Here is a 72,089-nt window from a genome sequence, read left to right on the forward strand (position 1 = left end):
GGAGAACTGCAGTTGTCCGCATGTAAACTTTTAGCATTTATTACCAATATGAGTACATAGCAATCCGTTACTGTTTCAACACCCAGGAGTGTTTCATGTCTTTATTCTCAAACAGTTATTATTTTTTTCTATCTTTTTTTATTAATGCACCACTTCCTACTGTCCTTATCTATTATTCTATATATTCTGTGTTTCCATCCAGATTCTCGTGTATACAATGAGGGTCCGGATTAGGGGTGTTGTTTATTTCTATATTCTTTAAATTGTCTGTTACTTTTCTCTACATTTTATTTTATCTTACTCATTATTATTTCTTTATTCTTTATATATTCTAGCACCCCAATATATTTTACTTACTGATGTTTAGTTACATTACGACGTTTATCTCTGATTTATATACTGGTAAAATTAATACCAATTACGATACAAATTAGTGTCATTCATGACAACCTAAACAGAATCCACATGATATATGCGACCATTCTTGGATGAAATCAATATGTATAGATTATAACATGCCCTTTTCTATATTAGCCCTGGTATCATCCCGAGACTCCCATATCGGCTTCGAGGCTTTAGCCGACGGCCGATATGGGTCGCGGGATGATACCAGGGCAAATATGGAAAACATGTTATAATCTTTAAGCTATTTATCACATATTTAAGTGTAGAAAAGAGGGAAAAAAAGTTCAATTATAACAATTTAATGAAACATAACAGGTAAATCTTAAAAATGTATCCGTATCCGTAGCAAATATGTGATAAGATATAAATAACACATAGCTGAGAGGGTGATAGAGCTGATTGGTTCCCGAGAAAACATTGTCAACCGCGGCGAAGCCAAGGTTGAAAATGTTTTTTCGAGGGATACCGATCTGCTCTATCACCCTCTCAGCTATGTGATATTTGATTTATTATACTGACTGTCCTATCATCATTTTCTTTAACAGATGAGTTTTATTATAAAGTATTTTCTATGTAGTCCCGTATTTGACAGCGTAACGGGTATTTGAAAAATCATCTGAAGCTAAGTAAATAGACGATAGTAGTGCATTGACTTGACATATCAACGATACAAGGATTAGGCCCGAAACGGGAAAAAAAGCTCTGCTTTCAAGAAAAAAAAATTATTTTCAATTGTTGTTATTGCTATTTATTTTATTTAAATTTTGGGTAAATACCGCTTTCAAAAGGCCTCATATCTGACTGAGAAATATACATCACAATGAACATGATGAAATGTACATCACCAGTTGAAACCCATCGATGGTGAACGAATGCGTTTAATATCAACAATAAGCATAACACACAATGATTTATAGGTTTTAAAGTAAAAATATTAACAAGTGAAATACGTTTTTCCAACAATTGTAAAAGAAATAAGTTTGAGTTCCACGCTTCCTTGTATAGTAAATTAGAACTTTAAGCATTGTCTATAACATAACTTGATGTAGATTCAATTCATTGTCGTTTAAACTGCCGATTTTTGATTGGTCAAGCCGAGAGGGTGACATTCCAAAAAATTGTCACCCGCTCAGCCATGTGATAGAGTAAATTAACAACTTCGTATTAGGCAATCAGAATATGGCATTTTAACATGATGTATAATAATACTTTAATATTACACTTTTTTATATCAGTTTTCAATATTCATGGCCTAAGTTCATTGTTCATGTCAGTGTTTCCGTATATATTATGTTTCATTGTTCATGTGTTGTTTCCGTATATTTTAGCCACTCGTCTTGAGCCTACCCATTTGATCCAATAACACCCCATACAGCAATACAATTATACTTTTATTGCCATTCATAACTCTTAACAGACCAATTAACAGACCGGGTTTTATACATCCGACCCATTAACAGACCAGGTTTTAAATAAAGATTGATTTATGTCACCAAAATACAGATTTTTGTGCAGATTTTTCACACAATGATATCAATTTGGTTGACAAACATAATGCCTGTCTTTGTTCGATGTTCAAAATATCGCATGCAAGTAAATTCAACCAACGTGTCTTTTGTGTACATTTTGTGTGTGTAAAATGTGTATAAATTTATTGATGAGTAACACGCCTTTTCATTTTATAGATCGTACATCGAAGCTAGAAAAATAATAATTTCACCACTGGATTCAGTACACTGAATTGTTTTGTTTGACATGAATAATTTTTATGATAAACATATATTTAAAAAGTTATACAATGAAACATGCAGAATTTTCAATGATTTCCTCGATAACACCTGATTAACAGACTTTAGCCAACCCGATTAACAGACCCACCGCCGATATAGCCACATACTCAATATAGATTAACCGACCAATCTCTCGGTTAGCCGAGTGTCGGCCGTGGTGTAGGGAAAGGTAGAATCCTGTGTTACCTTGCTTGTTAGCTGAACCGTGAAGTCATTATTTTGTCAGAAAAACTACCCTCCTATTACACTAGACTAGTCCGACAGATAACTGATATATCTGTCTGTAAGACTAGACTATTTCGAAATATAATACGCTGCGTTTTTTCACAAGTTATAACGCAATTAAGATTCAGTATTCCATATACTACAAACATAGGACCTTTCCTATAAATAAATGTGAAAGTTAGAATGTGTTGTACAATCGTCAATAAAAAGACTAACCACGAAAGACCAAATACTATATTATCATATCATATCATATCAAATCTAAAAGAATTGAAATAAGAATGCGAGGAATACCATTATCAACCAAGTTATCCAGTGCATATATGTGTAATCGAGTAACGATATGACTCTAATTCTCTAATCGAAATGACCCCCCCCCCCCCCAAAAAAAAAAAAAAAAAAAAATTAAAAAAATACTAATAATGAAATAGTACCTATCTTCTGCTTGTCGGCTTACAAAAAGTCTCTACGCGCTTAATATTTCCATACTTTAGAAATAATGGAATGGAACGTCCGATCGAAATATTATCTGACAAAAGGGTATGTCTATGTCAAGCTCAATCTGAGCTGAAAAATCTAATGGCAAAACTAACCCTTACTTGCCAAAATTAATTAACACTTTGCTAGAAAGTTAAAAGTAATTGAGCTCAGCTATTTCTCTAAGGTAATAATTCATCATGTAACTTTCATTATTAAAAGATCTTAGGATAGATTGCATCCAAGCATACAACGTTTCATTAATCCGTGAGCACACACTTACATTTAAATTACGGTGCATGGTAGTCTTGTTGCACCAGAGCTATCGTCTGGATACTCGAGACTACCTTTCTTTAATCCGTGCACATACATTCACATCTACATTTTGGTGCATTGATGTTATAATCCTGGTACCTTTGATAACTATTGTAACGCGTTAAACTGTAAAATTGGATGTTTTCAATGGCAAATACTAAAGAGGCGACCTTAGGGAATGATTCTATAACATGGAACAGAGAAAATATTGAGCAAATATCAGGAAAAACTGTTCTGGTCATTGGAGCCTCTGGTAAAGATCGCCGATTTGTGTGGAAAACTTTTCAGGATTTGAATATTAAGGTAAATGTTATTTAATTTCCATAGCCTAGCGTTTCAGTGTGGATCAAATTTCCTCCTGCAACATGTAATAACTGGTAAAAAAATTATTTCAAAAACTGATTTCATATAAAATCAACCCCAACAAAGATATTCATGGTTGTACTTCAGTTCACGAATGCTTGTGCTTTTCGCTTTATATCAGCAATTATTTCTTCATGCTTTCTTTCGATAATGACTAATATACATTGATATGATATATTTCATATTGTATCTCATTTACAAATACACTAGATTTCCTTTCACTTCCCCTATATGGGCATCGTTGGCCAAGTGGTCTAAGTAATGGAACTGCTGTATCAATAGCATGTAAACACGGATGTTGTTATTTAGAATCTCGCACGTTGACAGGTTCGCCCGACTTATTTTAATATTTAATAGACTGGGATAGTCAGTTTTTATACCGGAGGCCAATGGTTCTTATGAGACACCCTGGCTCCCCTCCCCAACAGTACACACTGAGTGCAACACAATAGCATATACATGCTGAAAATAACGCTTAAAACAAACCAATCGATCAATCATTCAATCCATTATATAATGATAGTCTTAAATTGACAATTAATTCTAAAATGTTTCAGGTTGTTCTTGTGGATCCAAAAGAAAACAAACATCTCCGTGATATAGTTGCTGTTTTGATTAAATACAACTACTTGGAAAATTCAATACTAGCAGATGAAAGTCATGGTGATGCCATTATAAAACTTCTCGGTCCAACAGTGAACCAACTATCAGCATGCTTCACTTTCGACGAATATTGTATCCATTTAACATCAATAGTGTGTCAGAAGTTAGGATTTGTTGGCGTCAAACCTGATGTTGCCCTTATGGTCCAGAGCAAACAACTTACATATGATGCTCTGAGAAAAAAATCACGTGATTTTAATACCAATCAATATTCCCCTCTATCATTCCAAATCAAAAATGTATCAGATATTTCAAATACAAAAGGTTTATCATTTCCAGCGATACTTAAACCAGAATATGGTAATTTTTCCGAAGGCGTATCAAAAGTGTACTCAATTGATGATTGTGTTTCTAAATTCAAAATGTTACAATGTACATTTGAAAAGAATTGGGATGGGGGTGGCTTTGGTAGTTCAATGGTTTTAATGGAATTTTTGCCAGGTATTGTTCACCATATTGATGTAATAATATTTAAGGGTGTTTTACTGAAAGCGCTAGTTACCGATATGGGTCCAAAATTACCATATGGATTTTCTGATACAACCACGTGTTTTCCCACTTGCTTGCCAGATAAAGTTGTGGCTGAAATAATTCAAGCATCATTTGATTGCTGCAGAAAGGTCGGGTTAGATAATGGTGTTTTCAATGTTGAAATGATAGTGACTTCGAATGGTTTAAAGATGATTGAAATTAACTGCAGACCAGGTTCTTACCGTAGGTGTGTCGTCTTCAGAACAACGGACTCTATTGACTTATTCGTAACACTAGCTTTAATTGCTGCTGGAATAAAACCAGAGTTTCCCAAAACTAGCAATGTGTATGCAGTTGGATGCTATCTTTATTCGTTCGCTCATAGTCGCCAATTACAAGACAAAACTGTTCTGCAAAGAATCGAAGAACTGAAAAATAGAAAAGAAATTCTATATATTGAAAGGTCGGATATTTGTAAAGTTGATGAAATGTTTCCAAAGTGTTTTGCTCATTTAGTTGCATTTGACAAGACAAATGGAAATCTTGCAAAGCAAAAGTTGATTAATATTTGCAAAGAACTTGCCTTATATACAAATGACTATAATTTAGAACAGTTGACAAGATATTTCTATTAGATTGTATAGTACTTTTTTTGTGTTTTAGGCACAAAACTGTAAACAGAAAATGAATTTATATATTTATGTTCTATTTGAAAATATGATGTTTGCATGCCTTTGTTCTTACCAGTAAATTCGTATCGTTTTCGTCAATTACAAAAGGGTGTTATATGAGAACATACTGGTAAAATTTTCTGTCTAATAATCACATTGTCACCGATGTTTATCATAGTCAATTTACATATTATATAAAATATCTAATAGCATATTTTTGGTCTTTTATGATTTGTATTTTAATTGACAATCATACAACGCATTTTTCATCTTTATTTAGAGAAAAAAGTCATATTTAAAAGGAACACTGAATACAGCCTTGTAACATTATTACTTGTCATAAAACATGTAGCATTGATATCAACGCAACACAACATTAATATCAACGCTATATTGAATCTTAAATTAATAGACCGCATCTTCCAAAAGATAATTTAAAATATCCATATTGAGCAAACATGACTTTTTTCTAACCGTATTAATTATTAAATATCAGTAAACCGTTCTACATCGTCCTTCTAATGAACTGTTGGTTAATTTTCAAATGGTCAAATGACACATCATTGATTTTTTTTTTTCATTTGAAAAAAATGGTTTGCGTATCGAAATTTGATTATATGGCAAAGTCCTTTTAACATCAATCGTTTAATTTTTTGAACCACTGAACGATGGAAATGATGTAAAGGTCACATACGACTTGGACATGAACACCTTACAATCATTTGATACACCGACTATAGAAAACCTTTTGCGTATCTGATATATGGATTTGACCACGAAAGCTTACCTTCTTCACGGATTCATGAAATGAGGTCATGGTCAGATGAAAACTGTATGACGGTCATGAGGACATTGAAAGGTGTGAACATACTAAATTGATTATTTTACTCATACTGAGATTAAATTGACATTACAAACAATCTGAACTTTTTTAAGTAGTCACTGAACAATAAAAATCGTCAAGAACAATGGACATATCACAGACAGAAACTTCATATCATAAGGCATCTATATATACAAAGTATTAAACATCCAGGTTTTCCACCTTCTAAAATATAAAGCTTGTAAGTACAAAAAAATGTAGTTAGTTAACGCCTCCGGATCACTATCCCTATATCGATCTTTCTGTGACGGAAGTCGGAGGCTGGACAAAATTTTAAGATCTGAAGCAACAAAAGCAACACGACAGGTGCCACATGTTGTGTGGAGTTTCTTTTCATCTGTTATAGTTAATGAGAGAGGGGCGAAAGATACCAGAGGACAAGTCAAACTCATAAATCGAAAATAAACTGAAAACGCCATGGCTAAAATTGAAAAGGACAAATTGACAAATAATAGTTAACAATAAACCACATAGAAAACTAGAGACTGAGAAACACGAAACCATAAACAAAGCGCTGTAAGCGCTGAAGGCAGTTAACCAAAAACCCAAAACCAAGGCATACGTAATTATGAAAACTCTGGCAATGTTGCTTCAACATTAAACATTCATATATAGTACATTTATGTTTATCTAAGGAATTAATTATTAAGGCAAATAATTTACATGTTATCAAGGTTTCAAAAGCATTGCATATATCAATGCATATTTGTTATGGTACAAGTTTGCAATTATTGGAGTTGTACTACTTGGTAGTTAACGTTGGTTTTAGTTGACTGCTAGTAGTACAAGTTGACTTAGTACGAACATGTAATAGTATGAATGGACTGGTTTCCCTGAAAAGAAAACTGAGTTTGTGTTCTATAGTACAAAAGTTATGAGACACGAATCAGACAAATGTTCACTACTACAGGAATTAAAGGTGAGGTCTGACTGACCTGCCGAAAGTAAATGTAAATGATTTGTTATTTTGTCCCAAGCATATATATATGGTTTAGGGGTGGGGATCTCGATGGTTTTCAAGTTCTCAAATAGGAAGGGTATGGTGACCCTAGGGACTTCCCCAACATTTCATTTGATTTGTTATATTGTCCCATACATGAATATATATGGTTATGGGGTGGGAATCCCATCGGTTTCCAAGTTCCCAAACAGGAGGGGTAGAATGACACCAGGGACTCCCCTATATTTCATTCAATTAGTTATATACATGAATATATATTGTTTCGGTGTGGGGATCTCAACCGTTTCCAAGTTCTCAAACAGGAGAGGTGGGGTGACCACAGGGACTTCCCCTATATTTCATTTGATTTGTTATATTGTCCCATACATAAGTATTAAAGTTTTAGGATTGAGGATCTTGACCATTTCCAAGTTCTCAAACAGGAGGGTGTACGGTGACCCCAGGGACTCCCCCTATATTTCATTTGAATTGTTATATTGTACCATACATGAATATATATGGTTGAGGGGTGGGGATCTCAACGGTTTTCAAATTCTCAAACAGGAGGGGGTGGGGTGACCCAAGGGACTCCTCCTATATTTCATCTGATTTTCATATTGTCATAAACATGAATATATATGGTTAAGGGGTGGGGATTTTGACCGTTTCCAAGTTCTCAAACAAGAGGGGGTGTGTGACTCCAGAGACTCCCCTTATATTTTATTTTATTTATTATATTGTCCTATACTTGAATATATGGTTCAGGAGTGGGGATTTTGACCGTTTCCAAGTTATCAAACAGGAGGGGTAGAGTGGCCTACAGGACGTCACCTATATATCATGATTTGCTTACATTTAGGTATTATATAATATAGTTGCGTTATTTGTGAAAGTAAAGCAAGAAACTTGCAACTACTTTAATTGACCTTTCAAAATTGAGAAAAAATACCCCTTCAAAATTGCAGTAATATGTTTACGCTTTAAAAGCATCTCACATGAATTATCATCATTTATCACTGATAAAGAAAATTTATACTGTGACCATGAACATATATATTGTTAGATATACTGTTCCCAGCTGTCACATTGTATAGGATTTTGACCTTAAAAATTTCAAAAAGTAATTTCGAGTGTCTGTATAAAATATTTTCTGCTTTTTCTTTCTTTTACATATATTTTGGTTTTCAATTCTAGTGTTTATATTCATTTACCATGCATAGATGTATTTTGTCACCTGCCAGGAACCTCAGATCACCGCTGATTTGCACCCCTGCCTCAAAATTTAAAAGGATACGAATTTTTTGTCTTCTAAGTCTAATTTGAAATTGCCGCCAACAGCATTAACAGTTGAACTTATAAATAGACTATTGACGTAGTTGTACTACGTATTGATGACAAACAATATTCCTACGACTTTTGCCATTTGGGAAATCTAAACTACTTGTCTTTAGAGATTTTCGGCGATTAAATATTTCATACAATTGTTCTTTGACATCTTAGCCAAAAGCACAGGTCATAATAAACTACACAAGGATTCTTAATGAGGACTACTTCTTATGTGTAACTTCAAAACTTTTGGCTGATTCGACGATCATTTAAGGTTTTTCTGGTCATATTTTTTGTAATCCAGAATAAAATGTATTAAAAACGTGTTCACTTAGTTATATATAACATAGTAGCCAGCTAGAAAATAACAATAGCAAGTATTTCAGCATTTGTTGGGTACAACACAAATATAGGGTGCTCGCATAATGCAGCTTAATTGCATAAAAACGGGGGATGATCTCAGGTACTCTGGTAGAGTAAGCAGATCCTTGCTTCTCATGTGGCACTCGTCGTGTTGCTAATGTTATTACAAATCCGGTTAATATCTTAGCGAGAGAACATCATCTTTATAGTAGAAAAGTGAAGTGAAAGGATATTGCTAACTTCATTTTTTTCATCTTAAGAAGTTCGAAGTTCCTGTATGAAGTCAGCTTCGTTTTAATAAAGAAACAAGTCGGCAAGAAGAGGGCACAATTGATTCCAATTGGAATGTCGACAGTCTGTTGAAAAACACGTCCTCCAAACGTAACAAATATGTTGTCAATCAAGCATCTTTCAGAGAATTTTTTGTTTGATCCTTTACAAGGTATTTACAAGGTATGATTTATCCCTTCCTAAGACACGATCCTTGTATCAGATAATGAAAATATCATTAAAAATAGTCAGAAATATTTCGATTTTTTTTAGATTTATGTAGCTGTTGTACTGTTATAGTTTTGTTTCGATGGGACAATTGATAATGCTGGTTACTTGTGAGATATTTTAAACCTAACAAATGGCAACATGATATCATACGACATTCACATGTATGAAATTGAGAAAGGAAATGGGGAATGTGTTAAAGCGACAACAACCCGACAACAGCCGAAGGCCACCAATGGATCTTCAATGTAGCGAGAAAGTCCTGCATCCGTAGGCGTTCTTCAGCTGGCCCCTTAAAAAATATGTATACTAGTACAGTGATAATGGAAGTCATACTAAACTCCGAATTATACACAAAAAACTAAAATTTAAAATCATACAAGACTAACAAAGGCCAGAGGCTCATGACTTGGGACAGGCGCAAAATTGCGGCGGGGTTAAACATGTTTATGACATATCAACCCTCCCCCTATACCTCTAGCCAATGTAGAAATCTAAAAGGATAACAATACGCACATTAGAATTTTATGTATGTTTATTTCACAATTGGTTATTAAAGGAAAATGTTTGGTTTCTCACATTTACTTAGTACTCTTGAAGAACAGTACAATTTATACAAAAGAATAATTTCAATACATGATGACAAGGCTTTATATAGTACCGGTATATAAACCATAGGTTGAATCTAATATGGAAAAAAGAGCATTCTCACTTTTTAATAATAATAAAGCGATTCTGTTAGAGGGACTTAAATATTTCGATACGCAAAACCAGGTTTAAATAAAAGGAAATCAATATATCTCTGTTGCAAAATCAAGGTGTAGAAAGACGCTATTTAGTTGAGATATAAAAGGTAAACATGGTTTACTAATCTATGAAAATTAATAGGATAAGAAATAAGTCATGCTTGCTCAATATGGATATTTTAAATAATTTTTTGTAAGATACGGCCTATGTAACATAGCATTAATATAAACGCTGTGTTTTTTTGACAAGTAAAAACGTTATGAGGATGTTTTTAGTGTTCCTTATAAATATGACCTTTCCACTAAATAAATATGAAAATGAAAATGTGTGGTATGATTGTCAATAAAACTACAAATTACAAACGATCTAAATACTTTTAAATATAAGACTATGATAAACATCTGTGAAAAAATAAAATGTGAGACAGAAAGTTTAACCCATATGTTCGGGTGTAATACCCGAAAGAAAACGGTATGAATTTACTCGGGGATTGACTCACTAAAAATAATAGGCGTGCACATATTATATTTTCAATTGAATATAAATCCTTTTTTGTTGATCCTGTGTTGCTGATTATACATTTCTGTTAACAGTGTTGTGCCTTAAACACAAACAAGAGTGCACACGCTGAAATGTATCGCCTTCTTTGCTAACCATTGATATTATGTTGATAGTCCTAAACAGAGTTGGGGTAATTGTAATTGTAATCATTTATCAGCTGTAATTGATTACAATTTTTCAAGTAATCAGTGTAATCATTAATCAGCCTCAAATCTGATTACATGTAATTCCATTTAATCAATTACTTTTCAAAATAGCCTGTAATCCTGATTACTTTTTGATTACATTCTGATTACAATGAAAAAATCTAAAACTGGGTTTATGTCAATAAATGAACCTTTTTGTTATTCATATTTAATAAATATTTTACATGTTAAAATACTTTTTTTGACTTTAAGCATGCTAATTGATTTGCATACATCAGTAAACTATATGTCTCTGGCCTTTGAATGATATTGTACATATATTAACAATTTACAGATGTACATAAAATAACTGTTACATTCAAGTAATACTTTTCTTTATAAACCCTAAATTATATTCTTTTGTCAAAATTGTGATTTTTGTCAACTTTGAATTGACAGGTAGGAGATCAATTAAGGTTTGTTTTTATTGCAATTACCAATTGAGCATAGCTGTAGGGCAATACATATGATAAAAGATAAACCAGACATGTGTAAATAGATATTTTATTTCATATTGTGTATTATATCTATATGCATTTTAATAGTCCCTTATAATTCTGTATAGAATTGGTCTCATTTTATTTAGTGTTATTTTACAATGTATAAAGATTGATTGTAGTTGTTGAGAGACGAGACTTTAATAATAAAACATTGTGATCATTTATCTAATTAGCACAAACTAAAACTAAAGTAAAAGTTGGACAAATATGTTGTTCAAAATAAACAAATTTGGTATGGATTTGTTTAGAATTTGATAAACAATTCTATTAAAATTTCACATAGTTTTTAACTGGTAACTTTTGTTTAGAATTTGATAAACAATTCTATTAAAATTTCACATAGTTTTTAACTGGTAACTTTATTTCATTCATATTTTAACTTCAATAAACTGCACCTTGTAATACATCTAGCGTCTGGAAGAGATCGGAAGATAAGTTACAGCAAATTCTTCATAAAACTTTATTCACTTGAAGTCAAAACAATTCAGAGATCAATGATGATAAAAGTGTGATGGGTCATAACCAGTGACACAATGTGCATGTATATATACATTTTACTTTTGTGGTTTATTACATTGATGAAGTTTGAAGTTATCATTTTAATAATTAAAAAAAAAATCCTTTTTCAAAAATGCTATGAATAGTTTTACACTAGTAATTTTGGGGCCCTTTATAGCTTTTTGTTCGGTGTGAGCCAAGGCTCCGTGCTGAAAGCCGTACATTGACCTATAATGGTTTACTTTTATAAATTGTTATTTTGGATTGAGAGTTGTCTTATTGGCACTAACACCACATCTTCCTATATCTATATTACATGTAGCTATATTGAACGTTTATTCATTTACATCATTCAAAATGTTTTTTTCCTCTAATTCATTGTAATCAGATGTAATCATGATTACTTTGCCAATGTAATCATTAATTTAATCAGATACTTTCAGAAATGATGTAATCGTTAATTTAATTTAATCGTACAAATGACAAAGTAAGTGTAATTTAATCAATTACATTGAAAGTAATCAGACCCATCTCTGGTCCTAGATATAAAGCTTTACTACGACTATCACATCAATTTAACATGATCCATGAAAATGAGGTCAAGGTCAGATAAACCAAACTGGAAATACACGTACACCTTGTAATCATTCCATAAACCATATAGTTGGCCTATTGCACTTTTAAGAAATAAATTTAACCAGAAAAACTTAACATTGATCAATGGACCATGAAAATGATGTCATGGTCAGATGATAATTGCCAGTCATCTAGGTCATCTGCCTTTTAGAATATAAAGCTTTTTTTAAAGAAGTAACTATCACTTCTGCAACCGTCGCCATCAGATCACTATCCCGATGTCAAACTTTCTGCGACAGAAGTCACAGGCTTACATTGACCAATAAACTAAAAAAGTGAGGTCAATGTCAGATGAAACCTGCCAACCTGACATGAACCCATTACAGTCATTCCGTACGCCACATATATTTATCCTACTGCATAAATGATTTGAGAAACAGACATAATCAAGTAACTTTAACATTGATCACTAATCCATGAAATGAGGTCAAGGTCAGTTAAATTTTGTTTAACGGACATACTGATGTTGCAATGAACAAAGACAAAATTATCATTTAGCTGCACCAACTCCTATGAAAAGTTGACCGATTTCAGGAAAAAAACAAATTCAAATAGATCTTGTCTTGAGCATAATTTTCACAATTCAGTTTCTATATCCACGTGTTTCGAATTGTATGGCAAAAATACAAAAACAATAGCAGAATTGTCATTTGAGGGCAATAACTCTTTAGAAGATAACAGCTGACGATTTCACTCATCTTTGCTTTTTAAACTTCTACCTACGTGGTTTTTTTTTTAACCAAGGGCCTCGGTGGTCTAAGAAATGCTACTAATCAACACTGAGTTTGTAAGTCGAACCCTGCTAATGCGAGTGCACTCGACTTCAATCTTGGTTGACTAGGATTGTCAGTTTTTCTCCAGGCACGCTGGCTTCCTCAATCAATAATCAAAGCGCGAAAGCGCTGTAAAGGCAGTTAATTACAGGTTGTGTGTATTTCTAGTCCAGTTATATCATTATCTTCCATAGAACAGAGGTGGTTTGTAGTATTTAAGATTTAGAGTTCTCTTGTACCTAGTTCACCTATATCTATAGTCTACTGTTTACAGTATATTTTCTGTACCTCGCCATGAAATGCATTTTTAAGACATAAGAACTTTTCCTTTTTAATGTAAATAAAACTATTTTTGATTATTGATTATATACACATATTCAATTACTCCTATCCTATGAAAAATAATTCACAAAGATTGACTAGTCTCCGTTCTGTGTGTATTGCTAGAACATCAAGTAACATAATGGTTAATGTACATAGTAACATGTCAACTCTTTTGAAGACAGAACTTTTTTAAAATTCTCCCTCCAAGCAAAATTATTTTTCAGTATAAACATGATAAAGTTATCTACCTGTATTAATGACCTAGAGACTCTCAAGAGCCTGTGTCGCTCACCTTGGACGGTCTATGTGCATATTAAACAACGGACACATATAAAATGACAAAATTGTGTTTTTGATGATGGGGATGTGTTTGTAGATCTTTCTTTACTGAACATTCTTGGTGCTACAATTATCTCTATCTATAATAAACATGGCCCAGTATTTACAGTTGAAAATATTTTTTTAAAAATTAACAAAAAATACAAAAATTTATGAAAATTGTTAAAAATTGACTATAAAGGGCAATAAGGGGTCAACTTAAAATTTTGGTCATATTGACTTATTTGTAGATCTTACTTTGCAGAACATTATTGCTGTTTACAGTTTATCTCTATCTATAATAATATTTAAGATAATAACCAAATTCTGCAAAATTTCCTTCAAATTACTAATTTGGGGGCAGCAATCCATCAACGGGTTGTCAGATTTGTCTGAAAATTCCTGGGCAGATAGATCTTCACTGAAGAGACAATTTCACCCTATGTCAGATTTGCTCTAAATGCTTTGGTTTCAGAGTTATAAGCCAAAATCTACATTTTACCTGTATGTTCTATTTTTGGCCATAGTGGCCATCTCGGTTGGTTGACCGGGTCTAACCACACATTTTTTAAATTAGATACCGCAATGATGATTTTGGCTAAGTTTGATTAAATTTGGCACAGTAGTTTCAGAGAAGATTTTTTGTAAAAGTTTATGGACGACGAAACCAAGTGATGAGTCAGGTCAGGTGAGCTAAAAAGGAGTTTTTAATCAAGGTAACAATGACATCTGGTGGCCATAAAAGCTGTCTCATTAGCATTTTAACCACTTCCCATATTTGCTTTTAAGACAATAGAAGAAAATTATTCAATGCAAAAACAAAACTTACTTGTAAATATGAAATTCTCTTTACAATACGAGTTTTGCTCATTGTTGGAGATTGTACAGTAGTACAGTCCTGTAACTGCTTATACCCATTTCTTATCCCCTTTAGTTTGATAAACTCACAGAATATCATATATTTACATTGTGCCACATCTCCTTATTTTTATATGCATTACAATAACATGAACAATTGTAATTCAAATCTATATATCAAAGCAAAATGAATTTCACTACTTTCATTCATGCATCCTTTGGAAAAATATAAGTTCTAAAATGACACAATATATGTTTATTTATATAAAAATAATATTTAGTTTTCGACTCTTAACAGGTATAAACAAGAATGTGTCCCCAGTACACGAATGCCCCACTCGCACTATCATTTTCCATGTTCAGTGGACCGTGACATTGGGGTAAAAACTCTAATTTGGCATTAAAATTAAAAAGATCATATCATAGGGAACATGTGTACCAAGTTTGAAGTCAATTGGACTTCAACTTCATCAAAAACTACCTTGACCAAAAACTTTAACCTGAAGAGGGACAGACGGACGGACGAACGGACGCACAGACCAGAAAACATAATGCCCCCCTACTATCGTAGGTGGGGCATAAAAATGCACAGCTGTGTCATGATTTGTGAAATCTGTGCTGAAAACATAGGCATTTATGGTGTTTGAGTAATTCCATCTGTGAAGCTCAACATTAGCTCGTCAGTTGGTGGTGGACAGTTATAAATCTTTTCTGCAGGATGAATGTACATCTGTTCAGGAAAACCAATTTCACAAATCAAAACTTTCCTCTAGATTTCTCCTACAATATTCATCCAGTTTAGTTCTTTTGGTTTAACGGGACACCGTCCTGATTTTTAATTTTGTAAACCATTCAGTCTCTTGCTTACAAATGGTGCATGAAAATAGGATGGGAATGCATGGCAGTAGACAAGTCTCTATAAAGTGGGTATGTGCCCTGAAAAAAGTTTTATAACATTAGCTTTTTTGAAACTTGTGAAAGACTTGTGCAACACACATACCTAAATAACTATAACATAGGTGGAGATCATCATTCATGTCAATGTTTTGTTCCTGTTTACATTGTCATTGATATTTTTCAAGAAAGCCCGAGGCATAGCTCATGAATTCTTGTCATTACAACCGAAATTTACATAATTACTGCTAAAATAATTATCAGTATAATATATCTCTTGTAGAAAAACCATACAATTGTAGTATTAACCAAAAAATGTCAAACAGATGATATTGAATCGTAATCCCAAAAGTTATGACGTCTTGAATTCACCCCCTTTTTATTCTAAAACGATAATTGCGGTTGCAAACAGACTTTGGTTTACTTGCATGGCGATTATATAAATAACAGTATATATTTCTTAAAGAAAATAAAGTTTTACCATGAATAGTTTCCTGAACGTAGTCGTTTTCAGTAAAACGTGCCTTGCAAACAACAGCTGATTGATATGGGTTCTACGATTGCATCGCACATGACAATCTACGTTTGAGCCAAGGCGTTGATCCAACTTTTCCTTCTTATTAAGTCATTTAGAAATGCAAGTCCTCCTCTTAAATGACACTCAGGTACTCACCAACAAGGACTAGGCATCGTTAATTGTGTGATTGTTTCACGGATTGTTTTGCAGTGCAAACACGGAAGTTAAGGACGGAACTGACTGGTCTCACTAATAAGAGACAAGAAGAATTTTAGAGACAAACAGCGACAAGAAGTTTAATTTAGTGACGAAGCGACAATAACTAACAAGGGACAAGCGAATCGTAATTCTCTCACGAGGCTATTCTCATTTGATGTGATAGGGTGAAGCTACACCTATCAAATATGTCCCTATGAAAAAGAAGAATTTCACTGTTAGAAAGGAAATGATATTGCATGGTTTTGATTCAATAAATTCTTTAAAAGGAAATTGAAATTTTTTTGTTTTGATGGCCAATTTTTAGCGTGTGCATAAAATATATTTTTTTTTATATCTAATAAAAACTAATCCCTTTCTTCTTAATAAAAACATATTTTTATGTATCAATGTACAGTAATATAAAAAATGTTTTATAACCGCCCCTATAATAAAAAATAATGCATGTTTTTTTTAATATCTATGGGGAATAAGTTGTTGCAATGACATTTTTTTTATTTATGTATAGTCGCTATATAGTCTTCTTGACGCTTCTTCTCGCTAAATTAATTATATTGTCGCTTCTTATCGCTATTTTAATTTTATTGTCGCTTCTTATCACTTTTTGACGCTTCTTGTCTTTAATTAGTGGAACCCTATTCAGGAACGATAATTTCATATTTTACATAACTGAGACCGAAATAACTATAACGTCATACGGCTTCACGTACAGAAATACTTTAAATTGTATATTATGCAATATAATTCACGGTCAGTCGACTTTTAATTATAATATCATGTTATATCAACGAGTGAAATGATTTTAAAATATCTTTAGATCGCAAATAGTACTCGAAATTGAACGGACCTCTTTCCACACGGAATTCGAATAATGATAGTTTGTAATCAGATTGACTGCTTATAATGCAAAAGACACATTAATAAACAGATTTTTAAAACGAACAATACACACTGATCGTTTCTTTATTTCCCAATGTAAATGAAAGGAACAAAAACCAATACATACCACAAAAAGTAGAGGAGAAATTTAAACATTTCCGGATCTATTTCTTGCAAAATGACCCCCAGCAAAGATTTGCGTAAGGAAAGATGAACCTCATGACTTGAAAGTCAGGCCTTAAAGCACTGCCTTTAAAAACGAAATAGCCTAGATGTGGCTCTTAAAAGTGGCATTAAATCACAAACAATCAATCAATTTTATTGAAGTCTGTCATATTGTTATGTAGAAGGGGTCAATAACTCCAAAATCAGGTTTTCAAAATTATCTCAAATTTTTAGTTTGTATATGTCTTGTCATACTGGTCATTTTTGCAATTTACTCTTTAACCTAGCTGCTATAGTTTGAACTATAGCAAAAACCTGGAAAACCTGGCAAAAAGTCACCTTTCAGGGACAAAAACTATAAACTAGATTGTTATTTTTTTCTGAAATTAACATGTAATAGAATTTGCTGTAAATAAGTGTTGCTTTAAGGTAGCTCTTCTAGTTTTCTATACAAAAGCCAAGAAATGACTTTTTTTTTTAAATAAACATTTCCCCGTAAATAATTATCAAATAGGTCATCCTGTTTTTCAGGGTAGATTGAGGTTGTGTGTGTGCTTACATTCTTTATGGTTGTTAGTATCCCTCTAATTGCTACAGTTTTCAAGATATTTGCCAATATAGCTGTTTATGCTGTTTAGGCCATATTAATCAACCAGATCTCTCTGTCATAGAACTTTACTCATTTCTCTGACTACCAAATTTGTGCTTTAGACGCAAAATCCCATAGTTTGATTGGTAAATTAGAGTACGATAACTGCACTCGAAAGTTTAATGACCTTAAGCCAAGGACAACAATAAAAAATTCAAGTACAGATCCCTATAACTGAAGCATATACATTTTGTTTACAATCCATTGAGAGGTTGTACGTGTCTCTTAAGAGAAGGTGAGCTAAACAAAATAATTGTGGAAAAGAAATCTTTGAGCACTTTTATATTGATAACAATATCACACATTCATTTATATATTACAATAGTTGCATCAGTATATATAATTTATTCACTCATCCACAAGCTGTGCACACATACAGATATAAAAAAAACTAAACATTTAAAAAATATCTTTTTTTACATTTTTTCTACCTTTCTGTAATTTTCTTTGATTTATTATATAAATGTTATATATTTTTTAGTAGGGTCCAAGTAGTTTGAATGGAAACAATATATCTTATAAGATTTGGATGATTGATTGATTGATTGGTGTTCAACGTCACTTTTAACATTATTGTGCTATTTTGTGGAGGTCATTTTTTAAAATTGGAGGAAGCCATAGTGCATAGAGAGAAACACGACCTTCGGTAGGAAATCTGACAATTTTGTCAATTATAAGGTTGGATTCAAGTGCACAATTAATTGAAGGAGAACGTTATTATAATAGTTTGTTGCTTTTCACTCCTACTTATTACTGAAAAAAAAACCACCAGAAAATTGTAGCATTCTTTTCTTTCTTTCTGATTTTACAAGAAAAAAAGATCAAGTGTTGACAATAGTTTTAAGCTGTCTATAAGACTAAAACTTTAAATTGTTGTCCATTCAGTAATAAACATCACATTGCCTTGAATCCTCCAACTGTAGATTCTTTCATATCATTTTTTTATCAGTGCGGAGGAAAATACAAATCAACAAAATGTGTATGAAATTGAACAATTACTACAAATTATTATAACCTTAGGGACCAACACTGATCTAAAAGTTACATATTGAAAGAAGGGGTGTGAAAGGAAGCATTACTATGGACTTTTAATTGCAAAAACCATAAAATTCAGAAATCATTTCAAATATAGCACTATTTTGAAAAGATAGCATAATTTTGAATTGAGAGCATAATTTTTAACTTGAAAAAAAATTGAACCTTTTCTTAGTTTTGATCAAAATTATCATTTACAATCTGATAAAATTAAATACTAGCAACAGCCTTTAGCGAACAGAAATATCATGCTCAAAAGACATATTTGTGAAATATTTTCATGGTGAGAAGGATAGAATATTTATATTAAGACTAGAAAGTTATAAAGTGACAGTTAACTTATTAAAAATAGCATTTTATACAGACTGAGGTACGTTTATATAACATCCAAACAACTGTATTTTATTACAACAAAGTCCCATTCACACAAGTCTGTGAAAAAAAACAGACCATTACTCTTTATAAATTCATAAGCAACACATGCACAACACAACAGATCTACTGTTATTTCCGACCACGTCTTTTCATTGCCGCTGTACATTGAGGACAGTACCATTTTCCTTTAGGTGCCTGAGTAAGACCAACACAACCATAATGGAACCATTCTATAGGACACTGAAAACGAAATTTTTAAAAATGTATTCAATAAGATTATGTAATACGGACTGAGATATTACAATTTTAATTTACTACTATGCTTTAATACATATCCTTTTAAAACATATTTAAAACAGTTTGTCAAAAGAATTTATTATCATTCACTGACAAAACCAATACATATTATTATAAAAATAAAACCATCTGCCAAGCACAAAATTTATCTTTAATTAACTAAAAAGTCTATAATTTCTTTATCCAGTGATGGACAAAATTTCTTTTTACCAGTTCTTTCTTCTATCTTTTCAATTTCATCATTGTTCATGAACTAAGTTGATTTAACTAAACATTTTGAAAATATGTCCTTTAAGAATCTATATGTAAAGCAACCAATAACTAGCCTAAGGGCTCTTTCAGAATTAAATTCAAAACATTTTAAGATCCCAACCACTAATAATAGCAAGTTTTCATTTTATTTGTACAAACTCTTACATAATTCCAAAGAAAATGGAACCATTCAGAAATAGTAAATTTGACTTAAATGAGTGCCTCCCATTCCAACATCCACAACCAATTTTGTAACAGTCCTTTAATGAGCCTCCCTATGCTGCAATATATATCACTATTTATAATAAATAATTCAATTATCAGCATCAACAATCACATTCAAATAATGATCCAATACTTACATCGTCATTATCACAGCCAACCATATCACCATAAGACACCTGGTTACATAGACAATATCTTGGTTCGTTTGGATCATTCTGCCAGTCTATTGGCTGTCCATGTTCATCAACAATCTGTAAATCTGAGTTAGCATCCTCTCGTATAAGAGGTGATGCTTCAGCAGGAGTGGCAGGTGTTTGTGGTGTGAGAGGTTGTTTCTGCGCCAGTAATGACTGTGCTGCTGAGACGATAGCAGGCGATGAGGACTGTTGTTGTGACTGAGTGAGTTGAGCTGCCTTGGTAGTTTGTCTAAATATAATTACAATAATATTAGATAAATGCATTGGTTAGAGGTATAGGGGAGGGTCAAGATTTCAAAATAAAATGTTTAAATGGTTTTACACTAGTCATTTTTGGGGCTTTTTATAGCTTGCTGTTCAGTGTGAGCCAAGTTTCTGTGTAGAAGACCGTACTTTGACCTGTAATGGCCTTCTTTTACAAATTGTGACTTGAATGGAGAGTCATCTCATTGGTTCTCATACCACATATATTTTTATATCAATCTATGTTAAGTGTAGTGTTAACAGAAAAGCATATATTAGTCTTTTCCAATTGCTTAAAATGCCTTTTAAGATTTTACCACAATTTCAGGAAAAAGTGGTACAAATAAATAATTTAGTCCTCATTATAAAGATAACAGACAGTTTTTTACAGGTTATCTCTATGTAGGTTTTATATGAGTAAAATTTTGAACATTTTGAAATAAATTGAATTAAGGGGTCATCCATAATTATCAACCATTTTCCAAAGTGTACAAAACGTACACTTGGGGGGAGGGGGTTAAAAAAATCAATATTTTTACAGTACGCTTTTTTTTCTTCAGCAAATGAAATAAAACAGTCAGATATGTTTCAGTTTCTTTTCAATGCAAATTTCTATATTAAACTAAACTTTAATAGACAGGATCTTCTTTTTATTAAGAATTATTGATTCTTGTCTTGAAATCTGAAAATGGTTGATGTACACTTTCTGAGGGAGGGTGGGGGGTCTGAAAAAGTGTATGTTTTGTACACTTTGGAAAATGGTTGACAATTATGGATGACCCCTAACTACAGTAAATATGATCACAAATATCAAAGTTGTATACAGTGATGTACAGTGGATTCATTTATTGCATGGGTACCAATTTGCATACAAGCCAATAAAAAATTTGTCATTCATTATTTATCATATTTCGTGGTTTACCTGTACCCATGAAATCCACGAAAATAGGTATTCAAGAATAATAATGCAACCACAGTAGTATTGTTTTTCAGGTAACACTTACTTTTTTGATCTGGATATTTTGGGTTCATGACTTGCTGTAGGAGTTGAGGGTGCTGAACTATAAACATCTTTAGGTATAGTTAGCTCTTTACTTAATTCTGACATGGCCATTAAACTAGCTTTCATACTTGGAGTGCGTCGGCCATGTTGTAGCTGTAAAAGAAACAGAACTTGATTCAAACACTGGGGACAAAAAAAAAATAGAATAAATAAAAAAATGCTATTGCTAAATCTTGCAAATTAAAACATGTTTACTCATTTGTTCATCTATCAATTTTCCAATCAACTTCCATTCTTGAAATAATATTAATAATGGCTGAATGGGTAAAAATAAGAGAGTAACTATTAATTTTTCAGGAAAAGCTGTAAACAAATAATATTGTAATTCAAAATGGCTAATTTTTAATTGTGTGAAACCTTTTTTGTTGCATTTTTGCAAAAAAACAATATTCCTGTATTTTTATGTACACTACACATGTTACAGGAATAACTTTCAACATGTCCATACCATAATTCTATGAAAACTAATGGACTTGAGCATCCTATCCATATGCCTCTCTTAATATCAAAATCTAAATAGACCTAAATTAATCTAGATACCATTTGTACTACAAGGACACATTGTGTTGAAGTTTTAATCTCTGTCAGACATATTTTACCTTGATTCTATTGCTCTGTTCTGCACGCCTAGTATTAGTTTTAGTTTCAATAGTAATACCGCTTGAGATGAAATCCTGTGAAGATAGAGACTGTTAAATAAAAAACGATTGTAAAAGTCTACAAACATGACAAACAAAGCATATTCTTCAAAATTTGGTAATCATGGTAATACAGAGATATTTTCAAACAGGCGTTATTTTTAATTATTGCACAATCACATAACACACAAGTTATCCCACCCACAAATTGTTTGTAGAAAGCAACAATACTGTAATAAAGTGGTAGCTTTTGATTTATTTGTTTGTTTAAACCTGCACAAAAAGTTTATTTTGAAAATTTATAAAAATGGAGCAAACAGCCAAAATAATCATATCAATGTACAGAACCACAATATAAGATAGGTTATTTTCAAGATCTTTTATATTTATTTAAGATTAAATTGGCACATAGTATTCAAGCAGGCTTGTGTGCCCTGATAATTTTTTTTATTTCTTAAAGGCTTTATAAGTCTGCTGATTTCGAGTCATTCTATAAAGTGCTATTCGTTTGCAGGAAGGCTGTAATAGTAACATATTTTTTAATTCCTCTGTCCCTACTTAAAATGATGGCTCTTTTTCAATTTGTTATACCTGTATATGGTAAATTTTGTTGTACCATGTGAGATTCAATTTCTCAAATTAGCTTGGCAATAGCAAACAATGAAGGGTCATTTGATATAGCACCTCATAAAGTAAACATAGCTACTGCATTAAAGACCTGCTGCTGACCTTCTGCTGTTGCCTTTTCTATGGTGGGGCTGTTGTCTCTTTGACACATTCCCCATTTCCATTCTCAATTTTATAGCTAATTTGATACAAGGAAATCATTTAAAATTTATTTGTATACATTTAGGGGTCATCCATAATTGTCAACCATTTTCCTAAGTGTACAAAACGTACACTTTTTCAGACCCCCCACCCTCCCTCAAAAAGTGTACATCAACCATTTTCAGATTTCAAGAGAAGAATCAGTCATTCTTAATAAAAAGAAGATCCTGTCTATTATATTTTAGTTTAATATAGAACTTTGCATTGAAAAAAAACTAAAACATATCTGACTGTTTTATTTGATGACATCTATCTGTGATGCTTGTGTTTTGTCAGAATAAAGAGTACAAAGATTAGTGTTTCCCCTATCACACAGTGGGAATGGTAACTCCAATAAAAAAGGGCACCTAGAGCATGCAAAAGATTAACAAAAGGGCACATAAATTATGCTAAGAAATCAAAGAAAGGGAAATGCATGCCCGACAGCAGCATGGTTATATTGCATTGGTAAAGTATGGACTGACAGTTGTTGATGGAATCAGAGCTCAAGACAGCAATCAATCAAAGTGTAATGTTTTAAAACATTTTGGGTTTTTAAATTTCTCGCCTACATTTCTATTTAAAAGGTCCCTGTAAATATGCCATTCATGGCACTATTATCGTTTATGTATATATAGTGTACATATATTGGGTATTTTTTAAGTTAAGGTTAAACTTCATATGGAGGTGCTCCTAATTAAAGGAGGCTTATACTAAGAAAAATAAGTTTACTTCCGGTTTACTGGTTTACTATTTTGGAATGCATTACAAGAAAATTAATCGAAGGACCAGTTTAAAATCTTTTCACGAAATGGCGTCTTGTCAAAATCAAAACATTCAAAGAATTTAGTGTTTCAATCAATGTTGTTTATTAAACAGAGTAAAATGATATCGACCAATAAAAAAGCAGGTGAAATTGGCAATCGGGGGTACTGAGAAATGCTTGCAAACTTTTTGTTTAAACAATTTTACTAGTTCACATTTTTGAAAGATTTAGTTTTCATATGATTTGATGATTTTGATCTTTTAATCGTTCAATCCCGATTGAGTAGAATTATGATATCGAAATCAATATTATCAAGTGAAAATAATAGAGAAGAAATAAGAAGAGAAACACACCCAAGTCAATTCTCGATTTTATAAATCGACTTTCCCTACGGAAACGATATAAATTCCGGAAATTAAAAAAAAAAAAGTGTACGGCAAAAATGTTGATTTTTTAACCCCCTCCCCCCAAGTGTACGTTTTGTACACTTTGGAAAATGGTTGGCAATTATGGATGACCCCTTAAGGAAACCATAGTATTTACATCTTTATTCTATGATCCTATGGTCTTCAAATCACCACAAATGGATAAGGTTAGTTAATTATTGAAAATAGCAACATGTATCATTGTACGGTGATTTTTGGCCATGGTTTACAAATTAAAATTGTGGGATATTGCCCCAGATATTGATACATACCTGTTGTGTTGCTGCTATTGCCTGTGATGCTGCGGCTGCAATGGCTGCATTACTCCCTGCTCCCACATGACCTGTTAACATTTACATATCATTAATAATGCGATACCATGTGACTTTAAAGAGTGCAGATGAGACAAAAAAATGACAAATAAAATTATGGCCAAAATCATTTTTTTAATAGGTATTCCACTAATTGAGATTAAATTGAGGGCGATTCCAATCTCAAAGATTATAATTCAATTATAATCCAAACCACACACTGCAAAGGATTTGTAGACTCCAGTAATTTTGAGCTTTCCTACTGTATCTATTATAGAAACATATCTATTGATAAAGACAATATGTTGGTCTCTAGAGATGTATCTTTGTTATTATTTAACCATTACACAATTTTATTTTGTGCATAGAATTACCCTGCAAAACACTAAAAATTCATTTCGGTGCTCAAATGCATCTTAATGTATATGTAATGAATAAAAAGAAAAGGTGGGTGTATGACGAAAATTAAGTAGTTTGTACACTCATATCTACCCTCTTATTTCTTTCTTGGTTATTACAATCACATGTTTCAAAGGTTATTTTACATGTTTCTTTAAAGCCTAATTTCTATTTTTAAGTGTATTGACGCTACATGTATGTTTGTATTTTAATATGTATATTGATGGTCAATATATATAAAAGGAGTAGGTCCGGTAAGGGCCGATTTTGGCCTCAAATTTCAGGTTTATCTAACGAAAGATTTTGGACACTTTTTAAACACTTAAGTGTCTATTTCAATTGATTCAATTAGTTTATGTGAAAGATTTTAACTGATGTAGTCATTAAAACGCTCCGATTCAAGCTTAAATAAGAAAAATCTATCAAATATGCAAACAAACATCACTTTTCAGTAGTTTTTTGTCAAAAATGAAAGTGGCCACATCCGTGTTCATCCTCAACCTTTATATATGTTATGTATAATCATAAAATACAATATACATTTCAATATTATGAATGAACACGAATGCGGCCACTTTCATTTAAGCTGGAAACCATCTAAAATTTAACTAAAATGCTAAAATTGTTAAGATTTCAGTAATTTAGCATGACTTAATGATGTTAGTACCCTATAAATATGCATTGTTGTGTCAAAAACAGCCCATATTTGTGTAGCAGAATCAGTCTTCTTTCCAATAAATAGCTAAAAGATTACATTTTCACAATTTTGTAAAACTGCTATATTTAGGGGCCAAAAAGGGGTCTTACTGAACCTACTCCTTTGCACAGGTTCATACATGTATATAACATATTGACCTTGTCAACAGACTACACGAATGAATTTTATTTTTACAGGACATTCGGTCTGGTAAGCATCCTAGCTTTACCAGACCGAATGAAAATTTTACAAAACCAATTTTTTTTTACATCTAATTCTATATTATCCGACAAAAAACAACAAACATATGACTTTGTTGTGCCCTACTCCTCCCCAAAATGCACAAAAACAAAATGATGTAACAAGAGGGTATATTGTTATGAAAGTTGTGCACATTATTGCTTGAATGCATTTCAGTGAAGAGTAATGTCCCATTTTATTGGATTTTGACAATGTTTGTGAACTAAACATAATTTAGAGTTTCTGTATAAAATATTATTTCCTGTTTCTTCTTTCTTTTTCATAGGGCTATTCCAGAAAAACTTGTATGGGGGGGTTGGAAGGCACTTTTTGTCAGCACCCGCCACCCAGACAATTGTTATTGAGACTTATAGAGCATTATAGTGTGAAAAGTTGCTCTGATACCCATCACCCATGTATTATTAATATAATGTGCCTTCCAACCCCCCCATACATTTTTTTCTGGAATAGCCCATATATCTTTTGGTTTTCAATTCTGGTGTTTATATTTCATAGCTGAATTTTGTGATCTGCTTGGATTTTTATTCATTTATTGTATTTAATCGGCAAACCCGGAATTATCCTTATCCGTTCCCAGAATCTGATCCGGTTTTATTCACATTTCCAGTTGTGCCAATGATGGCAGCCATTGTTGTTTTTGACAGTCAGATATGTTTTTACCTGGATTTACACATTACTGGTTGGCGATTTTCGGCATAAAGCTAGCGGTTGAACAAAATAAACATCGCTGTGATGATTAAAAAAGATGAAAATGAATTTGAGATCGTTTGGCAATTTTGCTAGAATGTTAGAAAAATCCATGATAAAAAAACACAGGACATTCGGACCGGAATTCAAAATTTTTTTACTAGACCGATCCATTATTCACCAGATTTGTCTGACGGTCCGACGTATTTTGTGTAGTCTGTGTCAAAGGTCCATAATTGATAAATATATTGATAGACTTACCTAGACTGTAAGTTAATGATGGTACTGATGTTGAGTTGAACATTGATAATGCTGGAGAATTAGAGTTGGATTGTGATTTACGTGATTGACCTATTGCCTCCAATGCAGCCTCATGGGCCAAAGATGACAAAACTTTTTCTGTTGCTATTCTTTTTTCTGACGAGTGATTGTTCATTACAGGCTGAGAATGCAAAATTCTTCTCTCTGTAATATATAACATATCTCTGTATAAGGAACTCATTCATCACTATTGCCTTGTCACTAGCACAGATCACTTAGTATTTATGTAATTGTTTTACTCTTTTAATGAATTGTCAAATTTCCAATAATACTTTTTCAAGTCAAAGAGGCAGTTTTAGAATAAATTAAAATTCAAACAACTGATTAATACTTGTACTTATATATATTGCTGAAACACATATACATGATATAAGCTGGGCAATATCAAAATTCATTTACAAAAAAAATGAAAAAGCTTATCATAGGCGTCTTTATAGATATTAATGACATATATTTGGCTGTTTCTGAAACAAAGGCAGTCAGAATATTCCTATATTTAAGGGAAATCACTTTTTGTGTACATGAATTAATCTTTGCATGCATTGAAAAAACCTTCCTGAGATGTAAATGTCTTGTATTTTCTATTTTTTTTGTTTGACCAACATAAGCACCAAGACACGTATATATTCAGTAGTGAAGTACATGTAGGTTATAAATATCTGTGTAATAACCAATGATGGTTGTTTAATATTATTCTACTTACTTTCTGTTCTATGATTATTGATAGATGGAGGTTTATCTAACTCTAGTGACCCTGAAAATATATATGGTAATGCACTTTTATTGTCTATCCACATGAAAAGGCTCACTATGGGTCTGTGAAAAATACACACAGTAAAATTTCATCCATCTTCATATAAATCTGCATAACTCTTTGTTGATGTTGACAAAGATCAAAAAGTAAATGGGGACTTTAACAAGAATAGAGCCTTCAAATGTTTAATAAAAATTATTTTGTCAGAGCCTATATGAGAGGTGGTCCAGATGTTATATAACTTCTACTTACTTTTTTCTAAAACTTCTGTAATTCCAGCATTATCAGCTTCAAGTTCCATTTTAAATTTTGATAATTCTTGATCTAATTTTCTTAAATGTCTGTCAACCTGAAAATATATGCATGACAACATTTAATGACAGATATTATTTGATATTTAAAATATTAAAAATTCGGTTAATTCACAACATTTAGGAATTGGATTGGACACTTGCCCATTGTTGAAGGTTCTATGAGGGTCGTAATGGGTGTACTTTTATGACGAATAATGGTAAAAATTCACACCCAATGACTTTGACAGTAATTTTTGTGCATGACAATAAAATGTACTTTCTTTTTAGACAATAAAAAAAATCGACTAATTTTGAAATTAGATTAAATTTTTCTGAAAATAACAGTTGCAATAATTATTTGAGACTCTGACGAATCACAATAAGGATATTTTGAAGAATTACAGTAACATTTTAACCACTTTCAGGATAACAGTTGCCAAAAATGATCGTTTGACACCTGACAGTAAAGGACATTTCTACCCTCTTTTATGCTTACCTGTAATAGTTGTTGGTTTAATGTCATTTTGAAATATTTACAATACCGTACATTACCTAACATTCATTTTTATCATGCAACCTCGATTTATATTCCTTTGACTTAACTCTAGTTAAAAAATATAAACATTTCAGTGTTGCATTTGATGGACCTACAACGTCTTACTTCTTTTGGTACCCATATTTTTTCCCTTTTTTTTCTCTCTCAATATAATCCTTTAGCAATTCTTGATGATACATGAATGCATAAGTATTAAACATTTTCATTTAAAGACAAACATGTTTTCGATATTGTTCCTTCTATAATACATATATAAAAGACGACTGGCAAGACTTACTAAATCATATATATGAGTTGCTAAATGGACTTTTTCATCTGCATCTTCTAAAGATTTGTAATAGTCCTGAAATATATAGAGGTAAGTTAGATATTTCCATAAACTAAAACCATCAAATTATACTGCTATGAATACTATTTTTTTTTATACAACTTATAAAGACAGACACATTAACAATCTATTTAAATAATGTAGCCAAGAGAAATACAAGAAAAACAGAAAATATGACTTTTTTATTTAAATAAGTAAAACAAGACTTAGGAAGATATCTCTACTAAATAACCTATTTACATGTACCACAATCATGACAATATAAAACAAATATTGTTCAATTAAATCATTTCCCCAAACTGTCAGACAGGCAGTTAATTGGACATACAGGCTGATTTCCCAATCCCCCTTAATTTTTATTTTAAAGAATGTAGCATACACTTCATCATTACAGATTACTTTCTACATTTTACTTATAGCTTGTCTTTTTACATTTTCTTTTGAAAGTAGAATACCATTTTCAAAAATACATGTTTAGGAATGTTGTAACAACATGATCATCTTAGTGTCAGGTTTTTGATAAAAAAAAATGATTTTCCAGTCATCATTGTATTAATAAGAGCTCAAAGCTGTGTAATCACTAACCATAACATGTTTGACTCTTTTTACCTGATGCATGAAAAGCAATGAACATCTTTCATTTCTGTAAATATATATGTAACATGTCAGAGTTCGTGAAAAGTGGTGGTCCTCAGGATTTTACCACCAACATTTTGCATAGGACTGACACAATTTTAGTATTTTTCAATAGAGTTAATAGTGAGAACCAGCAGATTTTCTTCAAGAACCACCAGGGAAAAAAAGATTTCACGAACTCTGACATGTATATACTTCTATTATTTTTTTTTATTTTACTAACAATTTATTTTATATCAATGATATTGTTTACCTTTTTAATTTTTTCAAAATTTTCATCTTTCCACTCCTGTTTTGCATTTGGCTGTGTACATTTCTTGAAAAAAGATTTGACTCTTTCATCCAACTCATCAAGAGCATCTGAAATAGTTTGTACAGTGTTAGTAATTTATGAAGATCTAGAGGATATGAAAGAAATTTTCAAAATAGTTAGCTATCTAAACATCTAAATTATAACATGCACTGTAATTAATTAACCAATATCATCTAAAACTCTTTGCAACTTTAAAACAGAAAGTAGATCTTTTTAGTTTGTTCATTATGTTGTACTGTTACGCCACTGTCAAGGTTAGAAGAGGGTTTGGCACAATCAATCTAGTTTAACCCTGTCACATTCTGTATTTGCCTGTCCCAAATCAGGAGCCTGTAATTCACTGTGGTTGTCGTTTGTTGCTTTGTAACATATTTGTTTTTCGTTCATTATTTCTTACTTCATATTTTTGCACTTGAATTAGACCGTTAACTACGGTACACATTTTCTTTTTTAAATTGTTTTACATATCTCAATTTGGGGTCTTTCACAGCTGACTATGTGGTATGGGTTTTGCTTATTGTTGAAAGCCAAACGGTGATCTATAGCTGTTAATTTCTGTGTCATTTGGTCTCTTGTTGAGAGCTGTCTCATTTGCAAACATACCACATTTTCTTATTTTTATAAACATGTATTATTTGCAGAAAATCATCCTCCCTCTACATACAATGGTGGATCAATTCATAATAAGAAATTAAATTCATAATGTAAAATTAAATTCAGAATAAGAAATTTAGAATTAGAAATTAAATTCATAATGTAAAATTAAATTCAGAATAAGAAATTTAGAATTAGAAATTAAATTCATAATGTGAAATTAAATTCATAATAACCATGATAACCAAAAGCATACAAATGATGAAATATTCAAAAAACTTTTATAATCCAAGGAATTATTTCTTGTATGTCGAACATGAACAACTATATTTTTTTTAACTGTGGTAATGTAAATGCTGTACTGTAGTTACTTTGCATCATAAATATCTTACTTTGAACTTGTAAATCCATTTCTCTCATTTCTGTAAGTCTTTCTCTCATTTCCATAGGCAAATTCTCTATCACTATAAAACAGTTTTTTTTATTAATAATAAGCAAGTCCTAGCATAGTAATTGTATTGTAAGGGAGCTACCATTTGATTTTTATGGGGGGGCTAGGATGAAATTTGAAAAAAATAGGCAGGACAGGAGTTTTGAGTAAAAAAAAAAGGCAGGATGTGACACTTGCAAAAAAAAGAGTCAGGACAACAATTTAGGTAAAAAAAAGTCAGGATAAACCAAAAAAAAAAAATGCAGGACTGATTAGAGTGAAAAATAAAAAGGCAGGACAGAGATTACAGCTAAATTAAAAATGCAGGACAAAATTTTTCATCCTAGCCCCCCCATAAAAATCAAATGGTAGCTCCCTAACTGTATGTAAAAAATTGTTTGTATCTATGTATCTATGCAAATCAATATTCTTTTTCCTTATTCATGTATGCTCTGTATGCCCCTTGTGGGCCCTTAATTGGAAATAAAATATGTTCTGTTCTGTGCTGGTTTGCGTAAAAAATATTTTAAACAAATTGAATAATATTATGAACATTGGAACAATAACAACAAGAGAGTGCAACACAATAAAAGTGTGTACACATATGCAGATAAAACACAATATATTTATATTATATAGAACAAATTTAAATTGGTCTTTATTATTTTTATTTTTCACTGTATTCAGTCCTGCCTTTTCTTTTTTAGTTTATCCTGAATTATTTTTTTTACATAAATTGTCATCCTGCCTTTTTATTTTGCAAAGTGTCTCATCCTGCGTTTTTATTTTTACTCAAAACTCCTGTCACTTTTATTTTTAATTTCATCCTAGCAAAGAATTGAAGATAGGTATATTTTTAGGGACCATGAAAATGTGTCAGTTAAAGCAGGATGTTGGAACACTCAGGTGTCTGATTAGGCACTGGTTACACTGTACATACATAATAAATCTTGTGCGAGGTAAACTCAGGTAATGCATGTAATGGATGCCTTTGAAACATATATATATATACTTATGAATATAATTATTTTCTGTGACTGTATCTTACATTAATTTGTAGGATCCTTTACTATAGATAATTTAGCTGATCTGTAACAATAACATCTTCATGCCTTATATATCATGTACTGTAGTACGCCGCTAGATTAAAACTGACGTGGAAAGGTAACACATGCCCACCGAAAGCTCTTTTTTTGAGAGCCCAGGTGGTCGTGTGGTCTAGCGGGACGGCTGCAGTGCAGGCGAGTTGGTGTCACGATATCACAGTAGCATGGGTTCGAATCCCGGCGAGGGAAGAACCAAAAATTTGCGAAAGCAAATTTACAGATCTAACATTGTTGGGTTGATGTTTAGACGAGTTGTATATATATATATATATATCAGTCTAAAGATTTGCACAACGGTATCTTATATCAGTACTGTTGTGCAAATCTTTAGACTGATATAATTTTTTCCTTATCTGCATAGTATCGCCTATTTTAGACGATCCGGTACATAGTAAATTTGCTGGTTGGTCGTTTTTATAGACTTTTATATATATATATATACATACATTAATAATTAAATGTTAAAAAGTAATTTCAAATCTTAAAACAATGCCTCTACAAATGTGTAAACATGAAACAGTAATTGTAAAAGCCTCCTATTAGCTGATTCACATTTTATTCAGTAATTCTATATGATAAAATTCTGAGCACAAATGCATTTGAAAAGAAATTCATTACTTTGATATTGTAATTCTAATGTAATTCATTACTTTGATATTGTAATTTTAATGTAATTCATTACTTTGTCATGTAATTGACTTTTTGTCTAGTAGAGGCTGTACTTGCATTTCTTTTTTATATATCATTATGTACATCATTGTACATGATGTACAATGTATGTGTATAAATTTTAACCAATCATGACATATTATGGAAGCCACACACCAAAAGAACTATTATATTTAACATTTTATTCCCTCAAATATTGATGTTTACGAAGTAATAATAAAGCAAACTTGTAGATGTGGCTCATTCCTTAAAAATCATCTTTTGTCCAAAATTTGAGTTACAGGTATTCATGGTATTAGTTAGGGATAAATTAGACAAGTTTTTACTTTTATGTCCTACATCATGAAGGAGTATGCATCTTATTGCTAATTCTCAAATATAGTTAGATATCACAAGTGTTCCAGTCAAATTTCAACATGGCAAGAAAAATTACTGATGCCACAAAATTATGTCAATGATTCAAGTGTTTCAATTTTACCAAGTAGAGGTAAGTTCTTTAAGGTTCATGTGTACCCTTTGGCTAAAATAGCTGTATTTTCACCTCACAATTTACTCTGTGTACAGACAAATCTGTGCATATGTAAAAATTTGCAGGCATAGCATGTCCTAGATAAATAAATTTCAAATATGTTTTGTTTTAGAAAAATAAAAACTTGCCAGGATTTTGCCATGCACTTTTTTTCATTCCTCAAGAATTCGAAGGTGCCAAAAAAACTAAGTTGGGAAACAGGTTTGAGAACTTCCCACAGGTAATAATAAACGTATTTACACTTTTGGTATTATGCTGAATTTCGTCTCCAAATGACCTTAGATCGCCTCCGAATAACCTTTTGACATCAAACAACAATCACTTTTTTATTGTGACGTCAAATTTTTTGAATTGTTATGTCAAAGTTTACGGGAACCTGTGTGATTCTACGTAATGGTGGACAAATTTGCATACAAGTGTAAATACGTCTATTGAAGTGAGCGGTATTGATTGACATGGACATTAGATGGTCTGGCAATAATTGGTTATTTAAACTGTATACCTGAGTGGACCACATCAAGGTAAACTCAACTGTTTGTTAATTTTATCATCTTCTGCAGAGACGAAAAAAGTATACGGCAAAATCCAGTTAAGTCATGAATTTTCTAAATCATACAATGCATTTGAATTCTATTTATCTAGGGCATGCTATGCCTTAAAACTTTTCCAGATGCAAAGGTTTGCCTGTACTCAGAGTAAACTTTGAGGTGAAAATACGGCCATTTTAGCCATAGGGGAACCTTAATAAAGTGGAATATTCATGTTTCTACAACGCATTAAGTCTGACGGGAGTGAATCACACCTTAGCTGCTCCATCGCAAAAAATGTGCATTGATTACCCTGATTTGAGAGAGGCGTACACATTCAGTTACGTTATTGTAAATAACTCTGCAATTTTAGAAAATCATCAAACTTATGGCGATTGAAGTTTGCGCCTTGAAAGTTTCAACTGTTTTCACCCCCTATTTGAACATTTGGTACACTAAAGGAGAACAATTCCCTATTTAATTGCAAAATTTAAAATCTGAAATATTTCACTGAAATTTATGTGAAGCATGTGCTCCATACATTGAGGTAAATGGAGTTGTCTCCCTTCTATAAAAGAAATCTGAAAACGAATTAAATGGTTTAGATTCTCATCTAGGAGTAAAAATAAGGAAGGCAAATTAAAGAACATGGATTTTACTTTCTAAATAATCCTCTAAATATAACATTTTGTCGGTTCTTCTGGTCTTTTCTGTGAAAAAAATATGAGTAAAATTTCGACAGGAATTCAGCAATCTGGGTCAATCTGTGTCTGAAGTTTTGATTGGTCGGAGACTTTGGAATTAAAGTCGTATTCACTGATCATTTTGAGCTGTATAAAGCGAAATCTGAATTGCAATAATAATTCTGGTGTTGTTTCAATCGACACAAAATGAATTTATACGACGAAGAAACAAAAAAACATTATAAAGAGTTAATTCTTTGTTTGACCAATGACAGCTACTGAAACAAATATCAAAAGATAACCTTCCTTTGTTTCGAATTCGAATTGCAAACATTCAACAAAGATTTAATTTTTGAATAAATTTTTTACTTATTTTAAAAGACTGTTAGTTCTTATATTGGTTCCTCGTGGAATAATTTCGATTATATGTTGTTCCTAAACTCTATTTATGCGAAAATATCATTCTCAAATAAAGCCTTTAATAATATCGTGTCATCTGCAAGATTAAAGTGAACTTGTAGATTTCACCCTCACTTATCATGTTTTCAAGAGTTTTGAGACTTAAGAATAGTCTGATCTCAAATCAAAGTCATATTCGTAAATTTTGCAAATCGCAAACAAACTTGGTAATTCTAATGTTTCTCTTGATTTTAACTTTTTATCAGTTCACAGTTGCCTGAGTTGGAGATTTTATAGTCTTAATTTATTGTTTCTTAAATATATATGCCTTATCAGGGATATTAACAAGTTCAATGATTTTCTTGACAATTTAAGGTCAATTCATTAGATTTTCTTGCAAAAGCTGTTTTTGTGTTAAATTAACTGTCATAACAATTTTAACATGGTTAATAAATACATAAGCTTTATATAGAGTCGCCATAGTGTACAAACAATAAGCTTTAATGAACTTCATACCTACATAAAAGGTTCATCAAAAGTAATTGAAAAATATGGTAGTGTCAGTACATCACAAAATCTACTTGATCTACAGACGTCTATAAAGGGCCAAAAAATGACATGTGTAAAATAATTCAAACAATCTTCTTCTTCTTCTTTAGTTACGGAATACCATCAACTTTTTGAGTATTACTTTCCGGCGCATGCCTGTATGAGGTCGCTTTAAGTTAATTTCATTTTTTTTTTATTACTTTTATTTATTTATGAAATTTACAATTTTTTTAGTTTCAATTTTTACATTTTTTATATACATGTTTTTTATAACTATAAGATAAAAACAATAAAAAAAAAACAATGAAAAATACAGTAACCAATGAAATATTTGATCACACAAATCTATTACTTTCTGACATAATTAAGTAGTAATCATAATATGTTGAATAGTCTTATTTAATAAATAATTCTTAAATTTTACTGTGAATAATTATCCTGATTATTTTCCAAAACACATGATAAAAGTTGAAATTTTCACTCATATACATTCCTCTATGATAATGATTCATAATAACACTTGTAAAGGTTTAGATAGCACTTCCAAATAATAAATGAAAAACCTATTAAAGGAAGAGTATAGATGAGAGCTTTTTGATTATTTGGCCAACATTCCCAATGAAATTGCATATTTATAAAACATAAAAAATGTAAACTTATCAAGCCTTTAAAATTATGTTGGTTTTATTTGATAAATAAAATATATATGGTGGATACAATCGTTTTAAAATGTTAATGCCTGTGGCCTGTTGCAATGCAATATTTCTTTTCTAACCAAACATGCCATATTTTACATCCCTAGCATAGCAAATTCCAGATAGCCTTCTCAGTAAATACTTGATATTAATTAGTTTTTGTCCTGAATATGTACATGTATATACAATGTGAATGCTGCAATATGGGTTGTGTTGAAAATGAGAACCACTTCATACTTGTATGTCCAGCCTACAGAACCATGAGATTAGAATATTTGCTAAAATGTTATTGTTCTTGGCCAAATAATTTTAAACTTTTTCATTTGGTTCAATTCAAATCTATCACAATTAAACTAAGTAACTATCTGAAATATTCTTTGAAAATTAGATCATGCATTGTGTATTAATTGTACCTTTATTATATTATGTATTGTTCTCTGCTATCTGTTGTTTTGTCACATTGTATATACTTGTTTATGTATTGCTGAAGCATGTAATTTATCATGTTTATGCTTTTGCAAATAAAATATGCATTTATTCTTTTAATGTATGGCAATGTACGACTTAATATATTTGTCACTGGACATTAAGTAAACAGCAATCAACTTAATCCTTAATTTAAAAAAAAGTTTTATACATGATTATCAACAGGCATTTTTGTACATAGATGTACATGGAATAAAATATTTGTTTAATTATTACATTATTTAACTGTCATTACAGGATCTGAAAAGAACATGCCTGTATGACTTCCATGTTCATAATGAAGGGAAAATCGTTCCATTTGCTGGATGGGAAATGCCAGTACAGTATAAATCAGGAATAACTTCAGAACATCTCCATGTTAGATCTGATGCAGGTTTGTTTGATGTCTCACATATGCTGCAGACAAAGATCACAGGCGAAGACAGCATTAAATTCATCGAAAGTATGACTGTAGCTGACGTTGAAGGATTAAAAGAAAATCAGGGAACTTTGAGTGTATTTACTAATGATAATGGTGGTATATTAGACGATTTAATCATCAACAAAACAACTGATGGATATTTATATGTGGTTTCTAATGCTGGCTGTGCAGAAAAAGATTTGAAAAATATGTTGGTATGTTATATTTGAAGATAATCCAATATTTGTTTTAAGGCAACAGCTCTAGTAAATGCATTTTAGTCTAAAATGACCTTTAATACTGTGTAGAACATCTTAAATGTCTATTATAGATACAATGCAAATTCAGAAATTTTTGGGTGCATTTATTATTACAGTTGTTGATCAGATCACTAGAGAAGAACTTCAATGTTTGCCTAAATATATTTTTAAGAAAATCATTAGAGAAACATATTCTACCACTGTATCTCACAGGGCACATGACACATCTTCACTATAATAATGAAAATAGTTATGCTTTATTTTCTCAAGTAAAGAAGTTTCATATCACACTGAATTCATACAATGTAGGTAGAATCAATATCTAAACCAAATCTTCTAAAATGTTTAGATACATGTAATAGTATCATAACATATATATGAGAGTAATCTCCCTTTAATCTTAGTTGTATTTTTTTCTCATTTTTTAAAAATCATTCCAGCAATTATGATTTTTTGTTTACAGAACTTAAAAATATTTGAAAAGTAGGTTCCTTGACATAGTTAAATTTAAAAAAAAAAGCTTTTAAAGACTGTGAAGCTGTCATTATATGAAAATAAGGAGATGTGGTTTGACTTTCAATAGGACAACCATTCACCAGTGTCAAAATGACATTGATGTACATAAGAAATGAAGTTGTTATTATCCAATATCATTCAATTTCTGATTTTTCTCTTCAGACTCAAGCTGAATTATTCAGAAACGCAGGTGGAGATGTGGATGTGGAAATTATATGTAATGGTTTATTGGCACTACAAGGTAGATTTATTAGTGATAGTAATCGTAACCTTTTTAGAACAATTTTCAGATGATTGAGAACATGAGGAGTAAGCAATTTAAACAAAGTATTAAAAAAAGTATTTATTTTGGCCCCTAATTCCTAAACAGTTTAGACCATGGAAACTTATGGTACAATTATACCTTTAGACCAATTTCAATGGGGTTTTATTCTTGAATTCTTGAGGTTCTTAAATATGCTAAATCTAACCATGTTTTAAGTTTTTGGAATTTGGTCCTCGTTATTGAATATGTCCACATGAGGTTCAAAGGGTCCATTAAATGTTGTTGGATTTCATCAAAAATTGAATTATTGAAGTTCTTTGATATGCTGAATTTAACCGTGTATTTTAATTTTCAATTTTGGGTCCCGTTTTCAAATTGGTCTACATTATAATGCAAAGGGTCCAAAATAAAACTTAGTTTAATTTTAACAAAAATTGAATTCTTGGGATTCATTGATATGCTGAGTCTAAACATGTATTTATATTTTTGATTATGGGCCCAGTTTTCAGGTTGGTCCAAATTGGGGTCCAAAAATTTAACTTTGTTTGATTTCAACAAAAATTAAATGTATTGGGTTCTTTGGTATGCCTAATCTAACCATGTATTTAGATTTTTGATTTTTGGGCCCTGTTATCAAATTGGTCCACATTGAGGTCAAAAGGGTCCAAAATTAAACTTTTATTTGATTTCATCAAAAATTGAACTCTGGGGATTTTTTAATATGCTGAATCAATCCATGGCCATGTATTTAGATTTTGGATATTGGACCATAATTGGTAAAAAAAATTATTAAGTTCATTAGACCACAATTATTCTGTGTCAGAAACCTATGCTGTGTCAACTATTAAATCACTATCCAAATTCAGAGCTGTATCAAGCTTGAATGTTGTGTGCATACTCTGGTTGATAATTGGTGGAACTGTTTTAATGGGGTAGTGATGAAATCATTTTATGAATAAAAACAGTTAAATGTGTTTTAAAAATGTTATCTTTTGTAGGTCCATCTGCTGGTGAGGTGATGCAAGAAGCTGTCGACTTTGATATGAACACTTTGCCATTCATGACAAACAAACAATGTAGTGTATATGGTATATCTGATTGTAGGGTAACACGGTGTGGATACACTGGTGAAGATGGTGTTGAGGTCAGTAATAAAATGGTATACCATATACCAACTTATTTTCCTGAGCGATTTATTTTAGTGACATTCTTGAGTAGAAAAACAATGTGAATATGAAAAAATTAGATCGATCATAATTCAACTACTTCAAGTAAATTTGAAAATTGCAAAATTAAATCGCTGTGAAAAGGGATAGAAAGGTGCCCGGACTTAAGGCAAAATAAAGTATTCACAAAAATAAGTTGGTTTACAGAATTGGTAACTTCTATGTTTATAATTGTGTTATTTTCTTACATACCAATAAACAAAAAACAAGTACAATTGCAATAAATACTAAGAATATTTTTCCATTAGATATCAGTTCCTTCTGACAAAAGTGTGGAGCTAGCAATAAGACTGATGAATTCAAAAGCAGGAAATGTCAAATTAATAGGTCTTGGAGCAAGAGATAGTTTACGACTAGAAGCTGGTCTATGTTTATATGGGAATGATATTGATGAGACTACAAGTCCTGTAGAGGCTACATTGATGTGGACCATTGGTTAGTAGTGAATTAATTAAGAAGGAGATTTTAGTATATTGTTAGTTTTTCTTGAAGTATTTTGAAATCTATTTTTTCAATTCATTTATTTAATATTATATTGATTTTATGATATAAGCTATACTTAACCCTTTCAACAATTTTACATACATATATATGTGTAGCAGATAAATTTAGATGTGCCATAATATTTGAATAGAATGATGCAGTGTTCAAGTTATAAAAATTACCCCTTAGTGCTGTAATTACCATGAGGTGAGAAATAATAAGAATTTAAACAATGAATATATTTATTATAATCCAAACTGTAAAGTTAGCAAAAAAAAGGTAAATAAAAAATGAAACAAAAGAGAATTTCCACTAATGAAAAGATTTAAGCAAACCTATATTATGGTAAACAAAATCAGTAATGTCAGAGAGCAACCAAAATTAACCACTTGACTACAGGCTTTTATATTTGGACTGGGACAAAAAGAATATGGCAATGTCAAACATTATTGTAAGTGCTCAACACACTTTGGCTTGTGACAGGCACTAAAAGAATGTGATAAAGTCAAACATTTGTTTGAGTGCTCAATATACACCTTAATCTCACAGTGGTGTAATTTAGATCATCATAGTGTAGACTGAAAATATCAATTGAAAAAGGCTTATCTCATTAGTATGTCAGAAAGATGTCCTTATAAAGAACAGGTTTATGGTGTAATCTGAATTTTATTGTTTATCACTTATTAAGGAAAAAGAAGAAGACAAGATGCAGATTTCCCTGGAGCAGAAGTCATATTAGAACAGATAAAACAGAAGCCAACGAGAAAAAGGATAGGAATTATATCTGAAGGTCCACCTGCTAGAGGTTTGTTATATGATTGTATGGTACCATAGTGTAACAAATGATAATGTCGGAAGCATATTCACAGAATTTATTTTAAGATGATATGTTTTAATATCTGTTTTATTTTATTGTGTTTATTTTAAGCTCACCCACCTCACCCATATGATGAAGAAAGCTATTCTCATCATTTGTGTCTTTCATCATTGAAGTCATTGTCCTCTTCAGTTTACTTTTTTTTATAAAAAATATTCTCCTTTAAAACTACTAGGCTAATCAGCCGACAAGATCTACAAGAGTCAAAATTACTGAAATGGTCAGTGTACTACTTATACGAGTTAATGCCCTTAAAGGAAAATTTGTACCCTAGTTTATGTGTTATGGAAAATCTTTAAAAGATAAAAAGAAACTTGAAGCAACAAAATTTATCAAAAGACAAAATCTACTAGTAGGTCAGCAAACCAAAGTAGTAAGTAAAATTTATTTATGAATGAAGATTTTAACTTGTTCTTTAGCTCACCTGACCTGAAAGGTCCTGCGTCTGTCGTCCGTCGTCTGTAAACTTTTACAAAAATCTTCTCCTCTGAAACTACTTGGCCAAATTCTACCAAACTTGGCCACAATCATCCTTGGGATATCTAGTTTAAAAAATGTGTGGCGTGACCCGTCAAACCAACCAAGATGGCCGCCATGGCTAAAAATAGAACATAGGGGTAAAATGCAGTTTTTGGCTTATAACTCAAAAACCAAAGCATTTAGAGCAAATCTGAGTAAAATTGTTTATCAGGTGAAGATCTATCTGCCCTGATATTTTCAGACGAATCGGATAACCTGTTGTTGGGTTGCTGCCCCTGAAATGGTTATTTTAAGGAAATTTTGCAGTTTTTGGTTATTATCTTGAATACTATTATAGATAGAGATAAACTGTAAACAGCAATAATGTTCAGCAGAGTAAGACCTACAAATAAGTCAACATGACCAAAATTGCCAGTCGACCCCTTAAGGAGTTATTGCCCTTTATAGTCAATTTTTAACAACTTTTCATCATTTTTTGTAACTTTTCTAAAAATCTTCTTCTCTAAAACGACTTTGCCAAATTTAATCAAACTTGGCGACAATTATCATTGTGGTTTATAGTTTAAAAAATGTGTCCGATGACCCAGCCTACCAAACAAAATGGCCGACATGGCTAAAATTAGAACATAGTGGTAAAATGCAGTTTTTGCTTTATATCTTTGAAACCAAGACATTTAGGGCAAATCTTTCCAGATTTTAATGTCCATCAGAATAAGATATATCCCCTCACCAATTTTCAGTTGAATCGGACAACCTGTTGTTGGGTTGCTGCCCTTAAATTGGTTATTTTAAGAAAATTTTGCAGTTTTTGGTTATTATCTTGAATACTATTATAGATAGAGATAAACTGTAAACAGCAATAATGTTCAGCAAAGTAAGATCTACAAATAAGTCAGCATGATCAAAATTGTTAGAGGACCCCTTAAGGAGTTATTGCCCTTTAGAGTCAATATTAAACAACTTTTCCTCATTTTTGTAACTTGTATAAAAATCTTTTCTAAAACTACTTGGCCAAATTTAACCAAACTTGGCCACAATCATAATACTAGGGTATCTATTTTTAAAAAGAGTGTCTAATGACCCCGCCTACCAACAAAGATGGCCGACATCAGTAAACACATTAACAGGTGAGCGACACAGGCTCTTGAGAGCCTCTAGTTTTTTTAATTTGTGCAAAAACAATTAGTAGTTAGAGAAAAATCATACAAGATATACTTGTCTCATGTAAGAATCTCAAACTGTTTTTTTTTTTAATCTCAACCTTTTTTTTTCAGGTGGAACAAAAATATACAATGAATCGGGTACTACACAGATTGGGGAGCTAACAAGTGGTTGTCCTTCACCTTCATTAAAAAAGAATGTATCCATGGGATATGTGGAAACTCCTTTTTCTAAAGTTGGAACTGGTGTTCAACTGGAAGTACGAAAGAAGATGGTGCCAGCTACTGTGTCAAAAATGCCATTTTTGAAGTGCAATTATTTTACTGGCTAGTGATGTGAATTATTCTGGTCATTTAGGTATCTTGACCATAATTGAATTTGACCACATAATTATTTAAAAGACCTGGTTGGGCTTTGTACATGTTGTATGCAAACCTGACTGCATCAGAAATCTTCTTTTTCACATGATAAAGGAGTAAGTTCGGTAAGTGCCATATTTGGCCCCAACTATAAAGTTCATGGTTACAAGACAATAATTGTTTTAAGTTGCCTTAAAGACATGTGAAAAAGTTAAACAGAGCTGTTTTTGTCAAAGTTTAATTCTAACACAACGATTTTTACATTCCAAAATGGTCAAGATAAGGGATTTTGGTGAAATTTGACAAAATCAGCGGGATTTCAACCAAATAAAGGACCAGGAAACATAGAGCGCAGGCGTCGACAAGCTTAATATTCAAATAAGACATGTTAAATGTCTTCACAAACATTATTTTAAAAGATCTTTGTTGTCGACGTATGCGCTCTATGTTGCCTGTCAAATAATCTTTGGAAATTTACCCATTTTCATTTATTTTTTGCGTGAAAAATCAATATGAGTACAACTTGTGACGTCATAATGAAACGCAGAAACGTAAAATTTTAAACAAAATGGCTTATATCCTATCTATTCAATGTATTAGCTACAATTTATCGTGATATTGGTCAATAAATCCGAATTTGAAATTTACGCTAAAAAAGTGGGCCATTTTAGGACCTTATCGAACATACTCCTTTCTTCAGGGAATATTTTCAAGTTTTAAGATTATTTCATACTCAAGAATATTTTAATTTCATTTGTCCTAAAAATATTACAGTAATAAGATCATGTTTTTTTTTAAAACTTTTATTATATCAAACTAATTAGAAAAAAAACCGTATATAAACGTTAAACTTATATTTGTATTATGGTCCAGATACTTAATTAATATGTCACTTTATACATTGTTATTTGAAAATAAAGATTGATGACTTTTAAAACCTATTACATGATTACTGTGGGTGGCGATATTTGATTTCCGGGTTTTGCCAATCTGCATACAAAGCCTATTGAAAATTTGTAATTCGTTGAGCATTTTATTTTGTGGTTCAGCTGTAACCAGGAAACCTACAGTATTCAATGAATAATAATGATTGCACAGTATTATCATGGTCACTACTCACCATACATCATTTTAGTGCTTCGAATGTGATGTCTTTAAGGGCATTTGAAACATATTACAATGTCCTAATAGGTATTTAAAACTTGATGATTTCATGTAGGCTTAAGAGTCAATGATCTCCAGTTTATAGATTTTTACTTAAAAACAGAAATTACTTTTGTGATTTGACATAATTTTTTTTTTTTATAAATTTTAATGTTTGGTAAATAAGCAATTTAAGAGTCTTAAGTATTATAGTGTTATCTCTGCTTAGTTTCCAGTGTTCAAGCTTGAATCTCAAAAGAGTGCTGTTCGACAGAATGGGCAGCCTTCAACCAGATTATAAAGGAATTGTTGAACAGTGTAAATGACTTTGAATTTAAGTTAACTTCAGAAAAATGTGCTATATAATTTTAATTAAATTTTTTATGACTTCCTTTCTTTAAATTACTTGCTTAAAATTATGTAATCTGGGAACCCTTGCTGGACAAACATCCCAAGTGTTATTCTAAATTAAATTTTATAATAATATTGTTATCATGTTATATTATTTGTTTGTTTATTTGTTGAGATTCTTTGTGACATGCTTTAAGTACAATTTCATGATATTCATTTCTATAGCATTAAATTTCTGTACCTTCTCTACCTTGTGTGTTTTTTTTTTTATACCCTAGTGAGTTTCAACCAAAATTAGATACTCTTTGTGTTTCATGATTTATTATTTATTTACTAACTGTACTTTTCAGTAGAATTTTTACAGAGAATGTTTATTGAATGATTAAATATAAATGTTTATTGAATGAATATAGCATGATGTGAGCTTCCATGTGAATGTTGCACAAAATGTGAATCAATTGTGTGTTGTTGAAGTATTGTGTATGATTGTTTTATGATATTATTATAAGTTTGCACATATGTTTTATAGAATAAATCTTATATATTATCTTAATATGATTTTGTCTAATTAGCAGCAAATTGACCAATATGCAAAAGGCGTTCAAGCTTTTGAAATGACCTCAAAACCTTGACTACTCCCAGCATTTGACCAGACATTGATAAGTTTTTCCAAATCTTCCTCTGAAAAGGAAAACTATTTATTGCAAATCAAGAAAAAACATCATATAACAAAGGAAAGAACTGTAAGCTTTGCTTATAAATACATGCAAAAGAACATCTGCTTTACTGAGTACTGAATATAGATTTCATGTTGAAAGTCTTAAGGTTAAAGAATTTACTAGAAGTATCACAAAATACTTATAAAGATCTATGTGAAGTAGGTCAAGGTCAGGTAAACTCTGTCGGACAGACATCACCTTATAATATGTTATAACACCAAATATAGTTGATCTATTGCTTATGGTAATTGAAAAACAGACCAAAAGACAAAAACCTAACATTATCTAATGAACCATGAAAATTGGTTTAAGGCAGATGATACCTGCTATAAAAACATGTTCTCCTTACAGTTATTCCATACCACAAATATAGCTGACCTATTACTAAAAGTATTGAAAAAACAGACCAAAACACAAAAACTTAACAGTGACAGTTAAATTATCAATAAACCATGAGACTGAGGTTATGGTTGTCTTTCTGATATTGTTTAATATCTCACCCCTTATTTTATTGATTTTGTATTTGCATTATGTAATAGATCAAATTTATTTGTTCAGTGTATGTTCATTGTTTGTGTTAATATGTCTTTTAATTGAGTAAACCATTTAATTGATATTTTATAGTGTGTCTTTTTATGGTTGTGATGTTATACTATTGTTTCGGATAAGGGTGAAGGTTGGTATCTAGTAAAACCTTTAAACCCGCTGCATTTGGTTGCACTTTTCTTAAGTTAGAAACCTGATGTTCAGTAGTTGTTGTCTGTCGATGTGGTTCATAACTGTTTCTCATTTTTCGTTGGTTTTCCTGTTTGAATAGTTTTACAACAGTCTTTTTTGAGGTTTTTGATAGCTTGCTGTTAGGTGAGCCAAGGCGCCGTGTTGAAGACCATACTTTGACCTATAATGGTTTACTTTTACAGGTTGTGACTTGGATGGAGAGTTTTTTCATTGGCACTCATACTATATCTTCTTATATAATATCTAATAAAAGTCATATGATACCTGCCACACAGACATGTACACATTACAATCATTCCATACACCAAATATAATTCACCTATTGCTTACAGTACTTGAAAACCAGATCAAAACACAAAAAACTTAACTGACCAATAAAATATGAAAATGAGGTCAAAGTCAGATGAAACCCACCAGAATGACATGTAACCTTTAACAATTTTTCCATACACCACATATATAATTGACCTACTGCTTGTAGTATTTGAGAAACAGACCTATCATGTAATTAAACCCTTGATCACTGATCCATGAAATAAGGTTGAGGTCAGGTGAACCCTGACTTGTAGACATGTAGACAATGGAACAAACAAACATACCAAATATAGTTATCATTAGTGAGAAATTCAAGTGACAATTTTTTTTTTTTTTTTTTTTTTTTAAGCAGTTGCTTAACCATGAAAATGAGGACAAGGACAACGGACATATGACAGAAGCAACTTCACAACAAGTTATCTGAATACAAGATATGAAGCATACAGGTCTTCTACCTTTTGAAATATAAAGCTTTATTCAAACAGTTCACACTGACTGCGGATAGTAATACCGAAGTCTTGCATACTGCAACAAAAGTTGCAGGCAAGACAATAAAAAACAAAGATTAATTCACATGTCCACATTTATTCACAAACAATAAACAAGTATAAGTATAATAAGTAACAATTAAATCAAAACAATTGGAAAAAAATAAGTTATAAATAGCATATGAGGAATTAATTTTATGTCGGCTGTTCAACATTTGCAACTTTAATTTGTTGAGACAAAAGTAGCATAACTACAATTTTGTTCACATTTCTTTTCCACCCACTAATATCTTAAAAAAGCAGCACTTAAAAACAAACAGAAAACAAATATTTCTTCAAAACATGACTTTTTAATCAGATTTAAATGAAAATCTAGTACCTGTGTAACAACATGATAAATGACTAATGTATCTAGCATCAGCTGCTAAAAGGTGTATGTGGGCAACCGTTATACAAATAAATATTCTAACACACAACCCAGCTGTTGATTAAGATATTTATTCACTAAAGATAGTAAAATCTATTTGAAAACCTATAAAATTTAAGGTTTTCTGTACATCTTAAATTTTGGGGAATTTCATCATCAAGAGTGAATAAATTTTATAGTCAATTGTCCAATTTGTTTCTTTAACTATCAGTGGCGGATCCAGAACTTTTCATAAGGGGGGGGCCCCGCTCCAGTCATGCATCCGTGATTACCTATATAATCAACAAAAATTTTCCCCTGAAAGGCTATTTAACAGTGCACGCACACATTGCTTACTAGTCTATAAAAATATTGTTTCATTTCCAAAGAAAACTAAGTAATCAAAATATAACAAACATAAAAAGGGGAGATAATTCAAATCATAAACTTGTTAAATTGTCAAACACGGTATAGTACTGATTTGCATAAATTAAATGAACATTCAAAAGCAGCACTTCACAAAGAAGACCAGAAAAATAAACAAAATATTCACTTATCATGTATTTAAAATGAGTAATGTCTAAAGCAATAAAACTATAAAACCCCTGTTTTATTTGCATAGTATTGATGAAATAATGCCATTTTGTAAATAAGGTTTAAAAAAGTCAAATGTTGCATAGTACTTTGACAAGAAAAAGAAAATAACAAACAATGTAAAACAAATGATTATCAATTCATACTTTTTCTTCTAAAAAGCAATGTCTCCAGTCACAAACTTTGTTTTTTTTCAGAAATAGACAAATGCATAGATATCTCTCTAGTCTAAGTGTGAAGATTTTTAAGATTAAATGCTAGTTTAGTTTATTGATATTATTACATGCTAATTTTATCATTTATTGTGGATGTACTATAATTTGACCTAAAGTTCATTAACAGTTCTATGTGTCTGTATGCAATCTTTAATTTGTAATGGTTTTTATGAAACGAGTGTTATCCTGCAATCAAGGATAAGTCTGTACCTTAAAGAATCTGTTGTCAACATTGAAGCAAAAATCTTAACTGCATGAAAGGCAAAAAATTAAAATTAAATACAACATCCTTTACCATTCAGCATAAATTAAAAGCACCAAAAGCAATGGAAATGGAATTATGACAATTTAATGATGAAATGAAATACTGCAATAGCAATCTATACATCTTGAAAATACTGTGTCAATTTATAAATATTCATAATAACTCTTTATCAGTAAATTATTTTTGGCCTAAAGTCATAATTAATCATTATCATGTTTCAATTCTATAAAAACTCTTTTTGCCAAATTTTCCATATAACTTGAAATAAAATAACTTATAATCAAAAATTGTTGAAGTTTTAGTAAAATTTCTGTTGAATGTGTTTCCATCCTGAGAAATAGTAATGCCTTAGTAACAAACAAGAATGTGTCCTCAGTACACGAATGCCCCTCTCGCACTATCATTTTCCATGTTCAGTGGACCGTGAAATTGGGGTAAAAACTCTAATTTGGCATTAAAATTAGAAAGATCATATCATAGGGAACATGTGTACTAAGTTTGAAGTAGATTGGACTTCAACTTCATCAAAAACTACCTTGACTAAAAACTTTAACCTGGAGCGGGACAGACGGACGAACGGACGGACGGACAGACGAACGGACGCACAGACCAGAAAACATAATGCTATCGTAGGTGGGGCATAAAAAATACATACTACATGTATAAATTAACATAAACAAGACAAAATTTAAAAACATATAATATGAAATCAATAAAATACCTAAATTATAATACAATTAGCACTTAATGAAATCACAATTTGGACTATGCATAATGACATAAATTTTTTACCAGACAGGCCATTACTGAAATTGTGTCATGCGACCTGAAAAATTGTTGGGATTAAGAAATACAGATTCGATACCAACTTTATTCATTAACCCTTTCCTCCATAATGACGACTTTTGACGCCACCCCCTTTACTCCATAATGAAGTCTTTCAACGCCTGTGTAGTACCTCAGTTGAAATGCTAAGACTACGAAATGTCTGCCAGCTGAGGGACGCCTCCGGGTGCGGGAATTTCTCGCTACATTGAAGACCTGTTGGTGACCCTCTGCTGTTGTTTTTTATTTGGTCGGGTTGTTGTCTCTTTGACACATTCCCCATTTCCATTCTCAATTTTATTAATCAAATTTGTATCCAATATGAAAAGGATATTCACAAGAATGTCTGACTTGAATTTATTTGATGAAAAATTTATTTTTTTGCAATGCATTTTTACACTTCAAAACAGATTTTCAGCATTTTATTGAAAAACCCTATGCGAATCAAGTATGCAAAAAAAATATTTCCATTGAGGAAAGGGTTAGGAAGAGATAAATTGGTTCTTAACTGAATCTTATTTACATAAAATATCAGCTTTTGATCCCATAAAACTGGAATAAAATATTATACAATATATATAATAACATATAGTACAATGACCTATATCCCTATTAAATTCCATAAAACTGGAATAAAGTACCATGACCACTTAGTTTCAAACAGCACTTTATTAGATACATTAATTTAATGATGATAACATGTTTACCATCTTAACTTCTTGTCGTAAGTTAAAACAATGAAAAAATTTAAAAAAGTTAAAGAAAGATGAAAAAGTATTAATAAATGCATTCTATTAAAAACTTGTTTGTTTTTAAACTTTTTTTTATCTTAAATTATATCATACAACTGATATTATGTAAAATAAGTTTTATTTTAGAATATGTCGTAAAGACATTTACACAAAAACTGAAATGGAAAGATTTCTTATTAAAATGTCTAACAACTGAGTTTATTATAAATTTAGAGTCCGTCTAAAGTATCTGACTAGTTTATCACAGATAATGCTATCAAATTTTGTTTCTCATAATATTTTAGAATCAGCAAGAAATGAAGAATCTGCTTTCAGTTTGATGTAATCTAATACTTGTTGGTGGGGTTGTCTTGGTTTAAGTAATTGATCAGTAGCACATTTAAGTTTAAATTCATTTTTACGTAAATACATTTCAGTGTCTTGTTGCATTTGTATAAGTTTCTCTGTTCTTTTCTCATCCAATCGGATGTCTTCTGACATGTAAGGATTAAAACGATAGTATGTTGATGTTGGCAATAAGTCTTGGAGTATTGTGTGGACAACTGAAAAGATAAGATGTTGTCAAATTAGAGTTGTAAGTAAAAATTATGAAAAAACATTTTGTTCTGTCTTGATTGACTAAATGCCATAAGAATGTGTAAAAGGACACAGATAACAATTTGATTGATAAACATTAAAAATTGTAATACAAGCACAACATATGTGAAAAATATGACAATTCAAATTTTACTAGTGATTTGATTATTTGATACTTTCAAACATTTCCAAATTCTCTTGATATAATGCTAGCAAAATAACTTAAGCTTTTGAACAAACCCATTTAAATTTCATCATAATCCTCAGACATACTTCACAAGACTGAGGAACCACAGATGTGATATATGTAGAAGCTGTACATGGCGTCTGTGAATTCGAAATGATACCTAGATTTCATTCAGATTATATTTCCATACTTCATGGGGCATCATGATCATTATTCTTTCTTTCTAATAACTCAGTTGGAGAATTTTTGTTTATTAGAACTAAGAATAAATTTTATTGTGAATAAACATTTCACAAATAATCAAATCTATTTTGCAACTAATTCTTACAACATGGAAATTAATGCTATTCAAAATACATACTTGTAATACTAAAATATAAGACAATAACATCACAACATGAACATTAAATTACCTTCTGTATTTGTAGCTGCATCTATAATTTTGGCCACTTTTTCTTTTACTGCATTTTTACTTGGTGTAATTTCTAAGTTTGGTTCAAAACGTCCATTTCCAAGGGAAATAACACATTGAATTGGCTCATCAGGCCATAATAGCTTACATTCAGACACGGCAATAGCAGCTGGATTGTTAGCCATTAATCCACCATCCTACAATGATCAACAAGAATATATCTAAATTAACAATTCAATGTGATTCAATTCTTATATTTAATAATAAAAATATAAAAACTCCATTGTTAGTAAAAACATTTTTTTTTTTTTTTACTATGATGATGAACTTGGCAGAACATACACAAGTATTTCTACCAATTTTGTACCTTATAAATTGTCACACAAACAAATCATTTTTATTTATGATCAATATTAGAGGCTTCACATGGCAGGGACCTTGAATCTTGTCTTGCAGATTGCCATATTGATATTTACATATGTACCTAAATAAAATAATACAAAATCTACTACCCCTTCCACTATATAAAATGGACCTCCCCATAGCAGTTATCAAATTATTAATGACTAATGATAAGCAAAAATTGCTAAGAGTGCTTTTTTACTGATACACACATGTACTGTTTATTTTTTCCTAACTACTGTTAGTAGGTATTAGTTCAATGTTTTTTTTTATCTCAAAAATTTTAAAGCTGTGACTGCACGTCTAGACACTTTTCTAATTCACTCATCCAAATCATTTGTTCTATGACCATGTGACTGGTCCTATTGCCATAATATCACACTTCAAGAACATTTTGAAATTTTCTGTTGGAATGGTGAGAATAAGTTACCTGATGTATAAAGTCTCCAAGTACAAATTCTTTCAAGTAAACAGGAGCAGCAGAAGAGGCTCTAATGGCTTCCCATACTTTATGTTTACAATTACCAGGATAATGAGAATACACTCCAGGTGGAAGGTTGTAAGTACGGAACATGAAACTCTTCATCTTAGGAACATTTAATAGACAGGAGATGGCTGATACCTGTAACATAAAATATTGATATTATTACTTTTGACAAAAAATGTTTATTATAAAGGAACATATATATGTGCACAGTGAGTAAATAAAAAAGAACCTATGTATGAATACCAAGGAAAAGGTTTATGATGTTTCAAAACATGTAAGAAAAATGTCATCGCTTTGTGATAGTTTTGAGTGAACCCTATGTTTGAAGATGAATAATCATGGTCCCAGTATTACAGAGTGATTTCCAAACAGGTTTCATGAAAATATTATTCAATTTTCTGTCCAATCATGTTTGATCCTTTTTACAAGATGAGAGTTATGGGATACATGTAGTTGTTTTAATTTGTTGTATAAGTTTCAATGTTTCTACGTCCCAATATAATTTTTCAAAGAGACCAATTATTAAAGCAAATGGAATAATTTAAATCCAGAAACACTATTGTGTATAATAAATATTCAAAATTTTATTTAGACAGGAAATGTCTGCAAAGCTGATTTTAAAATTAATTATTACAGTAAAACTCAATATCATGCATATGGGTCTCCAAATTAAATGTAAAATTAAGCAGAGTTTCATTGTATTTCAATTTGTGACAAAAGTTACAGAAGACAATGGACAGATAAATAGATGGTAGAGTAAAGAGATTGTAGTATAACAGTTATCTACCTTTGGACAGGTATCATCCTTAGCACAGTCAGCCATCGTCTTATCTTCAGAGAAATTCATCCTACAATAGATAAAGTACAATCATATGAAGAGGCACCAATCATATATTTCTATGTCCAGAATCATTGAAAGGTTCTTGTTTTATTTCTATCAAGGAAATAGTTTTCTAACCCAATTCTCTTCCTATCTAACTTAATTCATGTTTTGCTTCTAAATAAAACAATAAACCTTAAATTTTTCAATTAATTTGACGACAAGGGTTGTTTTGTTGGGGCACAAATGCCAGAGGATAAGGGTAGCTGGTTTGTTCTAATGATCAAACTGCAGATATTTGGAACACAACTTAACAAACAGTTATATTGCAAAAAAACATGTTTGTTCATCATAACTTGAATCAAATGGAAGCAGTATTAATAAGTGCACAGATTAAGTAACTCGACTCTATATTAGCCAGCCAATCAATGTATGCAGATAGATCTTATCCAGTTTAACAGTACCAAAACCTATAACAGCTTTAATCAGATGATATAGAAATCAAATTGTAAAAAATATATCCACTCAATAATAACTTTTTCAGGGATGATTCCAGGTGTTTTCAAATGGGTACCTTGAACATCAAATTGGGAATTTGTATTCTTATTGGGATTTTCTTAAGCATAAAATCTAAGACGAAACAACATTATTTTCCTGTAAAAACGGAAAATGTATATTATTAAGTTTAACCTGTACACTGTTGTTCATGTAAGTTGTAACATTTTGAATAATTCTGGATGGGCTACTGTTATTACATGAATATCATTGAACATGATGCACTAGTATATCATCTTAGCAATAGTTACCCAGGCTTATTACAAGAACAAATATTTCAGCTAACATAAACCACTGAAAAAATCATTCATCCAGTATGTTTTTAACAGCAGGTCATCTTTATAAATTTACCTTGATTCAAATGGATTTCAAATTGAACTGGTCAATTGTCGAATTCAGAAAAGCAATTACAAAATTTCATATACTTAATTGATAAGATATTCAAAGCATTGAACCAGTGTTCTTTATAAAATTATTTGGATCATGTTCAAAACTTTTGAAATAGTTCCATAATGATGACATCGTATTTCATGAATGGTCTATCATCAACATTATTTTCAAAAAACGCTCAAACTTTTGTCTTTTGAGGAAATAATTTCTTTTACAAAACAAGTTTTCATCATATTATATAACCGGCTCTGCTGGGCGATCTGCTTTTACGAGATTGGCGCCCATTAAACTGAATCCATCAATGTTATACATTGTTATATCAAAATTTGAATTTGCTCTCTGCCGAGGTCTGCTTTGACACCCATTTTTATCAACCTGATGGGCGATCTTCTTTTACAAGATCGAATACTCCCATAACATATTAAACAATTGAATTCGGCTGCTAAAATCATTTGCCACATGTTGTCATAGTTAAATCGTTGTTAATAAAATCCGATCGTAAACAGCATTCTTATCCAGATTTTAAAACGTTTTGACAACAAACTATGAAAAATTATAGTTGCCTTATATGGTGATAGAAACTTTTCCAGATATATCAATTTTTATTTCATTTTCCTGAATTGGGAATCCATTTTCATGTACATTTTTTTGGGGCCGCTGCCCGATTTAAGGGATGCTAAGCGGCTCTAAACTATATACTGGAATCATCCCTGTTTTTATGAAGAGAAATTGGTACTTACTTGAGGATCTTTTCCCACAAATCAGTGTCATAAAAAGCTTGTTCCCAAACCAGTTTACCAGTGCCATATACTGCATTTCTGTTGAACATTTGACTAAATTCCATGTAACGTTCTTCAGCCTCTACTAGAGGAACTTTTAACAAAAATATAAGACAGGCCAGAATGGCTCCCTGACTAGTTCCACACACATAGTCAAAACACTTGGTAATATCTGTCTTACACTGTTCTTGAATCATCTTTAATGTTTGTAATGCTATGACCCCTCTGAAAAATATCATTTAATGTTCTGAAATGATTAAATTTATAAAACTTCTATACGTATATATATTCATCTAAAATAAATGAAGAATGAACACACATGATGCCCATAAAGCTTGCATATAACAATATGAAGGGACATACATAGAGAACTGCCATAGTGACACCACCTCAATTTAAACTTAGTCTGTGTTTTATGGTTGTAAACATTGTCTTTAAGTTTCATAACACTTGGTTAAGACAAAAAAATGAGGATGGAAATGGAAAAAAATATATATCAAAATTTAGTCATGATTGTGCTGTTATTGGAGGTTTGCATATTGCTAAAAATATACACCCACTATTTCAATTGAGTTTTATTGATGAGAGATGGGTGTGAAAACCCACCACATGGTACAAATGTATAGCATGCTCACATGGAGCTTGATATCAAATTTCCTGTCCCAAGGAAAGGGTCTGAAATTCAGGGGTTGTCAGTGTTGATGTGTTACATAATTTGTTTTTCTTTCATTATTTTGTACATACATGTAAATTAGGCCATTAGTTTTCTTATTTGAATTGTTTAACATTTGTCATCTTTGGGTCTTTGATAGCCGACCATGTGGTATGGGCTCTGCTCATTGTTGAAGGCCATACAGTGATCTCTAGTTGTTAATTTCTGTGTCATTTGGTCTCTTTTGGGGAGTTTTCTCATTCACAATCATACTACATCTTCTTTTTTATAAGATGTGAGTGTTTTAATCGGAAAACAAAACCTTTGAGACATCTGCCTTCAACACTTACCTTGTACCACCACCATCAATAGAAAGAACTCTTACACCTTTTCCTTTAGGAGGGTGAACATACCCAACCAGAGACAGGGCCTGTGATACCTCAGCTTTCAGTTGTCTGTGTTTTGTCTTGTGCAGTCTTAATAAGGTAGGTAAACATTTCTCCTGCAATTATATTTATAAATAAATATATATAGTATTATAAAGACAGCGTTCATAAGAACTATATCTATATTGAAATCTCTTTGTCTGTTATCTACTGACATTACTTATCATTTCTAATATCTTAAATGTCCATAAAGGAACTTTTAAAGATTAATATGAAAGAATAAGTGACAAAAAAAATAATGCAAAAATATAATCAAATCATGTCAAAAAAGTGTTCTTTATACAGAATATAATGGTACACAAATGGTACATTCCAGTACATGTGTATGTGCTTTATTTTATCATAATAGCATGAATTTTAATGCATGTTACCATTTGGTATCTTCAGCCTCACATTTATATTAATGGATCACAAATTGTTTTATGGTTTTTGTCTGAAACACCATGAAATTTTAAATTATTTCACTAACCTTCATGGCAGTGGTTCTGGAATCAGGAAACTGAATGAGATGTGTACACAAGTCCTCAGTCCTCTTCAGCTTTGATACTTGTGATGAGGCCTGTTTTAGATTATGTACCAATCCTTTTGTTCTGCTATCTATCGAAGCTTTGGACACAAAATCCTTTCTCACCACTGGTTTACTGTCTTGCGCCTCACTGGTGGGTGCGCTTGAAAAGAAACCTAGACCTACAATTCTTGATAACCATGCTTCGTCAACTTTACTGTCAGCTTTTGTTACTGGAGGAATATCTTCTTCATTGACCTTTACTTTTATGACAGTCTGACTCTCACCATTCAAATTTGAAGTGTCATAGAATGATACAATGCTGTCATTGTATTCTTGAATATGTGAAGAAAAAGCATCAGCTTTTGGCTCAGAAGGTGTGCTTGAATTTGTTTCGTCTGACTTCTGTTTCTTTGTCATTTGAAACTTTTTAAACTGTTGTTTTTTAAGAACTAAACTATCTACAATTTTATCTTTATTTTTTCTGACACTTTCTGTTAAATTCATTTCTTCCTGTGCAAATTTCCTCCAATCAGGAATGGTTATCTGTGGAACTTTGATGCTATTCATCATCCAGCTGACATTGTTTTTAATTTTAGTTACAGTATGTGAGTTGTCTCCCTTACTATTGGTACCTCCATCCCCATCACTACCAGAGTAATTCCTCTTAATGGTCTGGAGATTAGATGATTCTTTATTGTCTGTAGTGTGAATCCACTTTTGAGATGAACATCCTTGACCATCAAACAATCTGGTCCTCATAAGGCTATTCCTATAAGCAGCAGCCATGCTACAAAACAAAACAAAAAATATAGAATCTCAACCATGTAAATAGGTGCCTGGTATAGAATTATACAAAAGTTTGAAATGTTTGTGTGTTACATTTATAAATAGTTGGCTTCTTAGAATATTACATACACATCTTTTCTACTCTTGGGTTGTTGTCTCTTTGACACATTCCTAATTTCCATTCTCAACTTGAAGTAAACACCAATATATTTTTCCTTTAATGCATTTGGAATCCTATATAGCTGCATTGTATTGAAAAAGCCAAATAAATCATTTATCAGATACAATTAAACTACTTAAAGAAACAAAATTAACTCAATAGTGCAAATCATAAAAGGAAATTTTACAAAGAGTTTGATTTAAATAAATAGTCTTCTTACATTTCTCATTCATATACAAATGAACAGTACCTCTATCAGTCAGCATGGTCAGTTCAATACAAACCTTATTCATTTTCAAATGTAAAAAATGGTGGATTAAACCTGGTTTTATAGGCTAACTCTCTTACTTTGATGACAGTCATAATTGGTTGTAAAAAACAGTTGTTGAACACTTTTTGGGATGATTTTCCTACTTATATTTCCTCCTGTCAGAATTCAGACAATTTCTTGTGTGTTTGAAGTGTAGTACAGATGTACTAGTATCCTCTACATTAATTAGATACTAGAGGGGGGGCGAGACCATTTTCGGGACGCCGGGATTGACCGATTTTAGCAACGGGAAATTGGGATTGCTTTTTTTAAAGATCGGGAATTCGGGATAGAAAAACATCGGGATACGGGAAACCCACGTTTTTAGCCATGGGAAATCGGGATTTTTATGTTGAAATATAACGGGATTGACAAAAAACTGTACCTTGGACAGATAAAAGTGCCATTTTCATAATACTTCAATCCGAATCGCATCTAGAAACAGAGTAGATCCAGATCTTATTGTTATTTTCTGCTCGTGTTTATGCCCCACCTACGATAGTAGAGGGGCATTATGTTTTCTGGTCTGTGCGTCCGTTCATCCGTCCATCCGTCCGTTCGTTCGTCCATCTGTCCCGCTTCCGGTTAAAGTTTTTGGTCAAGGTAGTTTTTGATGAAGCTGAAGTCCAATCAACTTGAAACTTAGTACACATGTTCCTTATGATATGATCTTTCTTATTTTAAAACGAAATTAGACTTTTGACCCCATTTTCATGGTCCACTGATCATAGAAAATGAAAGTGCGAGTTTCAGGTTAAAGTTTTTGGTCAAGGTAGTTTTTAATGAAGTTCAAGTCCAATCAACTTGAAACTTAGTACATATGTTCCCTATTGGTTGATCTTTTTACCTTTAAGGCCAAATTAGATTTTTTACCCAATTTCACGGTCCATTGAAAATGGTAAATGATAATGCAAGTGGGGCATCCGTGTACTTTGGACACATTCTTGTTTTAAAGTAACCGTAGCCAGTGCCATATATTTTATATCCACTGTACGTGAATGAAATGCTAACCAAAATTCATGATAAATGTCTAATCTCCTTGGTATTAGTGTCGCTCTGATTTAGAGGATCAGTATACCCAAAGAGGGTGGTAAAGGTTTTTTTTCGTGCAACGTGTTTTGCCATTTTTAATTTCAACCTCCCGTGAAAACAGTTCGTGCTTCACTGTGAAATTGGTAAAAACGGCAACGTGCAAGCAATTTTTTTATTTTTCGTTCATCGTGAAATTTGAATTTTATTTCGCGTTTGTCCGTGAACATAACGCCTCTTTACAACCCTTCGCAAAAGTTAGACTTGCTTTGGATATTTTCAATAAGAGTAAGATTATGTAAGACCTAAAAGAAAACACATGTGTTTCCGGTACCCTTAAATATATCTACCCCAATTTTAAGTACCTATAATCTAACTCTACAACTAAAGTTTTTTTGATGTTATGTGGACAAGCACTTATAAAGTCAGATTTTTTTTTCCATATGAACCAGTCAAAAACGTTTGAAAAAAAATTAATTTTGCTTTCCTACCTATCCTAATTTTTTAGGGGATGTTACCTGAAACACCTGTATTTTTTCTTGGCCTTACTACACAGATAATTTCATAGACACAGTCTTCTCTATAATCGAATATCATATAAAAATATTTATGACATTCTACAATTTTGAAGAAAACAAATACCCCAACTTGACGTGTTTAAAATGTACGTACTGAATATATTGTTCAAAATGCACAAATTCAGGAAAGCAAATAATTAAGAACAACATTACTCAGAGGGTTTAATTTTCAAAGTTTACCAGGACGGCCTCCTTTAAAAGATGTGTCAGATGTGTCTATTCGTTACCTAAAATAGTGGAGGACCTCTTTAATAAATAAATGGTGATTTCTTGTTTATCGGGATCGGGATTTTTAACAAAATATGTCCGGGATTTCGGGATTTTCTGATATTAAAACCGGGAAATCGGGATGAGACCCCCTCTAGCCCCCCCTCATACTACAGCTGTATATAAATATTTCATTATGCTAATCACAGACACAATGCTATTAACCAGAATATCTATACTATTATGAAGTCCAAACAATTATGACATATTTATGCAATGATACAATTACATTACAAATATCAAAATTATGACTGAATGTTTTCAATCTGTCTTACATTTAGTATTGACCGACTAACCTATAACATATGTCAGATTAACCCGGTCATAAGTTGATAAACATGGCACAAAAAAGTGAAAATTGTAGTAATATTTAATTTCTATTGACATATTATACATTACCCAAGCTGTATTTGTGTCATGGTGCTATATATTTGGCTTTCTAACTGTCTGAATTCGAAAAAATAATCAACGTCTTGTCAACATAAACATGGTTTGTTTATGTTTTGATGATGCGTCATTAATAGTTCGTTGATATTCATCACGTTTCCAGAAATGTTTATGGTATGACCTCAATAAAAATGTATTAACGAATTTCATTGGACAAATCCGATAAGACGATCACACACCCATAACTTCGACCAATCTAAACAGTTGGTTCAAATTCCTAATGTAATAACCAAGAACCAAACATAACATAAGAATCGATCAGTCGTACGAACGGACATAATTTTTAGTGCTTTTTATTGTCAATGGTCCAGGGCCGTAACTACATTGCGGCAAATGAGGCAAATGCCTCATGTTAGAAATTTCAAAATAAAAAAAAACTGAAACAAAAGATTGTCTTTCAGTTTTCAGAGTTGATGGTCTATTGTTTGTATTTCTGTGTCCCGGGTTTGTCTTTTGTTCATTTATTGTCCTACTTTATGACTATAGTCTGTCTGTTCATTTTCATTTATAAACGTGTGGTTTTGCAATGTTGCATGCCAACCGATGTCCAGATATTGTCCGAGAAAACAATTTAAGAATATAGGATGCTACAAGACACAGAAAAAAATGGTCGATCGTTTCTGAATGGGGAATTGAACTTGATATCAAAGAATACAAAAATGGCTGGTCAATATTAATCATCCATGTAATTTGCTCTATGGGATATTTGCAGAATTTCAACGGAAGCAATTTCTTGGCATGGAAAAAAACCTGACTGGTTTTTGCCTTTTAAAAACTAAAATTCTGGCCGTATCTGGATTGAAAACAATAATCTTGTACATTTTTTTGCTATTAGAAACGAAAATTTCCAACGGAATTATTTAGCATTAAATAAATAAACATGATGAATAAAAAAACGGGCGTATTTTTTTGGGGCTGGGGTTTGCATGTGTGACTGGAATGTCTGTTTCGCCGAACTGATAAAAATATTTTTTTCAAGACCAAACTGCAACCGGCTGCTTGATGTGGCCTTTATGTCTCCATTTGTCGACCGTCATTCAGAAATTCGTTGTCATTTCAGACTCATTCGTAGCCTTTGGTTAATTTGGAACCCCTCACTTCCCTTAATTTTGTTGGGTGAAACATATCAACCAACCATTTGGATCTTCAATCTTCAATCTTTGTCGTGATGACAGAGTAATCTCTCTTGTAAATTATCCTCTCTTGTAAAATAATTATCACAAATGTAGTTTCTCCTTTGTACTTATATATTGTAGGTGGCGCTTTAAAAATATAATAGAATTATTGTATGAAGTGAAATAAATTTAAAAAATGGTTTATTAGGTTATTGAAATGGCATGAAAAATTAAAAATATAAAAAATTTAAAGAAATTTGTATCAAATTATCCACTAAAACGGTTTGTTTCCTCTAACTAGTTGATTGATATTTTCTGCATTTGGCAAATTGATTGTCAATCAATTGTCTAGATCTGTTGGAATTTGTCCTGTTATGAAGTATATTTGATGAAATAATTTGTCTCTGGCATCTGAATACAGGTCACATTCAAAAAGGTAGTGTTGTACATTTTCTTTTTGTTTGCAGTGATGACAGGTTTCCGTGTTGATGTGCTGGTTTATTATAAATTGGTATGCATTTAATTTAGAGTAACCTGTTCGTAAACTGTTGATTATGTTGTACATTTTTTTTGACGGGAAGTCTTTGGATAAAAAATGCTTGGTTGTCTTTCTTAAATCGTGTCGGTCGTATTGTAAATTTCATTGAATAGACTGGCCTATATCTGGTTTACAACAAGAAATCTGTGAGGTAATTCTAACTTAACTTACAACAAACGAGAATTTTCCATGTCTATTTTTTACTGACAAGTCCCACATGTAACATAGCAGTACATAGCTTTGGATCCATACTATCATTTTATGATAGACAATTAATAGGGAGAACACAGCATAAAAAATGTCCAACCCTTATACTTTACAGCAACTATAAAATGCACATGCCCAAATTAGGAACCGTCTAAAAGGTGCATGTTACACTTATTTTATGTTTTTTAGCCCCAAAAAGGTCCCAAATTTTTTCTTTTTTTTCTTTAAAAAAACTTCACCCCTTTCTAAAATCCTGGATCCACCCCTGGCAGTCTGTGTCAATATCAACTAAAAGATGAAACAGAGAGGCGGGAAAAACAAATGAAAAACCAGGGGCGTAGCTACCCGGAGCCACGACAGCACGTGCATCCACGTCGTTTTCACACAAAAAAAAAAAGAAAAAAAAAAGAAAAAAAAAAGCAGAAGAGAGAGAGATGAGTTGGTCAATCGGAATCAGAGACTGCTGGTGTCTTTTCCGTCTATCCCGGATTTTAGTTTGACAACGTAGTTACAAGTGTTGCTGATGCTGTTCATTCAGAAAAAGATCGTAGCTCCGAAAGTGTGTGCACATTGATTCGGCATCCAAAAATAGAAATGGCAAAATAAAAATTTATAAATTGAATGTTAAAGGAAACACCTATGTTGTCACTTTTTTAAATTGATGAAATATCATTAAATAACGACATTTGGTTTCAAAATAAATATTTTTTTTGAGATTATGACAAAATCGGAAGGTTACTTGTATCTTTTACAAGATTTTTACTTTTGAATTTGTAATACTCAGTCTAAGATATGTAGTTTTGGAGCACATTTTACAGTGTACAGTTCATCAGTTTGGAATGAGATGTACCAATCGGCATTAGAATTATCAGATCCCTTCGATATCGTTGAAAATATGCCGAGGCGATGTGGTTGACAGACGACCGGAGCCAATCACCCTGCAACCACGCCAAAACAGTATTGGAAAGTCTCATTATTTTTTGCGTTCATAGACCATATGATAAGGCAACTGGAGAGTGGAGTCGCGTCAAGTTATCAGAAAATCGCTTCTTTGTGCTGTATCTGCTTCATCGTGTTGTAGGAAATATCACAAACGAACAAATCTCAATATTGTCTGAAACATACGAAACTGACCTAGCATGTAATTTTGACGAATTCAATTAGGAGGTCGCTCGATGCCGAACACGTACGCTGGTTTATAACATCTCGCGAGTGCTACCATGCCATGATGGCCCTGAGATCTATCAGTCACGGTACTACGTATATAATTGAAAACAAATGTACGATCAACAATGAACAACGAAAGTTACATAGCATTACTACATATTCATCGGGATTTCAGTGTGAATGTTGACAAAGTAATAGAGAAGTTTGTTTCTGCCCAGACCCGAAGAGCAGATTTTGAACAATTTTGAGTAAATTCTGTATCACAAATATGTGTTGTTTATATATAACTATATTCAGAAGATTTATTGATAGTTTTACATTCATAAATTTTTATCTACATATAGCTACTCTTTTAACCGTCCTATTAAACCGAAAAACAAAAATTCTGCCTAATAGGGTCCCATAATAGGGTTGCTTCCACGTCGTTTCGTTCTAGCTACGCCCCTGAAAACTAATAAAATTAAATTTAGATTTTTCATATCTATGAAAGTTATGGTATTTTGATGACTTGCATTTAGAATATTTTAATCAGAGCCGGTAAAATAGAGTACGTTTCTGTGATATTTTGCTTTTAAAACTTTTCAGATTAATAGACATGATTCTACGGAAGCCCATTTAGGACCTCCTATAATTTGAATTCGAAATCACGAGTTTAAACCGTTTTCACTAATTGTATAATTTGTAATAACAGATTAAATATGTGATAACGAATTGGTGGAAATCGTTATAACAGATTTTGTAATTTGTAATTACGAATTAAATTCGTTATTACATTTTTTTTGTAATCTGTGATAACGAATTAAACTCATTATAACGAATTGTATAATTGGTAATAACGGATTATATTCGTTATAACGAATTCGTGGAACTCGTTATCACAGTTTTTATCGTAATTTGTGATTGTGAATTAAAATTCAATATCACAGATATTTAGCTCACCTGACCATAGGGTTAAATGAGCTTTTCTCCTTACTTTGCGCCCGTCGCTGTGCATAACTTTACAAAAATCTTCTTTACTGAAACCTTTGTTTGGCCAAAGTTAAACAATCTTGAACATAATCAATTTAGTTTTAACACATTTTATTTGCAAAATTAGCAAAAAGAATTGGAAACAAACTGAAACAATATTTGTGACGTCTTCTCAATGTACAAATATAAGAACAAAACACTACATCTTGATTGTCGTATAAACGGAGGGATTAACTCACAAACTGATAGGTGAATTTATTAACCAACGACCCAATTTACACATCAAAATACTCTAGAAAACATTGTCCAATCCTCATATTTTTTTACTGATAATGAGGAGGCCTTCATTTATATTTTTATTCCTTAATTTTTATTTCAAGTCTTTTTAAAGCGGTGAATATCGTTAGTGTGTATCGTGCATGAATACATTTCATATCGCGGAAATGCAAGTATGGTTTATCGAAGTGTAAACCTAGGAAAGAAAATCTATGTTTTAGTCATTATCAAATAATTCTTAAGTTATAAGCATGTCAACAAGTGATTGGTCTGTTAGATTCCTACGTTTTACACTTCGATAAACCATGTTGCCGTAACTACTTCTGTTTCCAATGTGTAAAATATATTCATGGGCGCACGGAGGAAAACGCCGATCTAAAAAGACTTTAAATATAGAAAATAATAAATACAAATGTATCTGTTACAAATCATCATTGTTAACCACATGTTATCTGCCCCCGCCGAAAGGCGATGGGAGCATTAAGTCTAGACCTTGGCAGTCCGTCGCGTACATTCCAAAAAATGAGTTCGGCTCTCTTACTTTAGTTCGTCTCCACCAAATATTATCAATTGAACTCAAAAACTATGCTTATAACAACAAAACACATATAAAATTTAAAATTAAATGCATGGCGTCACTTCAGTTTACTGTTCTTGTGTTATGCCCCTTTAAAAATGAACAAAGTACCGAGTCAGGAATATGACGGTTGTTGTCCATTCGTTTCAACTTTGATGTGTTATATCATTGGATTCTGTCATTTAGTTAGGGACTTTCCGTTTTGAATTTCCTCGGAGTTCAGTATTTTTGTGATTTTACTTTTTAGTGCTTAATCTTCGTTTCCGTTCTTTAACTTTAGTTTGCCTCAACCAAATGTTATCAAACTACTGCACAATGTTTATTAACACATAACAAAATTAAAAAATATTGAACATAGACGGGCGCAAAATGAGGCATGCGAAAAGCTCGCTTAACCCTGTGTGTCAGGTGAGCTTAAAATCTGTGATAACGAATTTTAATCCGAAATCACAAATTACAATGAAAATTGAGATAACGAGTTCCAATTCGTTATCACAAATTTAATCTGTTATAACGAAATATATAATACGTGATAACGATTTAAATTCGTGATTTCGAATTCCGGGGAAGCCCATTTAATTAGAACCTCCCAAAAATATAATTTGAATTCGAAATCACGAATTTTTAAAATCGTTATCTCGTATTATATAATTCGTTTTAACAAATTAAATTTGTCATCACAATTTTTTATAATTTGTGATAACGAATTAAAATCGTTATATCGAACTGTATAATTGGTTATTACAGGTTATATTCGTGATAACGAATTTGTGGAATTCGTGATAACAGTTTTTATTGTAACTTGTGATTTCGGATTAAAATTCATTAATATCACAGATTTTTAGATCACCTCTGGGAACAGTATATCTAACTATATATGTCCCTGCTCACCTGATCGAGCCACAGGGCTTAGAAGCTATGGTATTGAACTACTACTCAATGTTTATTTACACAAAACTTAGATCAAGTTTGAAATTGGTTGGTGTCACTTTTACCGTTTTTGAGATGTACCGCCAATTTACAAAAAACATAAAATAAAAAAAAAGTCCCTTTACTGGCTAAGTGTCCAATCTGTTTTGCGAATTTTTCAAATTCATTAAAATTAAATTGCTTGTGGTCAATTTTGTTTTACTTGGCCAAAAGGTTTCGGTGAAGAAGTTTTTCCTAAAAGTTATGAACAGCGACGGGTGAGGATAAAAGCTCACTTAACCCTGTGGTTAAGATGAGATAAAAAAAACTAATTCCGCAAATTCGTTATCACAAATATAATCCGTTGTAACCAATTTTACATTTCGTTATTACGATTTTAATTCGTTATCACTAATTACAAAAAAAAGTATACTTTGGGAGGTCCTAAATGGGTTGCCGTAGTATAACATGTATACATAACAACCTAACATTGAATGTATAAGAATCACTTTTTTTACAAATCGTATATGCATATGTAAAGCAAAATTATATCCGGGTGAAATTTGATTCGGAGGAAAAAATGTCACAGTAGTTGTTGTTATTTTTTTATCCGGAGGAAACTATTTCCCTGGGATATTTTATCCTTTGCCGTGAAATTCTATCTGGGTAGTTAACTTATTAAATAGTTATTAGAAAAAAATTATCCTTTAAAAATACAATGAAATAATAATAGTGTATTTGAAATAAAGTGAAATTATTAAAAAAAAATATATTATAATGGGAAATAATTTCACAAATTATTCTTGAAAAAATTTCCTGAAATATTCAAGTCAATATCATCCTTTTAAAAAGAAATTTATCATGAAACGTAGGGAAGAAAATAAATTTCAAAGATCGTAATTGTGAAAATAATATCAATTATATATACATGATTAAATAAGGTTAGTGAAATTCATGTAAAAGTGAGTTGTTTTCAGATCTCAGTACAAATATAAATTTAAAAGTAAGGTAGAAATATAGTTGCATATTAACAGTAATAGAAGAATTTGATTATGATGATATTTTTAACTATATAAATAGTTTTGTCTGGGGACAGAGATGTAGTTGTTGATTATATGGAAATCAGATAAATCATAGCATAACTGCTATTGGAACAATAGCATGTTTAACAGCTGGATAGTTTTTACATGTGAAATGTTATCTGTCTTATAAAATCAAGTTGTAAGTCATTTTTTTATATAAATGAATATATAAAAAATAAGATTCAAAGAAAAATTTCGCTATAAAATAGATTCAGAAATATATTATATTAATGTCTTTGAAATATAAATTACTCATAATTACCTCCCTTTGATAAATTATGCAAATTTAGTCTACCTTTGTGAAACATTTTATAATTATAGTCGGGTATATATTGATTGTGAGTAACTTACATAGTAGTTAATGGGACTCTATTTCACAGGGTTCTGTGAAATATAGTACGGCAAATATATACCGGTACATAATATCCGCATAACACAGATAGATTTTCACTCTTCTGGAAAAAATCAACCTGTGAAATACCATGCCTGGGAAAAAATTACCGGGACAAATTATCCTCAGGATAAAATATCACAGAGGAAGAAATAAATCGTCATACATCATTGAGTCTCATAGCTGGACATCGAGAACGTAGAAACATCGATGACTTCATTGTGTACTTTATTGAATTTGAATATGAAAAATGAACAAAACTGGCAGACTACGACCGTAAACAAAAGTAATAATCAAATACAAACGCTAAAAACAAACTGGACCACAGACCAATCCCGTCGAAGGCATTATTTAATATGGGGACGAAGTCCCCAATTACGGTAGAAAAATCAATAAAAAAAAAAAAAAAAAAAAAAAAAAAAATCGGGGAAAATTTCCTAAATTTTTCATTCTACTAATGAACTCAAAATCGTTAACTTTTTTTTTCAGATCTACTTCCTGTTCCGGTTTTCTACGCTTTTGCGCATATATCTGTCTTGTTTGCATGAGACTTTGAAAAAATTTATATTATATTTATCAGTCTAGTAAATATAAGATTGGATCTCAATACAAATTCAATTTTAATAATTGTTTGATATGAAAAAACGTTACCTGATGAAAGCGTTTCTTTTGTTTACATCGAATATGACGTCATAACTTAAAGAATGTCACAGCTAATTCCCTAACAACAGAATCAAAATCGGGAACGTTACGTACGGTATTTCGGTTTCTTTTATCAACGTGATTGAATTAAAAAAAATAATACATACAGACTTCGTCCCCATTCACAGGTTATGCCTGCCTCATATTATGGGGACGAAGTCCCCAATAACAGTAGAAAATTCAATAAAAAAAAAAATTCGGGAAAATTTCCCGAATTTTTCATTGTATACTAATGAACTCAAAATCGTTCAATTTTTTTTTGTCGTGTTTTGAAATCCCGGACCTGCGCAGAAATGTACAATGTACTTCCCTTTTCCGGTCTCGTTTGTATGAAACTTTGAGTAAAATATATATTTATCAGTCTAGTATAAAATAGGAAGGAACGCGCAATATCAATTTCATTTTTAATAATTCCTTGATATGAAAAAACGTTACCTGATGATAGCGTTTCTTTGTTTACATTGCATATGACGTCATAATTTAAATAACGTCACAACTAAAATCCCTAACAACAGAACCAAAATCGGAAACGTTCCGGTATTTCCGTTTCTTTTTTTTAACAAATATTTAAGTTACAAAAAAATAATTCATACAGACTTCGTCCCCATTTACAGGTAATGCCTGCCTCATATTAAAGCATAACAAAACAAAAAAGCTAGATCATGAAATTACTCGATGAGGAGAAAAGGGTTGTCATTTTAATGTCATTAATTGTTTTAGTTTTGATATGTATAACATGCTTTCTCATAGTTTAAACAAATTTATTTATAGTGGATTGGGAAACAAGTTTTACAACTTATATTAATCCCTTTCCACTTTGCGGGTGCGAGTGCTGCCTTGTAGCGGCATTAGCCTACTCTTTTTCGAAATCTACAAGGGTGTCTTTAACGTGCAAGAGATATGGCTCACTCTTAACACGGGTCAGCCATTTATCGTCCCCGTCCGACGGACTATCATCGTTTCCTCAAGACCATACTCGCAAATGGTGTCAAGGGAGAGCCGAAAATTGAGTTCCTGAAATTTTCATCCCAAACGGGAATCGAACTAATGAGTATCATAGCTGGACATCTGAAACGTGATTTCCTCAAAGAAACATCTTTGATTTCATTGTGTACCTTTTGAAATCTGAAATAGAACAAATCAACTACGGCCGTAAACTAAAGTGATAATCAAAACAAACGCTGAAAACAAACTGGGTCACTAACAAATCCCGCTGAAGGCATTATTCAATAAAGCATTACAAAACAAGAAAGCTTTCATACTATTACTCAGTGAGGAGAAAAAGGGTTGTCATTTTAATGTAACGTTTTGATGATTTGTTTACTTAAAAATCTTTTGAGGTATTCAGATGTGATAGAAATTATTTCATGCAATTACTTTCTCACCAAATACAACTTTTCTTCAAGGGCTCGATGATAACCGAAAAGAACTCCAACTAAATATTATTGTATATTGAAGAAGCTCTTGATTTGAGAGACCACCATACCGTTTCACCAGATAATAATCTTTTGCATTAGTTTGTGCATATGCATATATATATATATATATATAAATCTAATATTGTGTGTTTTAAGTAAATATATGAAAATCTAGAATAATACTTAAATATAAGTTTATGGTATCAATATCAGTTTATAATGTATTTGTATACATAGAATTGGCTCATGACTTGTTACATGAATCTTTATTTCATTTATGTGTTGTTTTAATATTATAATTGTCTGTATTTGGATCACGCCTCTATTGTGCTCTTTCCAATAAAATATTGAATTGAATATTGTTGTCATTACATTTTTAGTTTCCATATCTTTGACTGAAAGAGCATTCGCATATAAAATTGCAACCTAACATTGTATATCATGTAGCCTATATAAAATTCAATAATTTTATTAATCGTATATGATATATTATATCGAGTCTCATAGATGGACATCGGAAACCTGATTTCCTCGAAGAAACATCTTTGATTTCAATGTGTACCTGTTTAAATCTAAAAACGAAACAAAACAACAACGACCGCAAACAAACGTGTTAATCATATACACACGCTGAAAACAAACTGGGCAACAGACCATCCCCTTGAAGGCATCATTCAATAAAGGATTACAAAACAAGAAAGCTATCATACAATTACTCAACGAGGAGATAAAAGGTTGTCATTTTAATGTAACATTTTGGCGATTTGTTTCCTTAAAAATCTTTTGAAGTATTCAGATGTGATAGATATGATTCCATCCAATTACTTTCTCAAACAATTTTTTCTTCAAGGTCTCGACTATTACCGAAAAAAACTAAACTGCAACGTTAATTGTTGACATTAAATTGTGGTTTTGATTATCTATGCAATTGCTTAGGCATATACAACGGTAAATTGTATATAAACATCAATATTTTTACAAATCATCTGTCACACAGTTATATTCGTTCTCAAGGTCATAGGTAGCCATCAGAAAAGTAGATTTCAAATACGTTTCCTCTCAGAAACATGTATGATTTCATTTTGTACCTTTCTAAATTTAAAAATGAACAAAACAACTACGGCCTTAAAACGCTTATACAAATTGGACCTCAGATCGATTCCGTTTAAGGCCATATTTAATAAAGCAAAACAAAACAAGAAAACTACCGTAAAATTACTCGATGTGGAGAAAAATGGTTGTCATTTTAATGTAACGTTTTGGTGATATGTTTACTTAAAAATCTTTTGAAGTATTCAGATGTGATAGATATGATTCCATTCAATTACTTTCTAAAAAAATACAACTTTTCTTCAAGGGCTCGATGATTACCGAAAAAAATAACTCCAACTGTTACCATAGTTACGTCATTTGTTGTCATTAAATTTTTAGTTTTGATATGTATAAAGTGCTTTCGCATATAACAACCTAACATTGTATATAAGAATCACTAATTTTATTATACATTTATATATCGAGTATCATAGCTGGACATCTGAAACGTGATTTCCTCAAAGACTTTGATTTCATTGTGTACCTTTTGAAATTTGAAATAGAACAAATCAACTACGGCCGTAAACAAAAGTGATAATCAAAAACAAACGCTGAAAACAAACTGGGTCACAGACAAATCCCGCTGTAGGCATTATTCAATAAAGCATAACAAAACAAGAAAGCTTTCATACTATTACTCAGTGAGGAGAAAAAGGGTTGTCATTTTAATGTAACGTTTTGATGATTTGCCTGATTAAGGAACTCGGGATAAATGAGGGGGAGGACACTGAGGGGTAAGGGAGACAGGGAGAAAGGTGGTAGGAGAAAGGAGAAAGGGGGTGGGAGAAAGGGGGTAGGAGAAAGGAGAGGAAGGCTGGGAGAAAGGAGAAAAAGTTGGAGAAAGGAGAAAAAATAAAATATCTCTCCTTTTAAAAAATGATCTAATATTTCAAGAATAAATATCTCAAAAGGAGATGTTTTATTCTAATGGGAGAAAGGAGAGCGGGGGTAGGAGAAAGGAGAAGAGGGGTGGGAGAAGGGTATCCCCCTGTCCTCCCCCTCATAAATAACACACTTGGAAGTCCTACATATACACTAAGTACGCTTACGAAGCAGGAGATCCTGGAAAACCACAAATCGGTTCTAATCTCCTTTGGTGTTAATCCAAAGGATGAAGACCAGGATCTTCCATCCTTATATTGGATTCCTAAGCTTCATAAGAATCCTTATAAGGAAAGGTATATTGCAGGTTCTTCCAAGTGTATCACTAAACCCCTTTCTAAAGTTCTTACTGCCATATGATACTCACTGCAGTCAAAGAAGGACTTCAGAAATATTCCGAAACGGCATATTCAAGAAGTGGTGTTAATCAGATGTGGATACTGAAAAATTCAAAAGAATTACTTGGTGAATTTACAATATCAATCATTAAAACATTGACCCAACATTAAAACCTTTGATTTTTCAACTCTTTATACCACTATTCATGCACATACTAAACTTAAAGCTCGACTGAAAGAACTCGTCAGCTTATGTTTCTTTAACAAAAAGGGCACTCTTCCTTTGTGAAAAATCATACAGAGTCAAGGAAAAAAATGCACCGAAGAGGATATTACTGCCATGCTGGACTTTTTAATTGACAACATATTTGTTGAATTTGGAGGCTTGGTCTTCCAACACACTATTGGAATCCCAATGGGTACTAATTGTGCTCCTCTACTTGCAGATTTGTTTTTTTTGTATTCCTATGACTGAAGCAGAATTTATCAAAGGGCTTGTACAGAAAGGACAAAAAGAAATTAGCCCAGTCTTTTAATTTCACCTTTCGGTATATTAATGATGTACTGTCTCTTAATAATAATAGATTCAGTGATCACTTACATTTAATATATCCCAGTGAACTTGAAATTAAAGATACTACCGACACAGATAAATCTGCTTCATATTTAGACCTTTTTCTCGAAATGACTACTGATAGTAGGTTGAATACCAAAATTTATGACAAACGCGATGATTTTAATTTTCCTATAGTCAACTTTCCATTTCTGTGTAGCAACATCCCAGCGGTACCAGCATATGGAGTATATGTGTCTCAATTGATACGTTACTCTAGAGCTAGCTCAAAGTACGTTGATTTTGTTGAACGAGGAATACTGCTTTCTCAAAAGTTGCTAAGACAGGGCTATGAATCAATCAAATTAAGATCATCACTCAAGAAATTTTACGGCCGCCATCATGAGCTGATTGGCCATTATGACACAAGTGTGTCAGAAATCATATCTGATATTCTTCATCAGTCATAAGAACCGTCCATCATTACCGAACTGAACACAGAAATAACACGACGGGTGCCGTATACGGTGCATGAAATGCTTACCCTTCCGGAGCACCTGATTTCACTCCCGGTTTTTAGTGGAGTTC

At 31.7% G+C, this 72,089-nt stretch overlaps 4 protein-coding genes across 5 annotated transcripts; 2 read left to right on the forward strand and 2 right to left on the reverse strand.

Moving 5' to 3' along the window:
* The first annotated feature begins 3,175 nt into the window (after nt 1–3,175).
* LOC139490281 (carnosine synthase 1-like) lies at nt 3,176–5,552 on the forward strand. Its single transcript, XM_071277125.1, has 2 exons — nt 3,176–3,515; nt 4,133–5,552. Exons 1-2 carry the CDS (start codon nt 3,351–3,353, stop codon nt 5,342–5,344), a joined length of 1,377 nt encoding a protein of 458 aa, XP_071133226.1. The 5' UTR covers nt 3,176–3,350; the 3' UTR covers nt 5,345–5,552.
* A 12,825-nt stretch (nt 5,553–18,377) lies between these two features.
* LOC139490293 (inhibitor of growth protein 3-like) lies at nt 18,378–34,644 on the reverse strand. 2 transcript variants are annotated; one of them, XM_071277139.1, is made up of 12 exons: nt 34,504–34,644; nt 30,976–31,047; nt 29,930–30,036; nt 28,990–29,055; nt 28,116–28,212; nt 27,813–27,863; nt 27,050–27,253; nt 24,706–24,776; nt 22,397–22,471; nt 21,739–21,890; nt 20,432–20,720; nt 18,378–19,760 (listed from the first exon to the last, which is right to left on the reverse strand). In XM_071277139.1, exons 1-12 carry the CDS (start codon nt 34,529–34,531, stop codon nt 19,650–19,652), a joined length of 1,323 nt encoding a protein of 440 aa, XP_071133240.1. In that variant the 5' UTR covers nt 34,532–34,644; the 3' UTR covers nt 18,378–19,649. The 2 variants fall into 2 exon arrangements, with proteins under 2 accessions (XP_071133240.1, XP_071133235.1); XM_071277134.1 differs by having other exon boundaries at nt 22,397–22,486.
* A 184-nt stretch (nt 34,645–34,828) lies between these two features.
* LOC139490314 (aminomethyltransferase, mitochondrial-like) lies at nt 34,829–44,730 on the forward strand. The gene is made up of 8 exons (XM_071277147.1): nt 34,829–35,153; nt 36,894–37,271; nt 37,995–38,073; nt 39,096–39,241; nt 39,572–39,758; nt 40,495–40,611; nt 42,438–42,812; nt 43,458–44,730. The coding sequence occupies exons 1-7, from the start codon at nt 35,067–35,069 to the stop codon at nt 42,653–42,655; spliced, it is 1,212 nt and encodes a 403-aa protein (XP_071133248.1). The 5' UTR covers nt 34,829–35,066; the 3' UTR covers nt 42,656–42,812; nt 43,458–44,730.
* Nucleotides 44,731–46,518: 1,788 nt separating this feature from the next.
* On the reverse strand, nt 46,519–59,423 carry LOC139490326 (calcium-independent phospholipase A2-gamma-like). The gene is made up of 8 exons (XM_071277153.1): nt 59,238–59,423; nt 55,670–56,495; nt 55,105–55,256; nt 54,064–54,327; nt 52,346–52,406; nt 51,502–51,693; nt 50,671–50,866; nt 46,519–50,036 (listed from the first exon to the last, which is right to left on the reverse strand). Exons 1-8 carry the CDS (start codon nt 59,255–59,257, stop codon nt 49,765–49,767), a joined length of 1,983 nt encoding a protein of 660 aa, XP_071133254.1. The 5' UTR covers nt 59,258–59,423; the 3' UTR covers nt 46,519–49,764.
* Nucleotides 59,424–72,089: the final 12,666 nt, after the last annotated feature.

The sequence above is a fragment of the Mytilus edulis genome, chromosome 1 (genome assembly GCF_963676685.1).
Source record: "Mytilus edulis chromosome 1, xbMytEdul2.2, whole genome shotgun sequence".
NCBI lineage: Eukaryota > Metazoa > Mollusca > Bivalvia > Mytilida > Mytilidae > Mytilus > Mytilus edulis.

Bases quoted from the DNA above. Each gene is read 5' to 3' on its own strand.
- LOC139490281 (XM_071277125.1), top strand. From the start codon at position 3,351: ATGTTTTCAATGGCAAATACTAAAGAGGCGACCTTAGGGAATGATTCT. The intron at 3,516-4,132 runs GTAAATGTTATT...AAAATGTTTCAG, and splicing joins TTCAGGATTTGAATATTAAG to GTTGTTCTTGTGGATCCAAA.
- LOC139490293 (XM_071277134.1), bottom strand. From the start codon at position 34,531: ATGTTATATTTAGAGGATTATTTAGAAA. The intron at 27,864-28,115 runs GTAAGTAGAAGT...ATATATTTTCAG, and splicing joins TACAGAAGTTTTAGAAAAAA to GGTCACTAGAGTTAGATAAA. The intron at 20,721-21,738 runs GTAAGTGTTACC...AATTATATTTAG, and splicing joins AAAATATCCAGATCAAAAAA to ACAAACTACCAAGGCAGCTC.
- LOC139490314 (XM_071277147.1), top strand. From the start codon at position 35,067: ATGTTTTCAAGAGTTTTGAGACTTAAGAATAGTCTGATCTCAAATCAA. The intron at 38,074-39,095 runs GTAGATTTATTA...TATCTTTTGTAG, and splicing joins TGGTTTATTGGCACTACAAG to GTCCATCTGCTGGTGAGGTG. The intron at 39,759-40,494 runs GTTAGTAGTGAA...TCACTTATTAAG, and splicing joins TACATTGATGTGGACCATTG to GAAAAAGAAGAAGACAAGAT.
- LOC139490326 (XM_071277153.1), bottom strand. From the start codon at position 59,257: ATGACACAAATACAGCTTGG. The intron at 56,496-59,237 runs GTAATGTATAAT...TTTGTTTTGTAG, and splicing joins ATGACACAAATACAGCTTGG to CATGGCTGCTGCTTATAGGA. The intron at 50,037-50,670 runs GTAATTTAATGT...TTATCTTTTCAG, and splicing joins TGCAGCTACAAATACAGAAG to TTGTCCACACAATACTCCAA.